Source organism: Saccopteryx bilineata, chromosome 1 (genome assembly GCF_036850765.1).
Source record: "Saccopteryx bilineata isolate mSacBil1 chromosome 1, mSacBil1_pri_phased_curated, whole genome shotgun sequence".
Taxonomy (NCBI): domain Eukaryota; kingdom Metazoa; phylum Chordata; class Mammalia; order Chiroptera; family Emballonuridae; genus Saccopteryx; species Saccopteryx bilineata.
The window spans coordinates 315,532,910-315,604,998 of record NC_089490.1 but is presented as its reverse complement, the minus strand read 5'-3'; the positions used below and the strand labels follow the sequence as shown (position 1 = coordinate 315,604,998).

General features: G+C 36.6%; 1 pseudogene; it reads right to left on the bottom strand.

Annotated features, from left to right (window-relative positions):
• Positions 1 to 39,025: 39,025 nt before the first annotated feature.
• LOC136319542 (large ribosomal subunit protein eL31-like) lies at positions 39,026 to 39,413 on the bottom strand (annotated as a pseudogene).
• Between the last annotated feature and the right edge of the window lie 32,676 nt (positions 39,414 to 72,089).

The following is a 72,089-nucleotide window of genomic DNA, read 5'->3' as shown; positions in this document are numbered from 1 at the left end:
CTTGCCGGGTGGATCCCTATTGGAGTGTGTATGGGGAGTCTGTATCTCTGTCTCCCGACCTTTCACTTAATAATAAAATAATAAAATAAATTAAAAATAATGGAAATTTCCATTGAATGGAAAAAATGCTAATCTTCATTTGAATGAAAAAGATGAATGAGAAATGAAGAAATAAAATATGTGATATTTATTCTAAAGCCAATTATAAAGTAAAACGACAAATTTAGTACCACATTTTACCACAGTGTTTGGAAACTTTAACAATTTAATTATTATTATTTCCCTGTGTCTATAAGCATGTCCATGGTTCATAGATTTTATACATCCACTCCTGCTGTTTCTAGAAATAACTCTCTACTCCAAAAAGTATTCTAATCCCCTATCAAATTGTTTTAATTTAAGAAAAATAATCAAAACAATGAAAATAGCAGTGCATTACAAAAGTAATTATTTTCTTGAAGAGAAGGGTTCATAGTATAGGAAGCTCTGTTAGTCATATTGGGTTTTAGAACTATGGACTAGGACCTGGCCAGGTAGCTCAGTTGTTTGAGCATTGTCCCAATATGACAGGGTTGTGGGCTCAATCCCTGCTCAGGGCACACACAAGAATTGACTGATGAATGCCTAAGTTGCACAAACAGGTTGATGTTTCTCTCTCTACAATCAATTTAAAAAATAAAAATAAATAAAAATTATGAGATATACATTAAGCTGCTTTTTTGTGACTTTCTAACCTAAATTAATGGTCTCATTACTGTGCCTCAAGTGCCCCTGCTTCATGCCAGACCATTGGCCAGCCCAACCGAGAAATGACTCAAACACTCTCTATGGCTTACCCCTACATGCTAACTGAAGATACTTCCATTATTTTATTGTTAAGTATTGTAATGGTTAATGATATGTCAAGTAATAGCAGTAATCATGATTCATTGATCAATCATAATGTGATAGGCATTATACCAATCACTTTATTGTATATTATTTTATTTAACCATTGAAAAAATTCTAGGAGATGGTTGCATTATTTCCATTTCTCAGTGAGGAAACTTGGGTTCATAGAGGTAAAACAACTGGCTAAGATCATAGTACAGTGAGCTCCAGAGCTCCAGGGATTTAAATTCAAATCCATTTTTTTAGGTAGGTAGTGATCAGTGAGATACTAAACTAAGCTAATCAATTCATGTAGGGGCTATATGAATTATTTTATTGCATAACAATAAAATGACAGTCCTTACTCCCAACTGGTGATTTGGAGACATATGAATGGCTTTTAGGTTGTGACACTGATTATAAAGGGTCCACTTAGTATTTGGTGCTGATAAGTGGTGGTGGAGGTAGAGCTGAGTGTTTGGCAAGGGTGCTATACTTTCTGTAGTTCTTGGGGCAATTTCATACAGCAGTGAATTTCCATGTAACCTGTTGTATTTTCATCAGATATACATAAAGGTGAAAAACATTTTTATTATCTGAGCCTAATGCCTAACTTTACATATAAGTGCAGAATGATTTGTTTTTGTTTTCTTGTATGGTTTTAATATACACTAAAGTTGTAAGGATACAATCAGCATACAACCTTAAAAAAGAACATAGATTTTTGGAGGGTTTGAACTTTTGCCAAGAATCATTCATGGATAGTAAGCCACTTGTGGCATTTAATTTGTCAATATGGTTCATTTATATTATTCTGTATTTGGAGCCATCACACTCTTGTGATTATACATACAAGTGCAAGAACCTGACTTTTCATTATTTTATCTAGAATAGTCATGCCTGAAAAATCATACAGTATAATGCATATTATTTTATTCTAAATGTTTTTCTATGTGTTTCTTTTGTAAGTTACATTAAGAACATACTATTGATTTTCTTTTAAAAATTAAGTGGGTAGTAAGATATTATCTACCAATTTTATTTTAGTACAGTAAAAAGTAAAGAGATTATATAAAATATTTAATATATAAAAGGTTTCCTGTTTGATAAGCTGAGAACCATCCATTTTCTGCTCAACCACTCCATGTGAGGAGCTGGTAATCAGGTAGTACTGGCCTGTGATTATAAGAGCAATTTCTGTCTGGTTGTGGGCTCTTTAGAATCAAAATTGTTCTTTTGCTCTATCCTTCTTAGAAATGTTTCAGGACCCTTAAAAATTCTGGTTGATTTTAATTTTTCAGTGATTTTCCAGTGATTATGATGCTTTGGATCCAATAAATTAAATTTAAATACTGATTCTCGCATTCTTTATTTGGGAGGCTACACAATACTTTTCATTTTTATGAAGCTCGTTTTCTTCATTTAACAGCTAGAAGTCAGTGATCTCTCTGACAAGATTATGGTAAACAACTGAGTATATCTATGTCTGTATTTATATCTATCTATATTTATATCTATCTATATCATCTATAGCTATATCTATCATTTCCTGGCACTCAATTTTTGGTTATTTTTCTTTTAGCATTAGGGTTTTTCTGTTGAGGCTAAAATCTTTATAAGCGTACTTTCATTCCGAAAGCTCTAGTTGGTTCATTATAAATTAAATACATTATGATATTGGAGGAGGATTCAGAGGTTCGTGAGTTGCAGCTTGCCCTGGATGTTGCGGAGAGCCAGCAGCGGCAGGAGGCCGGGGCTGAGGCTGAAGCTGAGGCCGGGTCCGGAGCTGCAAGGTCTGCAGAGCAGAAGGCGGCAGCGAACGGAGGCTCGAGCCGTAGCCGTGGCCGTGCCTACTGGCTCTACATTTGGTGTAGTCTGTGGCAGGATTTGATACAGATCGGCAAGGAGCCTTTGAGTGGTGGAGTAGAGGACTGGCTAGTGTTAGGGTTCTCCATGGCTGTCCTTTTGGGGATTGTAGGCTGGCTGACTTTTACAGCCATGCGTGAGGAAACTGAGAGCTCTGTGGAAGAGGCTGCCTGGGACCTGCAAACCAAGCAGTGGAAGGAGTTGGAGCAAACACAGGAGAAACGATGCTGACCCTGGAGCTGGAGAAAGTGCTGGAGGAGGAGGCCAACCAGATGTTCGAGATTCTCCTGGAAATGAAGCAAACGCTGGAGGAGGATTCAGAGGTTCGTGAGTTGCAGCTTGCCCTGGATGTTGCGGAGAGCCAGCAGTGGCAGGAGGCCGGGGCTGAGGCTGAAGCTTAGGCCGAGTCCGGAGCTGCAAGGTCTGCAGAGCAGAAGGTGGCAGCGGACAGAGGCTTGAGCCCGGTAGCCGGAGCTGGTGTTTTCAGTTCCTCTTTGGAGGATGAGGAGAATCGAGCTGGAGTTGAAATCCGCAGTCTCCAGAAGGTGAGAGCGCAGCTGGAAGGAGCACCTACTATGGCCCTGGTAGGTCTGCGATTTTGGGACATAGGGCTGGACATGCTATCCGGAGCAGAGATAGAAATGCTGACTGCCATTACCATGTGCTCCTCTTTGGGACAGTGTAAGACCTGCCAGGATGGCAGGAATGAGGGGGGTGGCTGATGACCCACGTGCGTGGACTGATTTCCTGGACTACGACTGGAGTGGGCATTGGCGCCTTTGTTGGATGGACTTATGGATTATGGATTTTGGACAATGTGAAATACCCTGATGGGGGTGGGGGGTGGCTTTGCTGAAAGCACTCCCCTGCCCTGGGAAGCTTTTCCCATGGCTAGAAAGAAGGCTGAGGACATTTTGCACTTTGGGCAAAGTGCTCAGAGACTGGTGAAGTGTACCTTTGTAATTGTTGAAACTGTATTATTTTTGCTGTTGTAATTTGTGTAATGTTCTAATTTCCTTGCACAGGGATGCCGGTGGTATAGATTGTGGGTAGTAAAGTGAGCATAGGGGTGGATTGTTGGGCAGATAAAATGTATTATGCTCACTTTGTTAAAGAGGCCGTTGCCCAGGTGATATTAATGTGTGTTGAGAATTGTAGCCTGAGGCTTGGTTTTGGGATTAAACCTGTCCCACCCTTTTTGGTGTGAGGTGGTACAATCCTATCATGCCTCAGAGAAGTGACTTTGTATTAGAGACTTCCCTGTTTTGTATATTGGATTAAGGGTTTGGATTTCTACACTGTAAAATGGGGACGAAATGAGAGTTTGACCTCTTGGTTCCTGGGATGATTAGCATGAGAGAGTAGAGCCAGCAGCGGAAGGAGGCCATGTGGAGGAGGCCAGGAGAAGCAGCCAAGATGGCGGAGTGCTGAGTGAGATGCCAGTTTGTACAGAGTTTGTATCTGGGATAAGGAAGGAGATGGGGAACTGAGGAGAATAAGGCTGGTGAGCTAGAAACCTTTGATTCTAGGAAACTCGGATAAATCAGTAGCTTTGTGAGCACTGACTGTGACTGGGTTTTGGATCCCAGTGTGTATTTTTACTTGCCCGCCGGGTGCAAGCTAGATTAAAGACTATGGCCCACCAGTTTTTGGCTCCATGGTTTCTTTACCGACTGTCCGAATCCAATGCGAACCTGCACAGGCCAGGCGGCTGCTGTGATAGTGGCTCCGGCCCTGGCCCTGGCTACTGGCTTTACAATATCTATGTCTGTATTTATATCTATCTATATTTATATCTATCTATATCATCTATAGCTATATCTATCATTTCCTGGCACTCAATTTTTGGTTATTTTTCTTTTAGCATTAGGGTTTTTCTGTTGAGGCTAAAATCTTTATAAGCGTACTTTCATTCCGAAAGCTCTAGTTGGTTCATTATAAATTAAATACATTAGATAATCTTTCCTGAATTCAAAGAATAGTTCTACATTTTTTTAAACTTTATTCTTGCATGGAGTTTTTTTTTTTTCCTGATTTAATTCTGCAGGCTGTGATCTGCTTTCCTTCTCTCTATCTTTATTTTTGGGAGTGGCCACTATATACAATAAACACTGCTATTTTTACAGTTCTCTTAAGCTCATTGACCCAACTGTTAGGGGTAGGGTATTTATCTCCCTGACAAAAGAGTAGGTTATGCTCTTCCTTAGGCCTCATTCCCAGCCAGGAAGGCCATTTACTTAAGGTTCAAAATAGCCCCAGGCTGGTGGCTCAGTGGAGAGAGCATCTGCCCTGCATATGGACATCCTAGGTTCAATTCCCTGTCAGTGCACACAGGAGAAGTGATCATCTGATCATCTGCTTTTCTTTCCCCTCTACCCCCACTACCCTCATTCCCTCTCACAGCTCTATTGGTTTGAACGTGGCCTCGGGCACTGAGGATAGCTCAGTTGGTCTGAGCTCATCAGCCTCAAGTGCTAAAGATAACTCAGTACTTGAGTATTGACCTCAGATGGGGTTGCCAGGTGGATCTCGGTTGGGGCACATGCAGGAGTCTGCCTCACTACCTCCCCTCCTTGCATCTCAAAAAAAACCCAAAAACAAAAATATAAGATGGAAAATAGGCTCATTGTCTCAAAGGTGAAAGCGATTGCAGCTTCAGGAAAACAGCAGTACTCTGGAGTTATTTACTGGATGTGGAAGGAAGCTATAGTAAGGGGAGATAGTGAAGAGCAATTTTACTTTTAAACGTGATATAGTGCTATTTCATGTGAAGTAAATATGAATAAAATATCAACCTTTCAGCAATAATAATAATAACAATGATAATAGTAACAACAAAGATAGTGATCCTTTATTGAGTCTAAGTGTCAGACTGTTTTCTAATCACTTTAAATGGACTAGCTCAATTAATGCTTAAAATATTCAATAAATGAGGCAATGCCATTATCTCTAGTCTACAAGTAATGAAACATGCTTATGGTCACTTGGTTTATAAACTACAAAAGCGAGATTTGCACATATGTCTGACTCTGAAACTTATATTCTTCACAGTTGTTTTCTCTTTGGTATAAAAATTTCAAATCTGTAGCTTTGCACATGTTGCTACAAATGAATAGATTTTACCAATTGCTGAGTTTGGGAAATAGTTAATTGACCTTTTATTGATGTCTTATAGTGACTTTACAGACACTTCTTTTTTTTTTTAGTTGACATTTTTATTTATTTATATTTTTTAATAGTTTTATTTAGACAATTAATTTTAACAGGGTGACATTGGTCAACTAGAGCACATAGATTTGAAGAAAATATCTCCAGATCATTTTGACATTCGATTATGTTGTATACCCCTCAGCCAAAGTCAAATTGTCCTCCTTCACCCTTTATTTTTTTATGCCCCTTCCCTCCCACCACCCCTTCCCTCTCTTCCCTTCCCCTCCCCCTGGTAACCACTGCACTCTTATCTATGTACATGGGTCTCAATTTTGTGTTCCACCTATGTATGAAATCACATAGTTCTTAGTTTTTTTGATTTACTTATTTCACTCATTATGTTATCAAGGTCCATCCATGTTGTTGTAAATGATTCAAAATCATCACTTCTTATGGCTGAGTAGTATTTCATAGTATATATGTACCACATCTTCTTTATCCAATCTTCTGCTGAAGGGCTTTTTGGTTGTTTCCATGTCATGGCCACTGTGAACAATGCTGCGATGAACATGGGGCTGCATGTGTCTTTACGTACCAATGATTTTGAGTTTTGGGGGTATATACCCAGTAGAGGGATTGCTCGGTCATATGGTAGTTCTATTAATTTTTTGAGGAACCACTGTACTTTCTTCCATAATGGTTATACTACTTTACATTCCCACCAACAGTGAATGAGGGTTCCTTTTCTCCAAAGCCTCTCCAAAACATGTTGTTACCTGTCTTGTTAATAATAGCTAATCTAACAAGTATGAGGTGCTATCTCATTGTAGTTTTGATTTGCTTTTCCCTAATAGCTAGTGAAGATGAGCATTACTTTCATATATCTATTGGCAATTTGTATTTCTTCTTGGGAGAAGTGTTTGTTCATGTTCTCTTCCCATTGTTTTTATTGAATTGTTTGCTTATTTGTTGTTGAGTTTTGTGAGTTCTTTATATATTTTGGATAATAGGCCGTTATCTGAGCTGTTGTTCAAAAATATCATCTCCCATTTAGTTGGCTGTCTGTTTGTTTTGTTGTCAGTTTCTTTTGCTGTTCAAAAGCTTCTTGGTCTGATGTAGTCCCATGCATTTATCTTTGCCTTTACTTCCCTTGCTTTGGAGTCAAACTTATAAAATGTTCTCTACAGCCAAGGTCCATGAATTTAGTACCTATGTTTTCTTCTATTTATTTTATTGTTTCAGATTTTATGTTTAGGTCTTTGATTCATTTTGAATTAATTTTTGTACAAGGATACAAACAATAGTCGAGTTTAATTCTTTTGCATGTGGCTTTCCAGTTTTCCCAGCACCAGTTATTGAAGAGGCTTTCTTTCCTCCATTGTGTGTTTTTGGCTCCTTTATCAAAGATGACTTGTCCATATACATGTGGTTTTATTTTTGTGCTCTCTATTGTGTTCCATTGGTCTGAGTATCTGTTTTTCTGCCAATACCATGCTGTTTTGATTATCATGGCTCTGCAGTATAATTTGAAGTCAGATATTGTAATGCCCCCAGTTTCATTTTTTTTCCTTGGGATTATTTTGGATATTCAGAGTTTTTTATGATTTCATATAAACCTGATGAATTTTTGTTTCATTTCTTTAAAAAATGACATTGAAATTTTTATTGAAATAGCATTAAATTTGTATATTGCCCTAGGTAATATGGTCATTTTAACTATATTTATTCTCCCTATCCAAGAACAAGGACTATTTTTCCTTAAACAATGCTTTGTACTTTTCAATATCTAGGTCCTTTACATTCTTTGTTATGTTTATTCCTAGGTATTTTATTTATTTTTTTTGCAAACATAAAAGGAATTATTTTTTTGAATTCATTTTCTGAAATTTCATTGTTGGTAAATAAGAAAGCAATTGACTTTTGTATGTTAATTTAGTATCCTGAGACCTTACTGTATTGGTTTATTGTTTCTAATAGTCTTTTCGTGGAGTCTTTGGGGTTTTCAATATATGAAATCATATCATCTGCAAAAAGTGAAACCTTTTATTTCTTTCTCTTGTCTGATTGCTCTGGCTAGAACTTCCAGCACTATGTTGAATAGGAATGGAGAGAGTGGGCAACTTTGTCTTGTTCCTGATTTTAGAGAAAAAGTTTTCAGTTTTTTGCCATTTAACATGATGGTAGCTGATGGTTTGTCATAAATAGCCTTATTATGTTGAGCTATTTTCCTTCTATACCAATTTTGTTGAGTGTTTTAAACATAAAATGATGTTGTATTTTATTATTTTATTATATGCCTTTCCTGGATTTATTGATAGGATCATATGGGTTTTTTTCTTTGTTTTGCTGAAATGGTGTATTATGTTAACTGTTTTACGTATGTTGAATCATCCTTGTGATTCTGGGATGAATCCCACTTGATCATAATAAATTACTTTTTTAATGTGTTGTATTCGGTGTGCTAGTATTTTGTTTTGGATTTTTGCATCTGTATTCATTAGAGATATTTTTCTATAGTTTTCTTTTTGTTTTTGTCCTTGCCAGGTTTTGTTATGAGGGTTTTATTGGCCTCATAAAAATGTGTTTGGAAGTATTGTTTTTCCTTCAACTTTTTGGAAGACTGAGTAGGATAGGAACCAAGTCTTTGAATGTTGGACAGAATTCACTAATATAGCCATCTGGCCCTGATCTTTTATTTTGGGGAAGGTTTTTGATTGCTGTTTCTATCTCTTCCATACTATGGGTCTGTTTAGGCTTTATACAGTGTGTCCATAAAGTCGTGGTGCACTTTTGACCGGTCACAGGAAAGCAACAAAAGACAATAGAAATGTGAAATCTGCACCAAATAAAAGAAAAACCCTCCCAGTTTCTGTAGGATGATGTGACAGCATGTGCGCATGCACAGATGATGACGTAACACCATGTATACAGCAGAGCAGCCCACGGCCATGCCAGTCGAGATGGGGATGGTACAGAGGAAAGTTCAATGTGTTCTGTGGCTCACTAAATTTGAATCCATGACCAAAGCGCAACGTGAATATCGGCGTGTTTATAATGAAGCACCACAACATTAATCACTTAAAACAGAGAATCACAGACGTTATTCACTCTATTACACCAGATGTCCTACCCATGTGTGGCAAGAACTTCACTATCATTTGGATGTGTGTAGGGCAACAAATGGAGCCCACATCAAACTGCACTGAATAGGTATGAAACTGGGAGAGTTTTCCTTTTATTTGGTGCATATTTCACATTTCTTTCATCTTTTGTTGCTTTCCTGTGACTGGTCAAAAGTGCACCATGACTTTACAGACACACTGTATTTCTTCATGATTCAGTCTAGGAAGACTATATTGTTCTAGGAATTTATCCATTTCTTCTATATTTTTAAATTTGGTGGCATATAGTTTTTCGTAGTACTCTATAATAATGCTTTGTATACCTATGATATCTGTGGTAATTTCTCCTCTTCAGTTTTGGATTTTGTTTATATGAGTCCTTTCTCTTTTCCTTAGTGAGTCTTGCCAAGGGTTTGTCAATTTTGTTGATCTTTTCAAAGAACCAGCTCCTTGTTTTATTGATTTTTTTCTATAGTTGTTCTGTTCTCTATTTCATTTATTTCTGCTCTAATTTTTATTATTTTCTTTCTTCTGCTGTTTTTGTTTTGCCTTTGTTCTTCTTTTTCTAGTTCCTTAAGATGTAATGTTAAGTTGTTTACTTGGACTCTCTCTTGTTTGTTTATATAAACCTGTAGTAATATGAACTTACTTCTTATTACTGCTTTTGCTGCATCCCAGAGATTCTGATATGTTGTGTTGACATTTTCGTTTGTCTGTATATATCTTTTGATCTCTGCTTTTATTTCTTCTGTGACCCAGTCGTTTTTTAGAAGTATGTTGTTTAATTTTCACATTTTTGTGGGTTTTTTTACTTCTTTTTTGCAGTTGAATTCTAGTTTCAAAACCCTATGGTCAGAGAATATGCTTGGTATAATTTTTCTTGATGTCCCAACATATGGTCAATTCTTGAGAATGTACCATGTACACTGGAGAAGAATATATACTCTGATGTTTTGGGATTAAATGTCCTATAGATGTTTATCATATCTAATTGTTCTAGTGGTTCATTTAAGGCCAATATTTCTTTATTAGTTTTTTGTTTGGATGAAAGATCTAGAGCCGTCAGTGGTGTATTGAGGTCTCCAAGTAAGATTGTATTTTTGTCGGGTTTTATTTTTAGGTCAGTTAGTAGATGTCTTGTATACTTTTGTGTTCCTTGGTTTGGTGCATATATATTAAGAAGTGTTATGTCTTCTTGATTCAATGTCCCTTTTGTTATGAAATTATCATCTTTGTCTCTAATTTCCTTTGTTGTTTTGTAGTCAGTATTGTTAGATATGAGTATGGCTACACCTGTTTTTCTTTGGATATTATTTTCTTGGAGAATCATTTTCCAGCCTTTCACTTTGAGTCTGTTTTTATCCTTGTAACTTAGATATGTTTCTTGAAGGCAGCATACTGTTGGATTTTTTTTGATCCACTCTGCTACTCAGTGTCTTTTTATTGGTGAGTTCAATTCATTTATGTTTAACGTAATTATTGACACTTGAGGGTTTCCTATTACCATTTTATATAATGCTTTCTAGTAGCGTATTTCTTGTTTGGTTCTTCTCTTGTTTTTCTGTCATTTGTTTTTTTTTGGTTGCAATCCATACTCTTTCTTCTGTTTCTTCTTTTTTCAAGCCATGTGTTTCAGTAGTGGCATTTTCAGGGGTGGTTACATTTAGGTAATTGAAAGAATATATATCATATTCATTGTAGCTCATTATCTCATGATTGCTTCTACACTCCATCCTCCTTTGTTACTGCTAATTTTGTCTTCTTTCCTTTTTTGTTTTTGTTGTCAGAAAGTATTTTTTTTATTGTGCTCTTGTTGGAGCTTTTACTTATGATTTTGTTTTGTTTTGCTCTTTGTATCTGGTCAGATAACCCCCTTTAGTATTTCCTGTAGTGGGTGTATTCTGGTGATGAATTCCCTCAGCTTCTGTATGTCTGTAAATGTTTTTATTTCCTCTTCGTATTTGAAGGATAGCTTTGATGGATATAGTATTCTTAGCTGGTAGTTCCTCTCTTTCAGTACTTTAAATGTTAGGGTCCAATCTCTTCTGGCTTGCAGAGTATCTACTGAGATATCTGATGATAACCTAATGGGCCTTCCTTTATATGTTGTAGTCTTCTTTTCCCTGGATGCCTTGAGAATTTTTTCTTTTTCATTGATTTGTGATAATTTCATTATGATGGGCCTTGGAGTAGTTCTGTTTGGGTTAAGGTAACTCAGTGTTCTGTTTGCTTCTTGGATTCAAGGCTCTAATTCTTTCCACAGGCTTGGGAAATTCTCATCAATTATTTGTGTTCTCCATTTCTTTTTCTCTCTCATTCTTCTTTTTTTTTTCTCATTATTCTTATATTGCTCTTTTCGATGGAGTCAGATAATTCTTGTAGGGTTTTCTCATTTTTTAAAATTCTATCTGGCTTGTTCTATTAGCTAAGCTTGTAATCTCATTTTTCATTTCATGTATTGAGTTTTCATCCCTATTTGGTTCCTTTTTTTAAAACTGATTTTAATTTATTGTGTTTCATAGATTCTAGTGTTGCCCCAAATGCAACCCCCCTCTCCCTGTATTCCCCTTAACATCTCCTTTCCCCCCTCCTCAAAGTGCCCTCCCCCCTTTCCTTCAGGTTTATCCCATCCTATTATCCCCTTTCCTTCTATTCTCTTTTCCTCTGCCCTCAATTTCCTTGATGAAGTATTCTTTCTTCACTAAATTGTTTTTTGAGCTCACTAAATTGCCTTTTGCAGCTTTCTTGTATTTCACTAAGTATTTTTAGGATTTCAATTTTGAATTTCTTATCATTTAACTTAAAGGTTTCCCCATATTTGAAATATTTTCTAGAGATTTTTCATCATCTATCTGAGCTACATCTCTGTTTTTTGTACCCATGATACTTGATTTCTTTTTCCTTAATGGCATTTGAGAGAGAGTGGTATTGTTAATAACACTAACAAGAGAATTAAGAAAGTAAAATAAAAGTTGAAGAAAATGAAAATTTTATAATGATAAGTGAAACAAAATCTACACAGAACAAAAACCAGGAACTGAGGAGACATGACAAAATAGAGAAACAATGAAGTAAAAAACAAGCCAAATGCTACAAAAAAAATGAGTAAAAAACATAATAATTTGATGATAAATGATGATCAAATGAGAGCAAAAAAAGAAGAAAAGAAGATAAAAAAGATAAAAGAGGAGAAATGAGAAGGGAGAATAAAGAGAAAGGACAAACAACAAAATAATAAAGAAAAAGAAAAAAAAAACAGAAGTAAAGTTTTCTGAAATGAAACCCTTACAAAAAACAAGAATGACAAATGTAACAACTATGGATAATGTAGTTCAAAAGGAAAATAATGAAAAAAGGAAAGAAGTAAAAATGACAAAAATGATAAGCGTTAAAAATGTAATTTTTTTCTTGTTTTGAGAGGTAGCTTCTTCCTTTTATTTGGCAGGTGGCGCTGTACTACGAGTTTGCCTCTGTGGGCTCTTGGGCAGAGGTCTGCTGGTGTGTAGCTTTGGTAATGATGTAGGCTAGGCCTCAGTCTCATTGGCAGGCAGGGTTTGTTAGAACTTTGTAATTATATGGCTCTAGTAATGGCAGTCTCAGTTTTCCAGGTGCCTCTCTACACGTCCTTCTCAGTGGAGCTAACAGCATACCGACTTAGCTATAGGGTCTGCCTCAGCTACTGTCCTCGCAGCAAGGAATCTATGCACAGCCAAGTTCATAGCTGGGGAAGGCAGTGGAAACCAGAGCCACCAGCGTGAGCAGGCAGGGCAGGGCACAGACCAAGGGCCAAGTTCCTGTTACACACAGGCAAAATTCTGTGGGCCCATGGACATATCTGGCATGCCTCAGTGTGCTGCAGTTTTAATCTTTACAGGCTTTTCCCGCTTGCACTGCTGGGTAGCCCTCCACAGGCCACATGAGTGTCCAGCTCCCATGACTCCAGCAATGCATACAGATGGTTGCAGACACCGTTCAGGCACCCAGAGCAGGGATTCTCAGGCCAAGGGTCTTGGCCCATGCCCGTACCTGGTGCTGGAGATCGTGTAGCCGGAAATGCCCAAAGACGTTGGTGCCCCCGCAGGTGCTCAGCACCAACAATCTTGGGCTAAGCACCCCGGTCCCTGCGCACTCCCCATGCTGGGGATTGTGAAGCCGGGAGTACCCAAAGATGGTGGTGCTCAGGCCGGTGCCTAACCTGGTTAATCTCAGGCTAAGCAGTTCGGTCAGCACGTGCGCCCACTTGCTCCCCGTGTTGATGATGATGGGTGGAGTTGCTAGCGCACCAGTGATCATGGAACTGAGAATGCACAAAGATGCTGGTGCCAGCCCACAAGGGCACCCTGTACTGATAATTTTAGGTGGATCCCACTGCTCGTGTGCACACCCAGCATACGCAATCTCAGGAAGAGCCAGTGTGTTCTTTCCTTTGTTTGAGTGCCCACCCTAACTCAGCTCTTTCCCCACTAGCTCAGTCTCTCCTCTTCTCCCGGCTCCAAACAAAAGTGCCTCCACCTCAGATCAGTGAGGAAAGCGAAATGCCCCGTCCTGCGTCTTATATATTCAGACACTTTTTCACCCAATCATAACTTTGTCTGCTGTGTGTAAATTTCAGGTGCTCCTAAGGTTTTTTACCCCTCTGTTTAGTTGTTGAATTTGTTGAAATTTCAAGGGGAAAGATTGGGAGAATCTCTCATGCCGCCATTTCTCTGACATCACTCTCCTTTACAGACATTTCTCAAAGAATAGCTTTAAGTGAACGAACTTTCAAGAGTCTCAGAAAAATAAACTGATAAAGTCGTACTACTTCTAGAACTGTCATAACAGACAGTAAAAAAGAAAATAGCAATTTTGATTATAAAAGCATAAAGTAATTGAATTCAGCTTCAAAGGGATGCTGCAAAGGACTTAAGAGTTCCGCCAAGATTTTACTAGTCCGCAGTGATCTGCTTTTGAAGACTTTGAAGTTAAATACTCCTAAGAAACTGAAAAGTATGCAGCTTAGAACCCAAAATAAAACTGCTTGAGGCCTCTAATCATCTACTTATATGAATGTTTGAATTGCAAAAGAAAATCATATTTGGACCTGTGCATGTGCATTCTTCAGAAAAAATACTGAGAGAACTGAGAAATTATTGAAACTTAAACTAGGTCTCTCCCTAAACCAGCTAGTCTTGATTAGATAAAACATTATTTTCTCCTTTAAAAATGGAGACAGGTTTGAAAAGCATAGGCCTAAAACTTAACACCACAGTTTATTTCCTATGTGCCCTTGAGCAAATTACTTCACCACTTACTATCTAGAAGTTCACATCTTTAAACCAGAGCATCAGTCCCTATGTTCCTGTACGGATATAGATTAAGAGATATTAATAAGGCAAAGTGCTCGAAATAGTGATGAGCACTCAATATATTCAATAAATCATTATTATGAACTATGCTTTTTCAGATTCAATAATTCAGCAATAAAGTCAGAAATTTTACAATGTATCTGAGTCTGATGAAAACTCACAAGTATCATTCTTCCTGATTTTATTGTTAGAATTCTTTATTACTTAAGACATCGTTTTCATCATAACATAATTCATCATAAAAAGGCTTTTGTTACTTTCAGTTCTTGCAATTTTTTCTGTTTTGGGGAAATTAACTTGTATGTATTTTGAGATACAAAGTATATCTTTGCATTACAAGTTCTTGTTAAAGACAGTTTGAAAACCTGGAAAATGCAAAAAAAACATTATATTTCCATTACTACAAAATAACATAACACTTTTGTGTACATTTTATAGTTAATTCAATAATATTTGATTACATTTAATAGGCATTAACCATCACTCTAGGAGCAATCATTCAATATCTTGCTGTTCTTTTTCACAGTTGAATTTAGGGCTTATCTTTTTATCAACATAGTTACAGAAAAAATCATAATATAGTTTTTGCCCATTCCTTACAAGTTGTTCACACATTTCCTTAGATTCCCTTCGTTCTTCCGTCTAACTAAAATTAACTTCCTGTGACTCTGGAAATGTTGTGTATACTGTCCTTAAGCTGTGATTCTGTGCTTCCCCAGGTCTCTGTGGAGCTGAGGTCCCCTGAATGTTTTTTGTTTTGGAGGGTTTTTTTTTGCATTTTTCTAAAGTGAGAAGTGGGGAAGCAGAGAGACACTCCCTCACGCACCCGACCGGGATCCACTCAACATGCCCACTAAGGGGCGATGCTCTGCTCATATGGGGCATTGCTCCACTGCAGCCAGAGCTATTCTAGCACCTGAGGTGGAGGCCATGGAGCCATCCTCAGTGCCTGGGCTAACTTTTGCTTCAATGGAGCCTTGGCTGCAGGAGGGGAAAAGAGAGATAGAGAGAGTAGAGGGGGAAGGGTGAAGAAGCAGATGGCCACTTCTCCTGTGTGTCCTGGCCAGTAATTGAACCCAGGACTTCCAAACGTTGGGCCGACACTCTACCGTTGAGCTAGCTGGCCAGGGCCTAAATGTATGTTTTTAATCTGGCCAGTCACCTTCCTTTTATTAACCAGCTCTGGTATCAGCAAAAAGAACATCTATGCTTAGCTAAGCCCTGATTCAACTTCATTAAAACTACTGCAGAACCTATAAGATTTCTGAGATTCTTAGTGAAGAATTAGGAAATTCCACAACATCTTTTGCTATTTATTCTATGGTCTCTTCATGATTTACTTTATTTTATTATGATATATGGAGATAATTTCCTTCCATTAACATTGTTCCAACCAAATTGAATCCCCTCCCTTCTCCAGAGGTTTTATCTGAGTCTTGAGCTCTGCCTTAGGAAAGCTTTTTTTCTTATTAAGTTAGTAATTCCTCTGTTTGTAGCCAAATGAAATCTTCTTTCTGGGATTATATTGCAGACCCTTATCTCTTTTGGTATCAAAATCAAGGCAGGCACTTTATAGGAAATGAAAAGGAGCAGCTGCAAGATCATAAATGCCACGTTTAATTAAAAAAACTTTTCGTTTTTCTGTTACTCCATCTACATGATGTTGATGTGGATTTTGTGCAAATTGGGAAATTTCCTAATTACTTTGCTCAGTAATGTCAGGGCAGGATTAGTTTCCACCTGGAAGTATAGGTGCCAACCCGAATTACTGTGGTTCTTCCAATGAGGATTATTTTTCTGCTGAATGATGTAGTTCTGCAAGCTAAGTGTTTGGCTCACAAATCTGATTTCCATGTAGATTTCACAGTTATAGTCTTGTTTACTGAACACACAGCATACTTAGAGAATATGTCATAGCAGATAGAATTGGGTTATAGCTTAATATATAAAACTCAACTATACAAGCCCTAAATATTCAGTTTGTAGAATTCTAGTGTTGAAAGAGACCAGCAAGCTAATCTATTTATTCTATTGTAGAATGCCATGAGGAAAGTTGACATACTCATAATTACAGATCTAATAAATGATGAAACCTGGTCTTGAACCCAGATTGCCTACAATATTGGATTTCAGGTCCGGTGTATATTCCTCCATTTTGATTTACTTTGATTATATACCTTTAGCGTAATGATTCTGGAAGTTATAGTCCTATTGCTCTTATAGGTAGACCAAAAATATATATCTGATCTCATTCTGTATCAATTTCATAGGGTAATAATTTGTATGTGATTTGTATAATGAGGCACAATTGCATAGTGTAAAATAAAAGGGCGCTAATTGAAAAAAAATTAATGTTCTTGAAATAAATTATTCAAAATTTTTAAACAATATTGAAAGGGAAGCATTTGTCCTTAGTTTGTGATAACATTGTGCAATATGCTTTGGAACAACCTCATAAATGAGGTAGGTAGTTGAAAAACATGATTACTTTGATATTACAGCCATTCAACACTACACATTGTTTTTATAAGGAATACTTATTAAGTGAACAACATTCAGATACACTTATTTTATTTGGCCTTAATACTATACAAGTAAGGCAAAGCAGATTTAATGATTTTTTTCTATCTTAAGAATTATATTTTTGCCTGACCAAGTAGTGGCGCAGTGGGTAGAGCATCAGACTAGGATGCAGAGGACCCAGGTTCGAGATCCCGAGGTTGCCAGTTTGAGCATGGGCTCATCTGGTTTGAGTAAAAGCTCACCAGCTTGGACCCAAGGTCGCTGGCTTGAGCAAGAGGTTACTTGATCTGCTATAGCCCCACGGTCAAGGCACATATAAGAAACCAATCAATGAACAACTAAGTATTATAATGAAAAACTAATGATTGATGCTTCTCATCTTTCTCCATTCCTGTCTGTCTGTCCCTATCTATCCCTCTCTTTGACTCTCTGTATATGAAAAAAAAAAGAATTATATATTTTATTTACAGAGTAAATTTAAAGGAGACATATTTTCTTTCAAAATTGGATTTTTATGTATTCAAACAATACATACTAATGCAGGGTTTTGGGCTGAAATCTCCATCTAACTTAATGCATCTTACCATTATATCACTTTTACCTTGGAGGTAAATTTTATTAGTTTAATTTTCAGGGACATTGTCAGATTCAGTAGCTAGAACACTTTATGTTGATTTTTCTCTTCTCTCATTATGATGTTCACTAATATAGTCCTCTTAAGAAAGTGCTAATCACTTTAGCATAGCAAACAACATGAGTGATAAGAAGTGAAGAGAGTCATATGGCATTGCCTAATTGAGGTGCTTGCATTCCTGTTAATATCACTCATGTTAAGACTCCTGAGGGATATTGCATTTGGAATAAATAGGTAAATATTGTTATAAATTAATGTTTATTCCATAAGTCCCTTTTTTGTTTTGTTTTGTGTGTGTGTGAGAGAGAGACAGACAGGAAGGGAGAGAGATGAGAAGCATCAACTCATAGTTGTGGCACTTTAATTGTTCATTGATTGCTTTATTATATGTGTCCTGACTCAGAGCCTATAACAGAGCAAGTGACCCCTTGCTTAAGCCAGCGACCTTTGGGCTCTAACCAGAGACCTTGGGCTTCAAGCCAGCTACCTTTGGGCTCAAGCCAGTGACCACAGGATTTTGAACCTGAGTACTCAGTATCCAAAGTCAACACTCTATACTCTGCACCACCACCTGGTAAGGCAATCCCTGGTGTTTTTTTAACCTTGTGATTTAGAGTCCATAATTTAGAAAGAGCCAGTATAATGTAGGGATTAAACAACTGACATTGTAGCCAAGATGAAGAGTTTGAATATTAAATTCTACTTTATATTTGCCTTTTGACTTGCACACATTATTTCACTTATTGGACCCAAGAGGTGTTATGAGATTTAAATGTAACATTCCATGCAAAATGCTTAGCACATGCATAGAATATAGTAAGTGGGCAAACACAGTAAGCTATAATGAGAATGATTATGATACTTGAGGAATACCTCCACCTCTTAAGCATTGAACCCCAGAGAGTTTGTTGGGGAAAACCATCTACTTCTCTTGGGAAAAGTCTTTTTTTGTGACAAAGAGAGAGAGAGACAGAGAGAGGGATAGATAGGGACAGACAGACAGGAAGGGAGAGAGATGAGAAGCATCAATTCGTTGCAGTACCTTAGTTGTTCACTGATTGCTTTCTCATATGTGCCTTGACCAGGGGCTACAGCAGACTGAGTGACCTTTGGGTTCAAGCTGGTGAGCCTTGCTCAAACTGGATGAGCCCACATTCAAGCCAGCGACCTCAAGGTTTTGAACCTGGGTCCTCTGCATCCCAGGCTGATACTTGATCCACTGTGCCACTACCTGGTCTGGCAGGAAGAAGTCTTGATGTGTTTTCTAAATTGAGACCAAAAATAAAAGGGGAATGGAAGGAAAGGGAAAGATTATATTGGAAAGGGAGAGAGATTTATCAATATCTATAAATAAGACTTCCTTCTTGAGTCTTGATATTTATAAATATTATTTATGCTACTCATGAGAGTTACATTTTTCTAGAGAATATGGTGGTAGATGAGGATCTTAAAAATTACATTGAGATTTGTGGTGGTGCAGAGGATAAAACATTGACCCAGAATGCTGAGGTCACCAGTATGAAACCCCAGGCTTGTCCGGTCAAGACATATGAGAAGCAACTACTATGAATTGATGCTTCCTGCTCCTCCCTTCCCCTTGCTTTCTCTTTTTTTCTCTCTCTCCCTCCTCTCTAAAATCAGTTAAAATAAAAAAGAATGCTTTAAAAAGTTATATATATGAACTTTCTAGTTCTAGAGAAAACTGAGTTGAGGGAACCTCCATTTGTCAAAAGGAACAGAATGCTTAGTAACAACTTACTCAGTGTATCTCTCAGTCAGATGAAAAAAACAAAACAGTTTATCAAGCTTTAAAAGGCTTCCAAAATTCTTAAAAAACTAAATCCTAATATTTTGATTTTATGAAGGATAAAATAGTAACATGTATTTTTTAAAAATATACTCATATTGCTCATAATCTCAACAAAGTCACAGAATTATATATACTTTATAAAATTTGGCTTATTTAAACATATAAAATGGATTTGGTGAACTCAAGATTTGTTTGTGTATTATTTATTATACCATACATAAAGTTTCACCTAGGAGGAACTCCAGATTTGTTAAATGCCCAAATATTTATTGAGTAACAAGTGCGTAACAGGCACTGTTGGATACCTGAACGCAAATATATGTGAATCCTCATGAAGTTTACCTTCTAGTGGGAACAATATGTATTATGTTCTCACAGAACTTTGTACAAGCTAATTTTAGAGCACTTATCACATAATAGTGTCAGGAAGTGTTTGTGTGCACACGATGGATTCTGCTTTTCATAAGGCTAGGTGTCATACTTTTCTCATTGTTTCCTAGAACTGGCACCAAAGAGCTTCTTTTTTTATTTCTTAATTAAATTTATTGGGGTGACACTGGTTAACAAAATTATACAGGTTTCTGTTATACAGTTCTACAACACCTCTTCTGAACACTGTAATGGGTGTTCACCACCTCTCTATTCCAGTTCAAAGAACTCTCTAATAAATTTTTGTAATGAGCTATTTACTTGTAAGAATGAAGACAGTTTAAAAGTCTGAATGAAGGCCCTGGCCGGTTGGCTCAGCGGTAGAGTGTCGGCCTGGCGTGCGGGGGACCCGGGTTCGATTCCCGGCCAGGGCACATAGGAGAAGCGCCCATTTGCTTCTCCACCCCCACCCCTCCTTCCTCTCTGTCTCTCTCTTCCCCTCCCGCAGCCGAGGCTCCATTGGAGCAAAGATGGCCCGGGCGCTGGGGATGGCTCCTTGGCCTCTGCCCCAGGCGCTAGAGTGGCTCTGGTCCTGCCGCCCCGGAGGGGCAGAGCATCGCCCCCTGGTGGGCAGAGCGTTGCCCCTGGTGGGCGTGCCGGGGGTGGATCCCGTTCGGGCGCATGCGGGAGTCTGTCTGACTGTCTCTCCCCGTTTCCAGCTTCAGAAAAATACAAAAAAAAAAAAAAAAAAATCTGAATGAAGACTTCTGATTCTATCTAAAATGGAGTAACTGGATGAATATTGCATAAGTTTTACAAACTCTGGCTAAACCGATAATGTGAAAAAGATGTTTTCAATCCATAACTTGAGGAACTTTGGTGTGATTATTTCTAAAGTACTTTCTGAAATCTTACAACTGATAGCCCTTTAATGTTCTTTTTATTTGGGGGTTCATTTTAAAAATATTTATTTCTAAAAATTGCTTCTGTAAGTACATGGCTATGAAATTAAACCCACCTATATATATTGTGTCTTTTGCTGGTGTATACACTATTAATATTTTCTCTTCAACTACAGGCATTAACAAGTGAAACAAGTATGAACAAACAATAGCAGATGATGGTTCTTTATTACATGAGTTTGAATAAATAAGTTTGCAAAATGGAAAGCTCTGGAAAATGTAAAAGGTATTGTATGGAAATATTTCCAGGTAAGGAATTTTTTTCTGTAAATAAATATAAAAATTGACTCAACAATGCAATGTTTAGTACAGTGACTTGAATGTGCAACCTGTGTCTTTATTGATTATTCTTGAAGCAAAACCAATATTAATCATTAGTTAAAATTATGTTACAGACTAGCAAGCTCTAATTATAGATTTGCATATAACAATTCATTTCTAAATATGCAATTTTCACAATAGTTTTTTCTATTAGAATATTACACTTTTAACTGACTAAAAATAAATTAATTAAATTAGCAGATATAAATAAAGCAAACGATTCTTTTCAAAACTTTTGTTAAATTATTTTGTTTGAATATATCTTGTTAGTTTGTAGAGTATGGCTAACATTGAATCTATAATATTTAGTAAATCATCTTTATGATTTTCTTCTTGGTGTGATCTGATTGAACCTAATATGGAATTTATACATTTCCCATTCGATGAACAATCCAGTATTGTTTAATGTGATTAGGAATGTGCCATTTCCATAATTAAAGTTAACATCAATACTTTAGAAACTTCTTATAGAGAAAAAAAAATCATTCATTTATTTAACTACTTATGGTAGCTCTGTTCTTTCAAATGTTTGTGCTATTCCTGTGATAAGGTGCCAAGGAATTGCAAAAAATGTTAACAGTATTTTAAAAGGAAGAGTCAGGCCCCCTTACCCCTCCTTTCTGAAAAGAAAAAAAAACCTAGAGAAAGAGATTAAAGGGGTAAAAGTTAGTTAGTAACTAATAATAGTTTAACTATAGTTTTCTGGAAGGACTGAGGCCACTACTTGCTAGACAGTAAAGAAGGTAAAACTTATCTGAAAACTTCTTTTCTCTATCCTTAAGATCCTTTAGGAGACAGTGTTTACATATCTTAATTAAAAATTCCTATACTGATTCTTACTCTTCCTCCCCTCCTGGAGTCCTAAGAGTGACGTATACCTCTAGACAAAGGGATCACGAGCCCACTCCCCTTGCTTGAAAAACCTGCATTCTGTAACAGTTTATATGCTTTCTAATAATCATCCCTTTTGAAATTCTTTATATGTATAAAACTTGTAAACTAAACAAGCAGAGACTAGCTTATTAGGTTTCCTAATTAACTGACCCCAACACTTTTAGCAAAGGTAATTTCATTTAGTTTCTCTCCTTATCCTAAGCTAAACATTTTGTTGTGGCAACAGGGATGGGTGGTAGATACTAGAAGATTTGAGAATGTCTTTGCTAGGTATGTAAAACAATTATCACTACTGTGTTATCTTGTAGTCTTGATGTATAAGAATGCTTTTTCCTTTTAATAGATCCTGTAGCTAAATGTTGTAAGCTTGTTAGGAATTGACTATTGTACCATGTTTCCCATCCTTGCCCACCCCAACCAGTACTTGATTTTGTATAAAAGAAGGTTCAGAACTGTAAGAGAGCCTACATGATTTGGGACTGTGCCCCATGTAGCTAGCCATTTAATTAATAAATTTCCTCCTAAAATTTCTTCTGTATCCTGCCTTGGTGTGTCTATGTAACCCATGGATTGCAGTATTTTGTAACATTCCCACTGAAATTAATGATCTGGTAAAGAAAATTTGCACTTATGGAACCAGTAATCAGAAAGGGAAAATGAAAGGCAAACTTTGGATCAAACTGTCTTTAGTCATAGTCACATGCAACATCAGTAGCAAAGATCTGTGGTGAGAGTCAAAGATTGATTAAATTCTGGGTAATCATCATGGGGAATCCTGAAAGCTCATGGTCCTGTCTGCTAAGAAGAAAAAAAAGTGTCCTGCAAAATGTATATGTGAAGGAAAGGGAAAATTAAGGGATTTTTCAGTTTTACTTCTGTTATTAAGGGTCTTGTGTTTTAACAGTTAAGCCATAACACTCAATGTTTAGTTTACAGAGTATAAAATCATTTTGAAGTCTTTTCTCCATTACATAACATATGCATACTTATTACAAATCACTACTGCATTTGGTAAATTTTAGTCTTATTTAGATAAAAGATTAATCCAAAGGATCTAAGAAGATAACTGAGAAATATTTTTTAGGTATCTTTGATAGCATTTAAAAAGATATATTATAGTGATGGGACTACATTTTTTGCCAGGAAAATGCAAATTCCTTCAAAACAATAGTCTGGTTGCACAATAATATTCCTTTTCATTAATGCCTTTCAATAACTTCTATATATATGTACACTAGAACTCTGAGATTTAATGATGGAAAGTGGCTGGTTTTAAACATTTATAGATGGGAGGTTCTCATATAGACCAATTGATAGGGAAAATGACACTTCTCTCTTAGTGTTGTTCCCTCAGGAATTAAAGAGTCAGTGCATGCACATCCCTGAGCATTTTAGGTGTGCAAAGCATTTTAGTGGTTAAATACATGGGTTAAATAATAACTCATAACTGAATCTTTAAAAACACTTAGAACTGTATGATACTGAAATATGTTTTAAACTTATGTAATACAACAAACATAGTTTTTAGAAATATGTAACACTAATGACTATTTTAGAAACCAAAGATTAAAAATTAATGAACTCATGGTTCAATTAAGGTACTTTTATTGAGGTGAAATTTGTATAACATAAAATTAATCACTTTAAAGTGAGCATTCTGCCCTGGCAGGTTGGCTCAGTGGTAGAGCGTCGGCCTAGCATGCGGAGGACCCAGGTTCGATTCCCGGCCAGGGCACACAGGAGAAGCGTCCATTTGCTTCTCCACCCCTCCGCCACGCTTTCCTCTCTGTCTCTCTCTTCCCCTCCCGCAGCCAAGGCTCCATTGGAGCAAAGATGGCCCAGGCGCTGGGGATGGCTCTGTGGCCTCTGCCCCAGGCGCTAGAGTGGCTCTGGTCGCAACATGGCGACACGCAGGATGGGCAGAGCATCGCCCCCTTGTGGGCAGAGCGTCGCCCCTGGTGGGCGTGCCCGGTGGATCCCGGTCGGGCGCATGCGGGAGTCTGTCTGACTGTCTCTCCCTGTTTCCAGCTTCAGAAAAATGAGAAAAAAAAAATAAAGTGAGCATTCTACTGGCATTTAGGAACGTTCACAGTGTGATGCAACCACTTTCCTCTCAGGTTCCAGATCCTTGCCATTAGCACCAAAAGCAACACTGGCCCAGGCAGCCGCTCCCCGGTCTCCCCTCCACCCAGACCTGGAAATGACCAACCCACTTCTGTCTCAGTAGATTTACCTGCTCTGAATATTCATATAAATAGAACCATAAAATATATCATCTTTTCTTTTTGTTAGGTTGTCATTTTTATAGTAAGTGTGAGAAATTAAAAGACTGAAAATAATAAAGTTAAAGACTAAAAGTAATAAAATTGAAATCAATGTTTTATAAGAAAGAAAAATCAAACTGATAAAATGAATAAAAGCAAAGGAGGGAAGGAGAGAGAAAGAGATGGAGAAACAGTATTAATATGATTACTGATTCAATAAAAAGTTTAAAGTTAGTAAGATTCTCTAAAACATTTTATAGTAAACAAATGGGACATATAGGAAAAGATCCTAACCTCATTAGTATAGAGAGAAGTGAAATTAAGAACATTATGAGAACCTATATCATAAGCAAAAATAAGGACCGCCTGATTTGTTAGTGTGTTCATTGGTTTAACCGATTTTGAAAAAAAAAAAATTTTCAGCATTATGATGTAAAATTGAGCATACTTATTTCTTACATAGAAATAGAAAAGAACGAAAATAGCCCCTCTTTCTACACACAATCACACATATTGTATAACACTGCAAATAAATGCGAAGCACATGTTTATGTGATGAAAGACAAGTCATTGACCCCTGTACACAGTATGTAGCATAAAAACTATAGTAAAACAGTATTTAGGGATATATACCTATGTGTCTTAAAGAGGGCTCAGAAATGATCAACAGTGAATTTCGTGATTTCTATCACCTCTTGTGTTTAAAACAAAGGGAGTAGAAGCGCAACAGTGGCTTAAAGGTTATGTGTCAGACCCCTTTTCTTAGGTCGTGGTTGTGAGTTCATGAATGTTAGTTTTATTATTATAATTCATAAGTTATCTGGTTGGTATAAATGTGATTATGATGTATCAAATTTTGCATATTTTAAAAATAAAAGATAAGAATAAAAATATTGGGGGAATTTATAGTATCATAATGTATGACCAATAAATGTTAGATATTATTGTCACTTTTTTCTTAGAGGGCTGACAGTTTTAACTCTATAAGGAAAAACAACTTTTACACACAGTCCCAACATTTATTTATCTCTAAATCATGTTAATGCCACTATTGTAAAATTTCTATTGTATCAATGTATTACATATATTATAAAGACATAAAATATATAAAAGATATGAACAATATTTTAAAATAAATGTTTTATGTATTAATGTTACATAATCCATAGTAATGACTATAAATTTATATGTTTAGTGGCACCCTAGATATGTTAGGAACTTTTTTTAACTTCTTTCTAAAGTGGTTAGATATGTATTGTTTTTATTTCACTATGTGGCTGACAAAAATCTCATTTTAGTACTAAAAGAAGCATCAACTCTTCCACTTTGTTATCATTTGCATTATTAAGAATTCTTTTTAATGTGCACTTTTTTTGAAAAGTTATTGTAAAGCTAATTTTCCACTTTTGGAGGATTAATTTTATTAAACTTGGTAAAAGGAACCCTAATTTGGGGTTCATTAATTTTCTATGTAAGGAAGTCTGGCTGACCACCCAGCATTCATCTCAGCAGTGGTGACTTTTATTTTGAAGGATCATTTTGTATTATTTTAATATTTCATTAATCTGTTATCTAGAATCCATTTGGTTAAAGTACTTATCCATTCAACAACTATTTATTAAACTTTCTGTGTTTTAGGCAACGCATTGGGATATAAAGAAACACCAGACATAATACCAGACCTCAAGAAACTTTCAGCCTAATGAGGAAAGCACGCAAGTAAGTGAATATACCATATTTCCCCATGTATAAGATGCTCCATGTATAAGACACACCTTAATTTGGGGGCCCAAAATTTGAAAAAAAAATGTATTACATAAAGTTATTGAACTCAAGTTTTATTCATCATAAAATTCATGTGACTCCTTATCACTGTCAAAACTCCAATCCATTAGCTTGTCCTCATCTGTGTCTGATGACCATCACTGTCTTCATCTATTGTCTCATCCTCAGTTCCATCTATGGCATTTGAAATACCACAGCTCTTACATGACTTGACAACGATCTCAATCTTGATATTATCTCAGGATCTTTTCACCCAGGAACAATAAGCATAAAGACAACAAACACGAAAAAGCAGGAAATGCAAGTAAAAAAAATCTACAACCACTGTATAACATGCACCTAGTTTTTAGATCCCAAATTTTTCAAAAAAGGTGTGTCTTATACATTGGAAATATGGTAAGTAAATATAATGCAGTTTGCTAAGCACTGTTTTGGAGATACTCTCTTAATGCTATGAAGCCCATTTTTCTTCACAAGACTTTGTGAGGCCTGTAAGGTGCTAAATTGCCTCTAATATGTAGATAACAGTGAGAAGTTGCAGAAATTTCATAAGGCCATCACGCTATCAAATGACTATCCTAACCCCAGAGCTTCAGTCCTGTGGTTTGTGGTCCAGTGTTCTATGTACTGTGTGGTACTCACTATGTTGACTTCTTAAACTTGAGCTCATTTAAGAGAAATGTTATTTCTTTTTTTCAAAATCCTGTTTATTCTTTTCTTCATGAGCATCTATATATGAAGTTTTATATTTAAAAAATAATCTTGAAATAAAGAAGGATAATATGGATGATCATTTCCAGTCTAACTTTTATGATGACACAATGGTCATTGTACATATTTTTCACTGTTGCTTCATTTACTAGTTGGGCAATAATTAATTAGCAAACAAAGGTTATAGTAATAAAATTATAATAAAATTTGAAGAGCATAAAAAGCATTTCAAAAACATATATTGTAATTTAATTTGAAATGTGATGATTTTCTATTAAAACCTAAAGCTCTCGCCTGACCTGTGGTGGCGCAATGGGTAAAGCATTCATCTGAAATGGTGAGGTCGCTGGTTAACAACCCCAGGCTTGCCTAGTCAAGGCACATGTGGAAGTTGATGCTTTCTTCTTCTCCCCCTTTCTCTCTCTCTATCTCCTCTCTCTAAAATAAATAAAAAACAAAAGAAACAAAAAAACCTAAAGCTCTCTCAATTTGAGTATATATATACACACACACACACACACACACACACACACATATGTACATAAAATATTTTATATACATATATATATATTTTTTTTCATTTTTCTGAAGCCGGAAACAGGGAGAGACAGTCAGACTCCCGCATGCGCCCGACCGGGATCCACCCGGCACGCCCACCAGGGGCTACGCTCTGCCCACCAGGGGGCGATGCTCTGCCCATCCTGGGCGTCGCCATATTGCGACCAGAGCCACTCTAGCGCCTGAGGCAGAGGCCACAGAGCCATCCTCAGCGCCTGGGCCATCTTTGCTCCAATGGAGCCTTGGCTGCGGGAGGGGACGAGAGAGACAGAGAGGAAAGCGTGGTGGAGGGGTGGAGAAGCAAATGGACGCTTCTCCTGTGTGCCCTGGCCGTATACATATATATTTTTGTTTTACATGGGTTACAGCCTTTTGGTCTGTATAAATGAGATTTTCAGAAAAGACTATTTTACTGGAAGTGTTTTAGCATTAAAATTTCCAAACCATCAATCTCTTTTTCATTTTCTTATCTTGTTTGGTTACATTCATAAAACCACTAAAATACTAAACTTATTATGTTCAAAACTTAAATAGATCACCACTAAAATATTTCTCCCAAAATTTCTTGAGATTTTACTAAAAGAAAGGTTGTGTGATAAGGGCAAATCTAAATACCATCTTTTATTAGGTTGATTAGGATTTAAATAAAATATTAGGCCTATTTCTTCCCCTACATGAACTAGACAGAAAGTGAGAAACTCAAAGTTACTGAGGTCAGAGAAGTAGATATAAAAATGTGGCTGTCTCTGCACTGTTCATTCGTTATTAGCCTGTTGCAGGTAAATTTTTTCTATTTGGTTGTTCCTTATCCTTTCCCAGTTAAAGCATAAAATATGTGAGTTACATCAAATGTCCTATGTACAAACTCTTGAGACCAAACAGGAAGACATATCAGGGGCTTACAATGTTAGAGTTTCTGAGCAAAGAAACTCTTATAGCAGCTTTATATTTCAGATTAAGGAAGTTGACCCTAAGAAGTGACTTGTTACAAAATTACATTTATATGTGAAGGAAGAAGTAGGGTTAAAACCCAGGATGCTCTTAAATCAGGTCATTTTCTCTTCTATTTTATTTCTTTCACTGCTCGTGCTCTTATTCACCATTAAACCAACGTGCTTTAAAGAGCCTGTGTTTGTAAAAAGAACAGAATCAGCAAATATTTTTTTATTCTTCTATTTCAAGTCTTTCACATCTTTATTTTGGTGTCATAATAGGAGTTTCTTCATGTGTTACTCTTGTGGAGCACTGTATGGAATATATCCGTTCATCCAGGCCTATCATCATCTACCAGCAGGAAACCAACATGAATTAACACACTACACAGTAAACTCCTCTTTTCCTTTCACCACCGCCTCCACCACTAATTCTCTGTAACGAAAACCCTACATGTCAGCATACAGCCCTTTCAAATAACCAGTATCCTAAAGTGGTCTAAATATCCAAACTCTCTCAAGTTCCTTTAGGGAATGAGAAATAGAATGAGAGGCAGACATGAAACAGGATTATGATCTGATTACAAAATCATGAACAGCTATGTTTATTTTGAATGATTAACGGTCCAATGTGTGACAGAACATTGTAATGAGTAGCAAAAATAGGCATGTCTTCTGCTAGGCCATGTATTTAGCTCACACATCTTTAATCCCCTTCCAAAGATCCAAAACCTCACCTCAGCTTTATTTTCTTTTGAAGTCTTATCACTAATTTTTTTTTGTCATTCTCATTACACCTCTGTTGAGTATCTACTACCATTTGTCAGCCTTATACTCCGTCTAATTGGGGAGATGTTAAACTGCAGACAATTAGGCATCAAAGCTCATCTCAAACTTTCAGCAGTCATGGCATAATAAATGAAGTAATAACAAAACCATTATACATAGAATTTTTACAAGGTATTTTGTTTTTTATTTGATCTACTTATCTCTAGACTTTCTATTCCATGGCTGACTGACATTTCAAGAAAATTATATAGCAATATTTGGTTCAGTAGTCTTTTTAAAATAATAATTTAATTCTTATTCTTTCCATTACAGAGCTAATTATATGCATTTCATGATGTAAAATCCTTTTAAAGTATCAGTATGCAGAAAATGTTCTCTAACTTTGTAATTAATGTGCCTGTCATATTCTGAATATTCTGAAATATGTTCAAGGAGTATGAAATATTAGGAACATAAATAAATAAAAATATTCATTGTAGCATTTCATTAGAGCTCAGGCGATGAATAGAAAAGGAAATCTTTATAAATTGTTGTATTGAATTTTAAGATAATTTATTTTATAGAAGCTTGTTATTTTTCAAGTTGAATATTCCACCAATCAAATAATTTACCTATTTCTTAATGACCAAGTAGAAACAGAAAGAATTGCAGAAACTAGTAAGGGAAAAGTGTGCATGCAATTAATGTCTGTGTATGCTTCAGTGTGTATTTGGAATGACCTCTCTTCAATCTGAGGCATTTTCTTTTTTAATTAATAGCACAGATTATGGCATGACGATGGTGGATGGGGGTGAACATGACCGGAGCAACACTCACCAGAGATTCCCTGCCCAGTGGCTATTTTTACCTAGGACTAGGGAAATGGGCAGAAGTTTCAGACTCAGGTCTGTGACAGAGTAGGGAAGTTGCTGGCTCAGAGATTGCAGCTGATAGGTAGAAGGAGACATGTACAGGGGTATTTACCTCACTGTTGCTCAACTATTTAATACTAGAAGCAGCTTAAATCTTCAATAAGAGAATAGAGCAATATAGAAAATATGAGATTAGAGTTTCATGTATCAAGTAGATAAACATAAAAGTATAAATTAAAGAAAAATGTAGCCTGACCTGTGGTGGCACAGTGGGATAAAGCGTCGACCTGGAACACTGAGGTCACCTGTTCGATACCCTGGGCTTGCCTGGTCAAGGCACATATGGGAGTTGATGCTTCCTGCTCCTCCCCTCCTTCTCTCTCTCTTTCTCTCTTTCTCTCTTTCTCTCTCTCTCTCCTCTCTGAAAATTGAATGAATAAAAAAATCTTTAAAAAAAATGCAAATTGCTAAAGAATGTATAAAGTGCAGTTCACTCGCCCTGGCCGGTTGGCTCAGCGGTAGAGCGTCGGCCTAGCGTGCGGAGGACCCGGGTTCGATTCCCGGCCAGGGCACACAGGAGAAGCGCCCATTTGCTTCTCCACCCCTCCGCCACGCTTTCCTCTCTGTCTCTCCCTTCCCCTCCCACAGCCAAGGCTCCATTGGAGCAAAGATGGCCCGGGCGCTGGGGATGGCTCTGTGGCCTCTGCCTCAGGCGCTAGAGTGGCTCTGGTCGCAACATGGCGACGCCCAGGATGGGCAGAGCATCACCCCCTGGTGGGCAGAGCGTCGCCCCCTGGTGGGCGTGCCGGGTGGATCCCGGTTGGGCGCATGCGGGAGTCTGTCTGACTGTCTCTCCTTGTTTCCGGCTTCAGAAAAATGAAAAAAAAAAAAAATAAATAAAATAAAATAAAGTGCAGTTCACTCATATAATGTAACAAAAAACAAATGACATTAAATAGTGGTTTATGGAACAAGTAAATAACAAAGGCTGGTGTTTATTTTTAGGGGAGGTGGTAATAAATATAATTTTAGAAAAATTCAGCCTGACCTGTGGTGGTGCTGGGGATAAAGTGTTAACCTGGAGTACTGAGGTTGCTGGTTCAAAACCCTGGGTTTGCCTCGTCAAGGCACATGTGGGAGTTGATGCTTCCTGCTTCTCCCCACCCCTCTTTTTCTTTCTCCTTTCCCCTCTCTAAAATGAATAACTAAAAATTTTTTTTGAAAATTCAGAGGGATTTCACATGTGTCTATAGTATGTGCTTGTTTCTATAAAACATATAACTAAGGTAATCATAGCAAAATATGATTTTTATAGATGGTCAATGCATGAATGCTTACTATATTATTCTCTATTATTTTTGAATATGAGTTATTCAAAAGTTTTTTAAAAGATACAAAAATTCAGGCATAGCTTATTCTCACTACTTTCCAGAAATGATATAGCTTAGGCAGTCAGCTTTTATCTCTGAACCTCATAGTTGCTTCATTGTAAATCTCCTACAGTGCCCTTGTGAGGACGGGAGTAATGAATGTAAAGGGCCTGTCACTTGAAGGCCCTCAATAATGGTGACAGTATAATTTTTCATATAAAGTTTCTACTTTTTTTTACAAATGCTTTAAAATTTATTTATTTCAGTTTCTATAGATAAGAAAACTGAGGCTTAGATGAATAGAATTTATTCAAGGTCACCCACTGTTTTCAGTACAAAATATGCCAATGGAATTTTTTTTTAGCTTACAATACTGTACTTTCCATGAAATGAGAAGTCTAATGAACAATTACATTAACAAAAATATAGAATGTAGGTTAATATAGGAGGAGTCATAGGTCCCTGTTTGAAAAGGATGGACTCATTTTGTTCTTGTTGTCTCAGTGTAATTACAATAACATTCCTTTTACTCTTAAAAGTGTCACAATTTGAATGATGTTATAAATTTATTCTCAGAATCAGTGGAGCCATAATAGACTAGTTCTTACTTCATGCTGAGCAACTCACTTGCTAAATGTTATTCCAGTCTGGTAGCAATAATTTAAGAAGGAGCCATAAAAAAGGAAAAAAAAGAGGAGACTCATAACCATGTAAGGACTATTTGAAAGATTCTGGCATTCTTGCAAAAGAACAGAGTTTGGGGAATGGTGAAAGGTTTTATTTGTTGTTGTTTTGTTTTGTGTTTAAAATTCTTAAGGAACTATCATGCAAACGAAGATTCTGACATTCAAATGGTTTCACAGAACCAAGTGAAAACTATTGCTGATTGTTAGGGAGACATAATTTTTTCTAAATGTAAAGAACTTACTAACAATTAGAACAGACTTGCATTTTTTTTTATTAACTAAATTTATTAGAATGACACTGGTTGGCAAAATCATACAGATTCCAGGTGTACAACTAAAATATTATCTGTACACTGTATCATGCCCCAAGTGCCCCAAGCAAAGTGTTTTTCTGTTCCCATTCCCCATCCCTCCTCGCACACTCCACCTATTCTCCACCTCCTTACTCTCTGGTTATCATCACACTATTTTCTGTTTCTATTTCTTCTTTCTGGTAAGTCTCTTAGGTTTGCTAGGTATAGGATTATAACACCTGCAAGAGAAAGTTTTATCACTTCCTTTCTAATGCAAATGCTCAAATTGTTTTCTCTTGACTAATTGCTTTGGCTAAAGTGTCTTAAAAAATAATGTTATCAAATATCTTTGTCTTATTTCTTGACTTTAGGAGACATTTCTGTGTTTCACCATTATATAAAGAAATGTTTATTATTAATCAAGAATGGGTTTTAATATGGTTATTTTATTACTTTTAACTTTAGAAGTATATTAGTGGGTTTCTAAATATGTATTGGGCCAATCTTGTAATCCTGACATGAACTTCACATGATCAAGATGTGTTGATTTGTAATGTGATATTATATAGTAAATGGTTCTGTTTGCTCATATTCTATTTAGAATTTTGCCTATTTTTATAATTGCATAAGCATTTATAAATTAGATTGATCTTTAATTATTTTATTTATATTTAGCAGTATTTATCAGATTTGAGTATTAGAGGTATAGTTAGTTATCAACAAAAAGCTTATGGAAAATCTTGTTTTCTTTGGTTGAAAGAATTTAAAGAGCACTGTGATTATCTGATCATAGAAGATTTCATAGAATTATACTGTAAAATTTCCTGGGCCATGTATTGCAATAGAGTTTTAGAATTTTTTTTTATATTTTAATAGAAATTTATTTATACTTGTTAACATAAATTAAATCTAGCAAACTATTTTTTATAATATCTATTTTTATATGTTTTCACGTACATTTGAATAGATGAATGCAATATAGAATTTTAAATCTCCTGTTTCAGTGGATATTATTCTTGTAATTTTTTTTTTTTTTTTTTTGCATTTTTCTGAAGCTGGAAACAGGGAGAGACAGTCAGACAGACTCCCGCATGCGCCCGACCGGGATCCACCCGGCACGCCCACCATGGGGGACGCTCTGCCCACAAGGGGGCGATGCTCTGCCCATCCTGGGTGTCGCCATGTTGCGACCAGAGCCACTCTAGCGCCTGAGGCAGAGGCCACAGAGCCATCCCCAGCACCCGGGCCATCTTTGCTCCAATGGAGCCTTGGCTGTGGGAGGGGAAGAGAGAGACAGAGAGGAAGGCGCGGCAGAGAGGTGGAGAAGCAAATGGGCGCTTCTCCTATGTGCCTTGGCTGGGAATCGAACCGGATCCTCCGCACGCTAGGCCGATGCTCTACCACTGAGCCAACCAGCCAGGGCTATTCTTGTTATTTTTAACAGTTGAATCATTTCTATTCTTTTCTATCCTTCCTTCCTTTTTTTCTTTCTGATTTATTTATTCATTTGATTGAATCTATTGGGATGACATTGGTCTGCAAAACCATACAGGTTTAAAGTGCACAATTCAAGAAACCTCCATCTACCAACCATATCATGCTTTACTTTTCATTTATTTTTAATTAGGTTAGTTATCTATTTGTTTTGTTTAGAGACTTTTTTTAAAAAGCAACTTTATGGTTTAATTATTTGACTGCATGTTTTGCTTCTAACTCATTTTTTGCTTTCTATCCACTTTTCTGCTTTCTTTCTTGGTTTTGCTTTTTTCTTTTCTCATATTCAAAAAAATTTAACTGGTTATTTAGTTATTTATTTTTCTTAACCTCTTAATTTCAGTATTTAAAATTATGACTCCTGTTATCACCACTTCAGTTTTATTTTACAGATTAAAAGTTGTGTATCTTTATTATTATTTTCTAGAAAGGTTGCAATATCCATGACTCAAGCTAATGTACACACATGTACACATATACATTTTTAGGAATTTTTTTCTTTGGTTTTTGTGTGTTTCTTTTTTTGGATTAGATTTCTATGATTTTTAATTTATGTTACTTATTAAGCTTTGTTTTATGACCCTAATGAGGTCATATATAAAATATTTAGTGTAGACTTGAAAGTGTATACTTTTTCATAGGATGAGTATCTATCCCACTTTAGGTTTTCTATATTTTTAATTCTTTTATCCATGTGAAAAGTCTTTAACTGAGTGGCATGTTAACTTCAATTGTTAGTGCTATTCTGTATATATATTTTTTGCAGTTCTTAATTTCTGCTTTATAAAGTTGTGTTTTGGTTCATAGATATTGATCATTTATATCTTTATTATGAATTTTGTCTCACAGCATCTTAATTTTCTGGTTATGTGTCTTTGACCTGGATTCTACTTTGTTACATAAAAAAAAAATTGCAACACTGTATTCTTCTTTCCAAAGAGTTCTAGAAATCAGCAATGACTTTCTGGAAACTAGAAAGTCTATCATCAAGAATTCTTTTCCATTTGCAATCTGTTTCTTCCACTGGAAGCATCCAAGTGTAATTGTTTTTTTAATAATACATAAAGCTATCTTTATATGGAAGGGTTATTGCTATAAGTTATCCTTGTTTTATAAAAAATTCCATAAAAAGAGTCTTTTTCACATGGGTATTTTTAGGAACTGTTTCTATTTTTGTGTTTCTATTATGTGTTTGAACTCTTTAAATAACAATATATGATATTTAATGAGGTGTATAAAGCATTCACTTAGTTTTTATCTATACACTAAAAATGCTATTCCTCTTCTCATCCACCTGACAGTATGTCCAGATCAATGTTACTCAGTGTGTTGTCACACTGGTGCTACCCCATAGCTGGCTCTCCACCCTTACACCTAGTTCCTTCCTCAGGTTGGCATAAAGAGAAGAGGTGTTAGACACTGTGCTTTGATTGCTTTCTATCAACATGTGAATTTAAAGAATTGTGGAAAAGGTACAAACAGAATTCTTATATTTAGGTCTTGTTTAAATTATTTTCCTGAATTTATCACATGAAAGTAGCTGATTCTCCTTCTGTTTTTTACTGAGCATGAGCAGATGTACCTTTAGAGAGAGAAAAAAAAAATATATATATATATATATTGTACTTTATCTTCCAAATTTTCTTTGTCAAAATGAGACTGCATCATAGGAAAGCTAAACTCAGATTACCTCTTGCCGTAATCAAATGTACATTAGAAGTAATAGAACTTATTTTGCTGATAAAGGTTTTAATAGAGGAGTAAAAATATAAATTTTAGCTTAGGCTAATACAAAATAGATCAAATGATTAGAAAGCATGGTTTTTTTTCCCAGCTCATTCCCTGTGAATTTTCTCTGTGATGAAATCAGGTGGGCAAGAAGTAGGTACGCAGAACTCAAATGAGCCGTGGCAACCCTGTCAGGCTGCATTTTACAGCTTTTTTCTGATCTGCCATTTGGATTGACCTGGACAAATATAGTTTTCTTAGACTTTATCTTCAGAGAATTAAAGAAAGATGACCTCGTTTGGAGAAGAATACTGGTTGAAAGTGAATTTTCCCCTTTTATCAGCCTGTTTGCAAACTATATAAATTCTATACAGAAAGCACTTTGCAAGGGCATTTCATCTGAACATGGCATTCTAGGACTTGAACACTTGGAAACTTTTTGACAACAAAAAAAAGCAATATATTTTTCTTAAGAAAGATTCAGAGAAAGGCTTATATTATTTTTATAAAGAAGTCGTCTTAGCAGAAAGTTTTATTTTTAATTGGTTTTTAAATCTTTTTAAGTGTTTTAGGCATAAATGCTGAGACAGATACACTAATCCAGTGTATTTATTTATTCAGAAAACTTTTTAATCCAAAGTTTTAGAAATACTATTAGAATAGTATTTTCCCTGAATTCAGCTTGTAAACTAAAACACAGCATCCTCATGTGTAACAAGGAGTAATAGCACCAACTCACCAAATGATTGTTGAGCGTTAACTGAGCTGGTTTATACTGGATGGGTGGCTACCGGACATATGTAAGGACTGAGGTAATATTGGCAATTAGTATAATTCTTTTATCATTTTACATCATAATTTTAATGGATGAGAATAGGATAAAGGAGTATATTCATTTTAGATAATGAGATGCTACTCTGAGAGTGATAATCTGTAGTTTAGTACAATAGAAGTTGCCCCCAAACCACTAGCAATAGGAGAGTCACAGATAGAGGGTTGACCCTATACTAGAGTCAAATTACATTTCACTTTAGACTTTTGCCTGTGCTCACTTTTCTCTTTTTCTATCAGGATTTTTGCTTAGAAAACATGAAAGAATATTATTAAAGTGAAATTAATGCTCTATTGATTATACTTCAAATAAAGATGTCTTTCCTGTTGGAATAAGCATTTTTATAATTAGCTAGCAAAATTTTTTTTAAAAAGGTTTAAGGTAAGTGAATTAAAAAAAATTGGAAATGCCACTTGGAGAAGCCTGCAAGCAGATATTTATTTAAGAATGATTTAAGAGACCATAATTGAAGAGCCAATGGATTCTTTTAAAGACAGCTGGTAACCGCAACACTATTAAATACTGGAGTGAATTGTGTACCCATGCAATTTTAAATAAAATACAACTTTATGGAAAAATATGTCATTTTTTTTCAATCCCTTAAACTAGATGACAAAATATGATTAAAATTATCTTGTATGTTCCAAAGGCTGTCTGGAGATAACAGTTTGACACCAGAAGTATAAGAAGGTTTTAGACCTTTCTAATTCTTTATTTTTAATAGAAAAAATGGAAGAATGGAATAAAATTTGGGAGATCTATCCTGGACAAATAGCTCAGTTGTTTGTCAGTTTGATCCTTGGTCAGGGCATACAGAGGAACAGATTGATGTCTCTCTCTCTCTCTCTCTCTCTCTCTCTCCTACCTTCCTTTTTCTCTATCTAAAATCAATAAATAAACATTTAAAAATGTAAGGAAATCTGGATTTTCCTGGATAATAAAGAAAATGTGGTCTATTTGAGATCACTACTCTTACTTTTATGTAATGAAAAGAGTATTGTGACTTCACTGGAGAGCAATCCAGTTGTAAGAAATTGTTATTATTCCTGCTCATGTTACAGCTGTGGGTTTGAAGCAGCATATTTAGCTTTCTCACTTTTCTCAGTTTAAAACTACAAGTGATGCAATTTTCAGGAGTTCTTTACTGGAACATTTTCCTTATATAGTAATAGCTAATACTTTCACCAAGGGTTCCTTTGCCTATATGCTCTCTGGGGGTGATTTACATGATACAGATCATTAGAGGGAAATATGTTCCTTTCTTGACCTAGTTACAAAATTCTCTGGTAGGATTTGATTAAAATTTCATTCCGTGCCTGACAGTGATGGTTAACTCTTAAATATTCTACCTGATGTACTTGTACCTGTAATACCCATGGTTTTAGAGGCATTCATACAGAGACTATGTGAGCAAATTATTTAACTGAAAAGGATATTTGTTAGTTGGATTAACTGAATAACTATGGCTTTAATTTATGATAAAATTCCTTTTATGGTTCAGCTATTTGCCACAGGTTTCAGGAAACTCCTCAATGTTTGCCAGTTTATATAAGATTATTAGTTGCAGATAACAGAACCCAATTCTGGTTTTCATAACAAATAAGAGCCTTTGAGTGGCGAAGTTTGAGTGATTAAAGGATTTGCCTGAATCCTAGAGACCCAGATTTAGTAGTTCTGAAGAAAGGAAAGGCAGGCCCTGGCCGGTTGGCTCAGTGGTAAAGTGTCAGCCTGGTGTGTGGGAGTCCCAGGTTCAATTCCCGGCCAGGGCACACAGGAGAAACACCCATCTGCTTCTCCACCCTTCCCCCTCTCCTTCCTCTCTGTCTCTCTCTTCCCCTCCTGCAGCCAAGGCTCCATTGGAGCAAAGTTGGCCCGGGCTCTAAGGATGGCTCCATAGCCTCTGCCTCAGGCACTAGAATGGCTCTGGTTGCAGCAGAGCGATGCCCCAGATGGGCAGAGCATCGCCCCCTGGTGGGCATGCTGGGTGGATCCCAGTCGGGCTCATGCAGGAGTCTGTCTGACTGCCTCCCCGTTTCCAACTTCAGAAAAATAAAAAAAAAAGAAAGAAAGGAAAGGCATAGCCAAGACCCTGCCAGAGGTATGGCTTGTGTTGGATGCCACCATTAGACTCGTCCTAAAAGGTTATTAAAGCCAGTAATTCCTGAACACTCACTGGGAGGTCATTGCCCTGATTTAACTATCACCCATGAAAATTCATCTCTACCTGAACCTCTGCACCTGTATCTCAGTCTCTGAAGATTTAACTCTGGTTCATTTATTTATAAATAGGCAACTATTTAAAAAAAATTTTTTTTAAGTGAGAGGAAGGGAGATAAACAGACCCTCTCATGTGCCTGGGCCAGGATCCACTTGGCAACCCTGTCTGGGGCTGATGCTTGAATCATCAGAGATATCCTCAGCGTCTGGAGCCAACACTTGAACCAATGGAGCCACTGGCTGTTATAGGAGAAGAGAGAGAAAAAGGAGAGAGAGAAGGGAAGAGAAGCAGATGGTCACTTCTGAAGTGTGCCCTGACCGAGGATAGAACCCAGGATGTCAGCATGCTGGGCCGACGTTCTATCCACTGAGCCAAATAGCCAGGGCCTATGCAACTATTTAATAGAATCTCATGTGTCTTCAAACTTCTAATACACTCACCCTGGTTTTAACTCTCAGCTGAGAACCTTGTCATAAATCTCACCAATGTATTAAAAACAAAACACCCCCTCCCCAAAAAAAAGAAACAATAGCAATAAAAGCAATCAGAAGAGAAATTGGATGTGCTCACATCGCTAAATCTACCAGTCCGTATATCTGAAACAATATACTCTTTATTTTTTTAGTTTTATAACTTATTCAACCATCAGCAGTTTTTATCCATATTAACTATTTGTAAGCTTTTAAAGTTGTGATAAGTATTTAGGTGATCAATGTATAGTGCTTATTTGGTGAATCTTTATCCTCATTATGTTTTCTGGATAATGGCATTTAGGTACAGTATGGGGCATTCCTTATTTCTATAGCCCAAACAGCTTTGTTGAGCCTGGTGTCAATACGTACATCTGGAGTTCCCATTTCTTCATGGCAAACTTCTGGAAGTCTTTGAGTGCCTGAGGGACATGCTTCTTGAAACCCACTTCATGGCTGCACCTGTGGTTGTCAATGGTGTACTCTTTATTCACTATCTCAGTGATCACTCCCTCACTGATGACAGAATGTCCTTTCTTGCCACCCTTCTTTGTGGGAGCCATAATGTTGAGCCCAGGTTGTAAAGTTGAAACTATATGTTCTTTTTTTTCTCTTATTTTGATGGATAGATTATTTGTTTTTCTGTTTATGGTGTAAGACCAGGGGCAACTGCCATTGCCATGAAGGTTCATATTGGATTCGGGCAGACGGTAAAGGAACAGTGGAGCCAAAGGATGGTGGGCCATTCTATTTATTAAAGTCTCATAACGGCGGATAAGCAAACAAGAAGGGCTGCCAAGCCCCTCAGCATTGTGGACTCAGCCAGACTCATAGGCCCCTGCTAGCCTCAGCACGCCCTAGCCAAACAGGCCAGATGGAAATCAGGGCTCCCCAACCCTGACTTGGTCTCTGGTTCCACAACTCAGACTCATTCTCTGGACTCACCCTCTGGACTCTTTTCTCTCTCTCTCTGCTCTCTCCACTCTCCAGCAAAACAGGCTGGGGGAGGGGGGGAAAGAACCCTTTTTCAGCAAACAATAGCAAACAGCCCCTCCTAAGCATGAAGGCAATCCTTAATTTGCAATCTGCAGCTCTGAAGGCAAGCACCAGCAGCCTTCATAGACTATACACACATGGTGCTGTCCCAATACAAGCGAGTAAACCTAAAAAACACTACAAAGTTGAAACACATTGGTTTGCCCAACATATGGCAAGACCTTGCCAATGAGCATTAGATCCCAGACACTCACTTACTCAAGACTTTTGTCCTCAAATTATAGTTTCTATATTCATTATCATTATTTTTTCTAAGTTGTATACTGCCCATCATTGTATATATTCTAATATGTATGAGAAATATTAAAACAAAACAAGAAATAATCTCATAGTTATACCTCCAATTGAACATTTCTGTCCTTTGTTTTTATTTTTTTATAAAAACTCCTTGTGATTTCATCAATGCATGCTGTATCTGCTTTCTCTTCTCTCTTTACTTTTTTCAAAATTAAAAAAAATTAGTTTTCATACAATATTATTTAATATCAGGTCCAATGAGGTTTTAATGTAAATCACTCCATTAAATTATTTTTTGTATTTTCCTTCTTTAAAAGTTATTAATTTTAGAGAGAGAAGAATGTGTTAGGTCACCAAAGGAGGGATGCACACGACCTGACCTGATGAGTTTTATAAGAAATGTGTCTAGCAATCTGCAGAACAGATGGGCTGAGACCCTCCTGGCTTCCGCAGCGAGAGGATGAAAAGCCTCAGCCTATATCAGGCTGAGTTTAGCTGTATTTCTCACCATAGGGAGAAAACTTCTGTTACTGCGGCAGTTAAACAATGGGAGAGGGAGGGTAGTGCTAAGTAACGAATGTTCAGGTAAGTCATGGGGGAATGACTAACTGTCAGCATGTTTCAGGGTCGGGCGGAGGTAAGACATCAATCAAGATTGCTAAAGTGGAGAGTTACAGGAACTTCCCTGGCATTGGATCACCTAAAGTTCCACCTGGCTAGTTGAGGCTTTTGGTAGGGAGCCCTGACCCAAGCAGAATAGAACAGAGAGTAAGAGATAAGAACATTAATCTGTTCCTGTATGTGCCATGATCAGGAATCGAACTGGCAAACTTTGCATAGCAGGACAATGCTCTAACCAACTAAACTATCTGGCCAAGGTTTATTTTTTTGTATTTCCTAATAAGCTATATATTATCTAATCCAATCATCATTAATGTGACCTTGTCTTACTCAAGTCACCCACAATGATGTGTTGTTTTTTCTTTTTATCATTTACTGACTTGTTTTTCTGACTCACTTTTTCATTTAGCTTTGATTTTTCTCTTCTTTTTTTCTTTATTTTTTATGTTGGCAACCTCTAAATAGAGTAATGCTCCAACACTCAGTCCTTGGACATTATGTCTTCTTTATTTGGACCCATGGGAGACTGTATTCAGTTTCAAATATTTGCATTACATAAGTAAGATGATGACTTTCATCTACTAATTTCTAGATGTATACTCCTATTGTTCCCACACTTTTTGTTTTAATAATATCTACTGCATTCTACCACTGGCTCATAAAAATAAAAAATAAAAATCTTTTTTATTTTTTCTTGACTTTTATTTTTCATTAACTCTCCATACTCACACTATCAATGAAAAAATATTTTAATTATTTTAAAAATATGTTTAATATCTTACCATTTTTAACTACTTCTGTGACCACCATCTCTAAACAAGCCACCTTTATTCTCAATCTAGAAATTCTAATAGCTTTCTAAAATTATTCTTTTGCTTCTGTTTTTGCCCTAATACAGAAATATTTTTCACAGAAATATGAGAGATCTTTGAAACTATAAATTAGATCATGCTACTTGTTGGTCAAATAAGTTTATAAAATATGATTTTTATGTTTGTTTGCTTATAGTTTGTATTGGGAGCTGGGCAGCTCCAGGTTTATGTAGTCTGTGAAATTGCAAATTACTTTCCTGCTTGGAAAGGGCTATTGTTCTACTAATGTTTGCTTGGGGAGAGTTTTTCACAACAGAAAGTTTTGAAAAGAGAGAGAAAATGGAGAAGAGGCAAAAAGAAGCCATGTTTGCAGAGTGAGAGCAGAGAGAATGCAGAGTGCTGAAGAAGCAGCAGTTTCTGCAGAGAGAAGGTGTGCAGATGGGAAACCAGAGCTGAGGGGCTTTTGTGAGCTCCACTGAGACTGGTGGGGCCTTTGATTTAAAGAGGAACCAGAGAAGATTCTCCTGGTTGTGGAACCGGAGAATGCATCAGTGGCTTTGGGAGCCCTGTGTGTTTGCTCGTTGGCTGGTGCGAGACTTTAATAAAGGAATGACCCACCATTTTTTGGCTCCACTGTTTCTTTACAGTCTGTCTGAATTCAATAAGAACCTGCATGTGAATGGCCACAATGGCAGCAGCCACTGGCCATACACTACTCCTTAATTAAAAATCTTCCAATGGCCTCTTCTATCATTTGGAATGAAATAAAGATCCCTACCAGACCCATACCAGTCTAAGCGGTCAGGTCCCCTGTTACTGCTCTTATGTTTTATTCTGTTATTTTATATTTTACCACTTACTGTGTTTTAGCCACATTGGACTCCTTCCTATCTCACAAAATGTCAATCTAATTTCTTCAGTAGAGTCACTGTATGGCTGTTATTTCTTATGGAGTTACCTCTGTTTCTCCTATCCTTAACCCCATCCTATTGATAATACCTGCATGGTTTTTTTTTCTTCTTTCAAGTTTTGCTCCAGAGGTCATCTTATTAGATGAGCGTTCCCTGATGAATCTGCCCAAAATATAACACCCCCATGTCCCTACCTAGGCACTCTTTGTCCACTTTTATGTCCACCCTGCTCTATTTTTATGAGACCACACCATGACGTATGAAAAAGAAATCCCATGAAAACAGGGGCATTGTGTCTTTTTCTCTGCTGCTACATTTTCTTCACTAGCCAGCACCTAGAACTTTAGATAGATAAGTGTTTATTAAATGTATGGTGCTGGGCATCAGGAAAGTCAATACATGCCAACTATATCTAATGTAGAATTAAGTTTTGGTTTTTTTTAATTCAGTGAGAGGATGGGAGGCAGAGACAACCTCCCAGATTTGCCCAGACTGTGAACCACCTGGCAAGCCCACTAGTGGGTGATTCTCTGCCCATCTGAGGCATTGCTCTATTGCTCAGCAACCGAGCTCTTCTTAGAGCCTGAAGTGGAGGCCATGGAGCCATCTTTAGCACCCAAGGCCAACTCGCTCAAATTGAGTCATGATTGCTGGAGGGGAAGAGAGAGAGAGAGGAAAAAAAGCCAGAAAAGGAAGGGTGGAGAAGCAAATGGGCATTTCTCCTGTAAGCCCTGACTAGGAATCGAACCTAGGAAATCCACATGCCAGTCCGATACTATACCACTGAGCCAGCCAGTCAGGGAAATTTTTTTTATGAGTTGTTTTCAACTAAATAAATTTAAAGGAAGCTACAGACTCAAAACCATCCTCATGTAATCAAGAAGAGAGAGATATTTAACTTGAATGTCAAACTTGAGCTATATAACATTTTTTAAACTGCACAATCTCAGGACTAAAGGTCCTTTGCATACCACAGTGAAAACTCAGTTATTGGACTTAATATTGTTGCTGTGAGCATTTATCGAACCAAGAATACAGCTGCATTTATGCAACAGAATCTAATGTCTCATTATAATGTGACAGGCTTCAATGATTAGCCCCCAAAATAAATATGCTCTTCAGCCATATTTTGTTTTCAGCAACCCTGAAGCAAATTTAAAAAAAAAATTGGTTATAGATTCTAAAATGAGACGACTTAAAGCATTATGAAAAAGAGAACCTTAACAATGTCATTAATCACAAATACTAAAACCACATGATACAGATGGCACTGTGTTAGAGTCTAGCTAGCTGCTAGAACAGGGGTCGGGAAACTTTTTGGCTGAGAGAGCCATGAATGCCGCATATTTAAAAATGTAATTTTATGAGAGCCATACAATGATCTGTGTACATTACGCATTATCCAATAAAAATTTGGTGTTATCCCAGAGGACAGCTATGATTGGCTCTAGCCACCCGCAACCATGAACATGAGCAGTAGGAAATGAATAGATTGTAATACATGAGAATGTTTTATATTTTTAACATTATTATTTTTTTTTATTAAAGATTTGTCTGCGAGCCAGATGCTGCCATCAAAAGAGCCACATCTGGCTTACGTGCCATAGGTTCTTGACCCCTGTGCTAGAGAATCATTTTGTTAAATATTTTTTTATACCTAATAAGTTAGTTAATTCACTAAATACAGTGTTGGGCAGATAAAATATATTATGCTCACTTTGTTAAAGATGGCGCTGCCCACATGGAAGCCCATTTCCCAGGTGATAATATTAGTTGCCCTTATGCTTGGAATGGGCTTAATTATATTGTGTGTTGGGGGCGGGCTGTCGGCAGGTAGGATTTTTGTAGCCTGGGACTTGGTTTTAGGACTAAACCTTTCCCACCTTTTTTAAAGGGGGCCGACTGGGAGCTTGCTTGCTGGGTTCCTGAGATTAGTATTACAGAGGAGAACACAGAGAGCAGAGAAAGGCCACATGGAGGAGAGAAGAAGCAGCCAAGATGGTGGAGTGCTGAAGGAAAAGCCATTTTGTGTAGAGTTTGTGCAGAAAGAAAGAGATGGGGAACAGAGGTGAATAAGTCTAGTGAGGTTAGAAACCTTTGATTCTAGGAAACTCAGATAAGTCAGTAGTTTTGTGAGCACTGAATGAGTGGGTTTTGGAGCCCAGTGTGTGTTTTTACTTGCCCACCAGTGCAAGCTAGGATGAAAGGTAATGGCCCACCAGTCTTGGGCTCCATTGTTTCATTACCATCTGTCCTAATCTAATGTGAACCTGCATTGGTGAGGCGGCTGTGATGGTGGCTGTGGCTACTGGCTTGACATACAGAAAGGGGCTTTAAATTAATATAATGTTGGGGAGATAAAATATATTATGCTCACTTTGTTAAAGATGGTGCTGCCCACATGGAAGCCCATCACCCAGGTGATATTAATGTGTATTGGGGCAGGCTGTGGGCAGGCACGATCCTTGTAGCCTGGGGCTTGGTTTTAGGACTAAGCCTGTCCCACCCTTTTTGATGTGAGGTGGTACAATCCCATCATGCCTCAGATAAGTGACTTTGTATTAGAGACTTTCCTAATTTGTATATTGGATTAAAGGTTTGGATTTCTACACTATAAAATGGGGGCAGAATGGGAGCTTGCTCTCTCAGTTCCTGAGATTAACATTAGAGCAGAGAGCAGGTTGGAGAGCAGAGTAAGGCCATGTGGAAGAGAGGAGAGGCAGCCAAGATGGTGGAGTGCTGAGAGAGAAGCCAGTTAGTGCAGAGTTTGTATAGAGAGAAGGAGATGGGGAACAAAGGAAAGAGAAAGGCTAGTGAGCTAGAAACCTTTGATTCTAGGAAACTCTGATAAGTCAGTAGCTTTGTGAGTGCTAAATGAGTGGGATTTGGAGCCCAGTGTGTGTTTTTACTTGCCCACTGGGTGCAAGCTAGGATTAAAGATAATGGGCCACCAGTTCGTGGCTCTGTTGTTTCATTACCATCTGTCTGAATCCAATGTGAACCTGCCATGGGCCAGGCAGTTATGATGGCGGCCATGTATACTGGCTTCACATATAATAATTCAATAAGAATTTCTGGGAAACTTCAAGGATTTAGGCACATGCTAAGGGTTGAGGTGAGTAAAATAAAACATATTTCTAGCTTTATGAAATTTATACATAGAAAAGAACAATTCCTATTCTTAAATGTGTTCACATATTACTGAGGAATAGATTTATATATGCTTCAATTTATTATAGATTGTGATGAGAACGTGGACGAAAAGGGGCCATAGCTGAATCTGACAAGCTCAGGGAAAGCCTGCATGGTGGCCTTACAGACTTAGAGACCTAAAGTAACCACACAGGATGATCTAAAATGAACACTTTCTAACTAAAAGCAGTTCACGGTGGGTAGTTATGTCCTAGGGAGGTATTTTTCTCTAACAAAGGCCAATGCTTACCCTAACCTAGTCTGTCTGTTGTCTTCTGCATCTACAATAATGTACCTGATAACATGCAGGTAATCGTCTTTTCTTGCCCTCTTCAGGGCAGGCATTTCACCAGAGCAAGAACCAACAAATCTTCCCATTGTTTGTTATTATCATGTTAATTAAGCATTAACCATCTTATTCCTGCCTATGTAAAAGAAGTTTCCATGTATACATTTATACTTTCAAACCAATCTCAGAGATTTCCTTCTATTGCCTCTGCAATTTATCACCAATTTCATGTAACTCCCTCTGCCTTCTCCTTTGATTCTGATGTGTAAAATAAATGGTGAAACTGCCATTTTCCAGAGCATTCTCTCAGTTTATTTAGACTTTGCTTCCCAGCAATTGTCAACAGTTTGACTCAAACAAACTCAGAAGAAATTCTTATATGTTTGGCAGTTGCTTACATTGACAAGAATAATACTAATGAAAAGACTAAGGGATTGAAAGTATAGTGAGACCAATCTACCTATGTGACTAGGGAAAGTTTCATGGAGGAAACCTCTTTTTGAAAAGAACATGTTGGAATTCCAAGGTTGAGACAGAGAATATAGAATCCAATAGGAAAAAAAAAGATAGGAATATTTCTGAGTATATATTTTGGGAGCATTAAATATTAAAGAACTTGGGGCAAAGACCATATTATAATGGAGGAAGCCTTTGTCAGTAATACCCAGTTTACTTAATTTTTATTAAATATATCTTTGCATATATTTATTGTAATATATTGTTGTTGGGCAAATAAGTTTATAAAATGTGATTTTCATGTTTGCTCTATTTTATTGTTAAAATGGCCGCTGACAGGTGAAACTGCTAATTACCTTACTGCTTGGGAAAGGGCTTTGTTATACTAATGTGTGCTGGAGGAAGGGTTTTTGTGCTAAGAAAAGTTTGTGAGGAAGAAGGAGGAAGTGTGTTGAGGAGAAGGAAGAAGCAGCCAAGATGGCAGGGTGTTGAAGGAGGAGCCAGTTTGTACAGAGATGAGAAGGGAGAAGGTGTGCAGACAGGGAACCAGAGATGACTAAGCTGGTGGGGTCCTTTGATTGTAGAAAAACCTGGAGAAGATTCTCCTGGTTGTGGAATCGGGGAATATGTGAGTGAGTTTTGGAGCCCTGTGTGTTTATATTCACCTGCCAGGTGCAAGGCTAGAATAAAGGAATGGCCTACCAGTTTTTGTTTTCATTGTTTCTTTACTGTCTGCCTGAATTCAATGAGACCCCACATGTGCCTAGTGGTGATGGCCCTGACTACTGGCCTTACAATTGTACCTACATATGCCCATAAGTGTATACTCTTCTGAGTTAGCTTTTCAAGGAATAATAAAGATTTTATTAATTTTGTAAGTATTTAGTATTAGCTAGTAATTAATCAATCAGTAAGTAATTACTACTATATCATTAGTAATCAGTGAAATAATGAAATACACCTGAAGATACTATTTTATTGCTATTATTGAAGGAAATGTTTATTCCAGTCATGATGGCAGAATAGCTAAACATGATACACGCATATTTTCACAACCACATCAAAATTACAACTAAACTACAGAATAATTATCATTCAGAATGGCCGGAAATCTAACTAAACAGCAGTCATATAACTAAGGCTGTAAACAAGAAGCCACATCAGACTGACAGGAAGGGCAGAGATGTGGAACTGGCTGATCCCACACTCATTTTTGGAGGATAAATACTGGGAAGGATATCTCAGCTGCAGAGGTCAGCCCTGAAGAGCAAGTGGTCCCAGAACCACACCAAGACCCCCAGCTCAGTGTTTCAGTGCTGGTAGCTATAGGAGAAGTCCCCAAATTTTCTTGTGTGTGTGTGTTTGTGTGTGAAAGACAGAGAAAAGGACAGATAGGAACAGTCAGACAGGAAGGGAGAGAGATCAGAAGCATCAATTCTTTGTTGCAGCACCTTAGTTATTCATTGATCTCTTTCTCATATTGGCCTTGACCAGGGGCTACAGCAGAGTGACCCCTTACTCAAACCAGCGACCTTAGGTTCAAGCTGGTGAGTTGTGCTCAAACCAGTTGAGCCCACACTAAAGCTGGTGAACTAAGGGTTTCAAACCTGGGTCCTCTATGTCCCAGTCCAATGCTCTATTCACTGCACCACTGCCTGGTCAGGCCCCAAATTGTCTGATTGTGAAAACTGGTGGGTATTGTGGCTGAGTGAGATGGAGGGCTCCTGGAGTCACAGATATTCCTCTTAAAATGCCCACACAGTCTTACTTGAACTCAATCTGAGCTCCAGTGCTGGGGCTGCAGCTCCAAATGCTCCAGACAAGGAGGAACTGAATTGTCTGATTTTAACCTGAGGGCTGGAGGAGCATTATTCTCTCAGACAGAAGTGCTTGCAAATGCCACTCTTCCTTTGCTGAGCTCTTCCCCCACAGAACTGACCATCATATTCCATATCTGAGTCTCCTTCAACTTGGCAAAACTATTCACCTCTCTCTGGTGAGTCCTGGAGACTCTGCCTCACCCAACTTGTAGACCCACTCAAGCCATTTCCAGTGGCTATTCTACACAAATGGTCTATCATGGCTCATCCTACAGACTTTCCTAAAATCTCTCAAAGGGCTAAAACCCCCAAACAAGCAGCATCTGGCCTCTGTGTACCACATACTTCTTACTAAGTGGCTCCAGGCCCTGCACTAAGAACAGCTGGCTTTGGTTTGCAGCTTGGCATCTGCTGGGCACCTCACAGGCCAGCACAGCTAGCAGCCACCTGCAGATCAGTTTGTACCACATGCCAGGTTGTGTTGGGCACGGAATAGTCAGTACCTGACCTTCGCCTATGTTTCCTGGGAGGTCCCAGACCCAGTGCACTTATTGGAAAGCTTCAGACTGTGCAGAAGTACAACCAGCCACCTCCACAAATGATAGAGTAAAAGGAAAGACTCAGCAGACACCAGAGCCCTGCAGAAGTGAGTCCTACCTCTTGATGTTTCCTTCTACATAGCTGATCCTCTGTTGTAGTTATTGCCAGTCCTTTCAGCCAACCAGCCTGGAGGTAAATCTCTTCCATTGATGTAATCATGGTTCAGCTACAATAGGAGGGTGCACACACTAGACTGAGGGTGGGGGACCTGGAGTACCCAGCTCCTGTGACAGGGGAGGCTACACCACTGGGTTCTACAGGACACTTACTAAATAAAGTCACTTTACCAAGACTTGGAGATGTAGTAGCTCTCCCAAATACATAGAAACAAACGCAGTCAGGAGACAACTGTATCTCAAATTAAAAAACAGAGCAAAACTCCAGAAAAAAAACTAAGCAAAATAGAGACAAATGCACCAGATGCAGAGTTTAAAACACTAGATATAAAGTTGCTCAATAAACATACAGGGAGAAGAGTAGAGGAGCTTAGTGAGAATTTCAACAAAGAGATAGAAAACAAAAATAGAGATAGAAAAAAAAGTCAAAAATAAAAAATACTAGAACTTAAATAAAGAATTAATTATAAGGGATCAGTAGTGGAGTAAAGCAGAAGGTCAAATAAGCAATTTGGAAGAAAGCAGAAAGCACCTAATCAGAACAACAAAAATAAATTAATAAGTAAATAAATGAGTATAGTTAAAAAACCCGTGGGACAATTTCAGTTTCCAACACAAAAACATTTGCATCTTAAGACTAATGGAAGAAGAATGAGAGAGCAAAAGATTAAAAACCTATTTGAAAAATGATGACTGAAAACTTCTCTGACCTCATAAGGGAAACAGATGTAAAAGTCCAGGGCCACAGAGAATCTCAAACAAGATAAACCCAAAGAGGCCCACAGCAAGACACATAATAATTAAAATAACAATTAAGGACAAAGAAAAATCTTAAAAACAACAAGAGTAAAACAATTACAATCTTAAAAACAGTATCAGTTGGTTTTTCAACAGAAACTATGTAGACCAGAAGGGATTGGCGTGAAATATTCAGTGATAAAAATCAAGAACCTACAATTTAAGATTCTTCTACTCAGCAAAGCTATCAGTTAAAATCAAAGGACAGATTAAGATCTTTCCTGATGAGAAAAAAACAAAAGGAGTTTATCACCACTAAACCAATACTACAAGAAATGTCAAAGAGTCTTCTTAAAAAGAAAACAAAGGATAAAAAATGTGAATAATAAAATGGCAATAAATATAAATACATATAATATCTATGATCCATATATTTATTGCAGCATCATTTACAATAACCAAGATATTGAAGCAACCTAAATGTCCATCAGTATATAAAGGGATAAAGAAGTGTTGCATATATACAATGGGATCTGATTCAGCTGTAAAAAATATAAAATAAAACCTTGCCATCCACAAAAACATGGATGGAGGGTATTGTGCTGAGTGAAATAAGTCAAAAAGAGAAAGAGAAATGTCAAACAATTTCACTTATGAGTGGAACCTAAAAACACAAAATAAACAAATAGAAACAGACTCAAAATACAGAAAGCATTTCTATGATTGTCAGATGGGAGGGGTCTTGGGGGAATGGGTAAAAAAAAGGTGCAAGAATTAAGAAGTACAAATTGGTAGTTACAGAATAGTCATGGGCATGTAAATTACAGCATAAGCAATATAGTCAATAATATTTTAATAATTATGTATGGTTCAGATGGGTTATAGATTTATTGGGATGATCATTTTATAAGTTATATAAATGTCTAATCACTGGAAATGTACACCTAAATTTGATATAAAATTATACATCATCTGTAATTAAAAATAAAAAATATTAAAAAGATAAATACACACATAAACTACATGTTAAAAGTTCAAAAAAAGAAGGAAGTACATCCAGCTTAATTTTTAGTACTATATGCTTACTAAAGTTTTTTTTTAAATTGTTATTAAAGTTGCTCCCAGGGTTATTAGCAGTTTTAAAATGTCAACAAAAATTTAGCTTTTCAAGGAAAACTATATGTCTTATATTACTTTTCATGGTTATTTAATAACAATTTGTTGAGTTGCTTTTAGTGTAGTACATCATGTTCTATAAAATAAGTGTTATGCCTGAAAATTTATTTTTCAAAATGCTGCTTAAAGAAATTAAGTGATAATTACAATCAGTGAGAAGTTTAAAAATTGCACATAAGATAAAAATGCCATGCCTATTTTACTCATTTACTGGACAAAAATGTCACATCTTAATTTGGCTAATGCTGATAGTTATGGAGTCTGTCATCAATAATGTACAGAAGTTTAAAATCCTGCAGCAATTTTGGAAAGAAATTCAAGAGTATCTGCTCAAATTTATGATGCATAAATATAACCTGTGACACATTTTAAGAATATATCTTAAGAGATTTTTAGTGTAAAATATTATGGGACATTATTTAGTTATAGAGAGTAATGTATTTAAGTCTGGATTAAGAATCTGTGATTTTAAAATTTTGTTTTCTCAATAAATAAAATAATTTAAAATAAGTTATTTGTAATCTAATTCTACTTCACATGACACTGCATTGCTTTATATTCTCCTATTGCGTTTTTCACCAGCTTCTGTTTGCAGTGAGAACAGCCCCAGGCATTAGAAGGGTGGGATGGAACTGGACCTCACTTCCACAGCGTTGGTACCTGAGTTCTGGCTAAGAAAAAACTCAAAGTCAAGATGCAAACTACAAGAAAAGCTTTATTTAGAAAGTCACAGAGATAGAAGTGAGCTGTAGAAGAAATGGGTTCAGAAAACAAGTTACAGAGGCAAAAGAAGGGCCCTTAGAGAGCTGAAGAGAAGGAGAGAAGGAGGAAAACACACCGGGGGGAAAGGGACCAAGAAAGGCACAGGTGTGCTCCATAAAGAGTGCATATTGGGTCATTTGTCTTGAGAGGATTCAAGTGGAGGTCTCAGGGGAGAAAATCAATAGAATTTGCATCAGATTTCCAGGTGTGCTGTTTCAGGCTCATGGTTGAGATTGATAGGTCAGCACCAACCCTTTTTTTTAATCCCTTAGAGGTGGTTAACTACTTTATTTTTTTAAACTGACTTATTTGGGTCTGTCCCATTGTCCTCTGTCCTTGTATGAAAAGGGGGAGGTAGCCTACCACAGGATGAGCTACATACCAGTGGAGAGATAGATGGTCAAGGGGAGGATCTGACCCACATGACCAGAGACACTAGAGGAGGAAAGGGTGCCTTAGGGGTGAAGTCCTAATTAACAATACTTATCTCCAATACTCGCTCTCCCAGTTTTGCCCATTGCTAAGTATCCATTGCTAGGCGCCTGACACTTTCTGTCCTGGGAATTTCCAGCCTGGCCCATTATCCTGCTCTGCTCATCCTATTTGCCTACCACACTTCATTTAAAAGTATTCTCTAAAGAAACAGAGATTTACAGTGATTTAAACCTTCAAAATAAATTTATATATATTTTCCACATATGTTTATGAAGTAAAGGGGCAGTAATCGTAATAACATGTGTTGGGTCTTTGAAAGATTTAAAACTAAAATCTCTGGCACCAATAAAAGGCTCCTATTTAAAATTTTTGGCTCATTTTTTTTTCCTCTCATTTCCTGCTAAATCTAGTTCTTTTCCTGGCCAGTTGAATTCTTGATTCAGTCAGTGCCATCTCTTGTTAATGGACCAGTTTTCTTTGTTAGATTTATTAGGGAGCCCTCATGACTCTGCCAAGCTGAGTACTGATAAGTAATATACTTTAACTAAGTAAAGCTAATAATGACTGCATTCCTAATTACTGGCAAACTCTTTGTTAAAACAAATGACAAAACAATAAGATATTCTTGTTTAGTTAGTTTTTACTTAATGAACTTAAAGGTAAATATATTAAAATTCAAGAGTGGAAGACCAAGCTATCTGTCGCCATTTACTGTCCCATTACTTTTGTGACTAATATTTACATTTGGATGCTGCCAAGATTACAGAGTACCAATACCAAAGAGAGTTCCTAGGTATAAGCATATTTGCTAAGAAGCAAAATTCATAACTACTTTATTCTCTATTATGTTTGAATTTCTTGCATCTTGCACCTAGTTATTTCCTTTTGAAAAATTTTTTTCTTATTAAAATACTATTCATACTAATAATAGTACTATCATTGAATTATATTTATCTTTTTTTTTAATTTAAAAAAATTTTTATTTATTCATTTTAGAGAGGAGAGAATGAGAGAGAGAGACAGAGGGGAGAAGCTGGAAGCATCAACTCCCATATGTGCCTTGACCAGACAAGACCAGGGTTTTGAACTGGCGACCTCAGCATTTCCAGGTCAACACTTTATCCACTGCGCCACCACAGGTCAGAATTATATTTATCTTATTGTAATACATGATACTATTTTTAAATCCTATGACTAACTTTAGAAATATTTATAGTACATGATTAAAGAATACATTTTTTAAAATATTTTATTTTTTATTTTAAAATCGATATTTATTTTTAATTAATTATGTTTACATAGATTCTAGCATCACCCCAAATGCATCCCCCTTCCCCATATTCCCCTAAACATCTCCCTTGCCCCCCTCCCTATTGCATATGTCACTAAATTACACTGGGGAACATAAGTTTTGTTGCATTCCCAAAAACACTTGTTCTTACCTAATTCGAGAGTGCTGATCTCAAATCTGACATTAGTTTTTCTCTGGAAGCTATAGTTGTTTTGCAATTCAAGATTTTATGTTTTCATCTTATTGTAAAATTTTCAACATTGAGTTTAACATAATGAAGTAGAATGTCTTCTTGGGCATTATCTTTGTAAAAATATAATTTATACAATACACTAAATACACTAATACACTAAAAGATATGATTGCATCAGAATTTATCTACGATTTTGAAATAGAACATATTAAACACTTATTTTAATCATAAAATTTGCGCAAAACATTTAAATTCTATTCAGGCAAAAATTTGCATTTTTAGCTCTTGCGTTTGTGTATTTATTGAGGACAATCTCGTTTGATGCTCCAACAGTAGTCTGCTCATCACTAACAGCTCCAAGATTTTCAGGAAACTTATCAAAGTGACTGTTCAGGAAGTGAATCTTAAAGCTCATGTTACATCCAATGTTGCGGAAAGCCAACAGCATCCTTTAAACCAGAAGTTCATAGTTTTCTGGGGGTTTTTTGTTGCCAAGGAAGTTCTTTGTAACTGCCACAAAAGACTGCCATGCTGCTTTCTCCTCCTTATTCATCTTCCTGGCAAATTCTTCATTACATATGAGGGTTCCAATTTGAGGTCCATCAAATATACCTGCTTTTATCTTCTTGAAAGACAAAGCAGGAAAAGCAGCAATAATATGTTGAAAGCATTCACTTTCTCTATTCAATGCCTGAACAAACTGCTTCATTAAGCCAAGTTTGATGTGAAGTGGGGTAAAAATGATCCTGAATTGATTAACTACAGGTTCATTCACAATATTTTGCATCCCTACTTCCAGAGCTTCATGTTTCAGCCACTCCTTCTGTGTCCAGTGTTTCTCCTGAGCTCGGCTGTTCCACAAACACAGAAAGCAAGGATACTTTGTGAAACCTCTCTGTTGTCCTAGCAGGAAATTTACCATTTTAAGATCCACACAAATGATCCAGTTATGCTCCTCATACTTCAGAAAGTTGAGGACAATTTTTATGTCACTATAATCTTCTCACAGATGAGTTGATAACCAATTGGAACCACTGCATAAACATTACCGTTGTGTAGGAGAATACATTTCAGACTCCATTTAGAGCTGTCAAGAAAAAGCTGCCATTCTGTTGGACTGTAAGTGGTAACATCTAGCTGGCTGAGAAGACTACTGATATCATCACAGTAAACAAAGTGTTTGTCTTTGGAAAAAAAAGTCCACAAAAATTTGTTCACGCTTCTGAAATGGGATACTTTAGCTGACATGTGAAGTACATTCTTGAAGCCTGGAGGCTAATAACTCAGCTGTTTTCTTTGATAGGCCCAAATCTCTTACTAAGTCACTCAATTTGGTTGGCTAAACTGCTGAGGGGTTAATGACTGCTTGGCATCAGAAGAAGACCCTTGAGATTCTACTACCATTTCCTCATGCATCTTATCAAAATACATTTGATCACCATGTTTACTTTCTTCATCCTTAGAAGAAATAAAACCATTGAAAACTGGAACTGAGAGTACCTCAGAGTATGAGATAGGTTGTATTGCTGAAGGAATATTAGGATATGTGATCATGTGCCGTTTTTTCTTGCCAATGTCCTTTGTATGGATCAGAGAGAAATAACAGTCACTGCTGTGGTCCTTAGGTTCACACCAAACCATGGGAATACCAAAAGGCGTTCCTTTGCATTTTCCTTTTGTCCAGTCATGAAGCATTTTCTCACAATTATGACACACAATATGAGGAGCCCAATTCTGGTCTTGATTGCCAAGGGGAACTTGAAAATAGGCAATATATGAATGTGTCACAAATGATGAAATATTGCGCCTTTGACGTTGAAGTGTGTAACAGCCACATATATAACAGAAGGTGTCAGGACTATTCTTATATTTATGCCTACTCGAAGAAACCATGATTCAATTTTAAAACAAAATAAGAGGGTATTTTTATAAGATAATAATTTTTTACATTTAAAAACAACTATAATTATGTAAAAGTGATATTTGTAAAACATTAATTGCCTTGTGGTTATGTTCAATCCAAGAGTCGTTGCCCTTTAACTCCAATTTAAAAACAAATGCATGCCATTAACTGTAACAAAAATAAATTAAAATTGCATAAAAACTAGAGCATGCACCAAATAATGGATTTCATATTTGGAATCAGTGATGCAGAAATATATAGAAACAGTTCTAAAACTTCATGCAACAGAAAATGAAAAAAAATTTGTTTTGCAGTGCGTAGTAATGGTAGAGGAAGATCCTATAATGTGTTGCATAAATGGATAAACTAAGGCTCAGAGAAGCTGAGTAAATGTCCAAGATCCCTCTGGTAAGATGCTCTCAGTGCCCCACCATTAACCCTAGGGCCTGTCAGTGTGGTCTTTTCCAATTGCAAATGTCTGCATCTTTGTTTTAAAGACTTTTTACTCCAATCACAGAAATCCGGGGGAATTTACACCTCTGATGATAACCTTCAACCAACAGTGCTTAACTTTAGCTTCATCCTTTCTATGTAAGAGAAACTTTTTTGTATTGGAGAATGTTTTAGACCATTACCCAGAGCTTTTCTTAGGGATTAATCTCTGGCCACCACTATGAAAGCAGGTTTAATAATTTACCTTTTTATCTCATGTGCCCCTTTTCTCCTCTACTTATACTTCTCTACTTCACTACCAAGGTCTTTTGTACTCCCAAAAGATAGGGTTGCAGGCGGGGGCCATGATCCCTCCTCCCTTAAGTAGATGAAGGGATATTAAGTAAACTGGACATTCCAGATCACCTCCCCCCAGACATCCAGATTGACTCACCCGAGTGTGGAGGGTCCCCTAGCTCACTTACAGTTAATCCCCACCCCCATAACACCTGCCAGCCCTCCCCCCCTCGAATCCCCTATTTAACTCGGCCTGTTAGAGGAATGGGTGCTGACCTCCGCCTTAGGTGTCAGACTGGCAGAGGACCCCCTAATAAACTTTTCTTGCCTGAACTCGGGTGTCCTCCTTAGGCTGACCTTACCCTAAATAAACTACTTGCAATCAAATTCTTATTCTAGAGTCTTCTTGCTTCTGAAGGAATCCAAACTATTAGAAAATCATAGGGCCAAGATTTAAACCCATGCCTATATTCAAAACCTGTGGCTTTTCCATGAAATGACTTTGTCCTAACAAATGACTCCTAATGCTCTTTCATACTCTAATAAAATTGGGTGATCTTAGGCCTGACAGGATCGTATTTATGATTTTAAACTTTTCTGACCAATAAAGTAAGAGCCACATACGATATAATGTCTTGTTCTCACTTTTCTGAGAATGATTTGATGAATTTTATTATTAATATCACCAGTGCATTTAACTAACAATATCTGTAAGCCGATTCTAAAACAAAGAGAATTTTTGAAAACTTGTCAGAACTATTTCTGTTTTTATTCCAATCTACCATGTTTAATATCCAGAAGAAATTGTTTACTCATAAATTGCCTTTATTCCCTACCATTGCTGGAATATTATTTGGATATCATTTACATGTTTTCACAATTATTATCATTTTTGTCTCAGGAGCATTTATTATTTGATATGCTTAAAAAACCTGGAATTTTCTTTCTTTCTCTTTTACCTGTATGTTTGGCTAGTGTGACTAAGTTTTCCAAATTGAATTTCAAGTGGATCATTTAAGCAATTTTTTTAAAGAAATTCAGTGAAACTTAAATCTTGATTGAAGAAAGACAAAACTGTGGACATTAACTAGATGTATAGGCATAATTTATTTTACTCAAGGTTTTGTCAAGTAAAGCACACATTGAGAACTAAAATATATCTGTCACAAGAGTACTTAATGATATGTTTCTGTTGGAAAGTTTTGAAAGTAGAAACAAAAAATCAGAATAGATCTTATTTAGCAATATTCTACGAATTTGGGAAAAGATGCTATTGTCAATTTTCACTAATCTTATGGTACTATTTCCTGAAAGAGTTCGGTAAACCCTTTATGGAAAAATATCCAATTTTCTCTTCTTTAAATCCCTGAAAACTGGTGAATCATCAATGAGGGAAAACTCACCTTATGAAACTGATCCATTTATTTGGGACATTTGTATTTCTTGGAATTTCTTTCTTAGGATCACATTGTTCCCTTATTTATCATGAATTAAGCGTGTAGTTATTCTTGGCTTCAAGCAGAAAAATGTAACATCCTTAGAACTGCTAACTTCAATTATGTTACAATAGCTCTTATTTTTTGCAGAGTCTTCTATCCTCCCAGTCAAGTACTGTTCTCACAAGAGTGAAGTCAAGCACGCCATGAGCAATTTGGCACTCTTCTCAAGATTGTTTCAAGAAAAAATAAGAAGAAATATGACACAGAAAAAATCACTGTTTTACCTATCTCAAGGAATAGGAACACAGAGGGAATAATATTGATTGAATCATGCCATCTGGGAAAATATTTGTAGATAATAATGCATGCTTTTCCATAACATGGCCTGACATACTATAACATAGAAAACCATTCTGACTTACATTACACATCTCATTGTAATAATTTTTACTGCTTCAGTTACCTTCTTCAGGGGAATATGCTAGCACAACCATTTGGAGCCTTTCAGAATAGCAAATCAAATCTATGCTTTTAATAGATATCATATGCTATTATATTATAAAATATAATGTATACCTATGAAATGTAACATTTGAAGCAAAGCACAAGGTGATTGCATGTATACATAGTTTTAAGCCCTTACATAGAAAAGTAGATGTTGACATTCACCAGTTTAAGCTTGACTCCAAAATACATTGATTTTACTCCCTCTCACCTCAGAATTTTATGTGAGGTCAGGCCTTTTTTCACCTAACAAATAAATAAAAAGAGGAACGAATGAGAAGGGATGTGACAGGATCAGTGTTTACTGGTTTGTGGTTGCATTTTTTCTTATTGATTGATTGATTGATTTTAGCCAGGGAGGGATGAGGAGGGAGAGAGAAAGACAGAGACAGAGACATTTCTGTTCCTGTATCTTCCCTGACCAGGGATCAAACAGGCAACCTCTGTGCTTCGAGTCAACACTCTAACCAACAGAGCTATCTGGCCAGGGCTGCACTGTTTTTCTTAATGCCTCTTTATTGAAAAGATCAACTCTTTCCATGTATAAAACTCTTTTTGAATTTTCTGTTCTTCATATCTTCCCATTTGAATAATCTAGATGGTTGGTGAAATGAATGTGTTAATTCCATGTTGACAAAGGACTTCTCATTAGAATGATCTATACAAACTCTATTTCTTTACTATTCTCTTCTTTTTTTATTTTTATTTTTTTTATTTATTCATTTTAGAAAGGAGAGAGAGAGACAGAGAGAGAGAGAGAGAGAGAGAGAGAGAGAAAGAGAGAGGAGAAAGACAGAGAGAGAAGGGGAGGAGGAGCAGGAAGCATCAACTCCCATATGTGCCTTGACCAGGCAAGCCCAGGGTTTCGAACCAGCGACCTCAGCATTTCCAGGTCGATGCTTGATCCACTGCGCCACCACAGGTCAGGCCATTATTCTCTTCTTAACCCTCAGCAATTAGAGTTTTGTCCTCACAGTTACACTTACATATATTTTTTGAATGCCACCAATAGCTTCCAAATTAATGTCTATTGGTTGTATTTGGCTTCCATTTTGCCCATTGCTGGATCACTCTTTATAATGAAGTCTGTGCTCACATGTTTCCTTCTCAAAGAGGCCTTCACCTAAAAGAGATACCAACCAACTTTGTTCGATTTGACTATATAACATTTTACATATTTGAGATTATATTATTTCATTTTGTCCTTTCATTCTTCTATTACTCGTTTATATACATATATATATATATATATGCATTTGGATATATGTGATTTTTATCTGTTCTTTCTTATGAGAAAGTCAATTTTAGAGAAGGACTTGTTTATTTATGACTGTATATTCATGCTTATAACATGAAATGAACACAGTAGATCCTTAATATATATGTGTTGAATGAGTGAACATTAATATGAACATAGATGTCATGAATACATTCATGCTGTGGAATTTTATGTCAGGTAATGCTTTTCTGATTCACTTTATGTAAAAATGCAGCTTTTGTAAGATATTTTAATAGACATGATTGAAAGTTATTGTTATAAGGAATTTTATTTTTATATATAATATTTGAACTAATATAGTATAATTTATCAGTTAATAGGTTCTATTATGTTTTACAGACTTTCTTTAAATATATTTTCTTATGATTAGATTTTGACATCACTTTTATAGCTGTATAATATCAGTGATCTTTAATTTAAATATATTAAAAAAGAACAAAAGATAAAAAAATAAAAACAAAAAACACTTGAAAAGCAATAGTTATGTAGAGACTTCTGGATTTTTATTATATTCTACACCTAGATTAAGTATCATTTTTATGACACAATTCTACTCTTTCCCCAGCATTCATCTTAATTTCCATAGAAACAGTAGCTGTTTTGTATTATGTATCATCTGTTTATACACATTTAAATTAAATTACATATTTCTACTGACAAGTACAACAGAATTTGCAAGCAAACATCAAGTTCTTGGTTAATTTAGGATATAGTAGAGAAGTAGGTGAGAAGTGTTGCTATTATATATGCCTATACAGGGTGTGGCAAAAAGTAGGCTTGTAATTGTTTGTATAAAAGATAATACAATAATTAATAAATAATAATAAAAATGAGGTGTTTTGCACACTTGCAACTGTAAAATTACTTTTGCCCCATTCTGTGTGTATGTATATATATATATATAAATGTATATTTATATATATGTGTGTGTGTATGTGTGTGTGTGTGTGTGTGTGTATCTTCCCAAAATGTTTAATGACAGGACATATTAGAAATTACCTAACCACCCCAAAATAAAAAATATTTAACTAATTGTTGATTTTTTTTGTAATTTGATAATATAATAAGAAGCCAATGAAAAGAATTAGAGTATAAACACATTTACCTATTTATGACAACTTCTGTAAATAGCTGTTATCTATTGCATAAGCTACAAAAATCCCTCTATGTACACATACAAATACATAAAAATACTTGAAATATAAGCAAATATTTTGAATTTTTTATTGTATTCTACGTATTTCTTTGCTTATGAAGAACTTTCCATTTGTGTATACAAATGTTTATGTCAACATTTTTTGTAAATGAGGGAAAAGAACTAACTTCTTTGGTAACTAGAAGTGATCTGTGATCACTAGAGTTATTATAATCATACTTACCATTTATTAAACACATGAAATGTTCCAATTGAGTATTTCAATTTTTAATTCTGTATATGAGAAAATTTCTTCAAATTACAGAGATGGTATGTGTGAGAGATGCTAGTTAATAAATTAATAGTTTATTTTTCTTCAAAAACAAACATTTAAAATTTATTTTATTTAGAGAAATTTTAATGTAAATAATATGATACCATGATAGACAAACTGAAAAAAAAGACACAGAAAATTAAATAAACTCTGTTCCTTTATGTAAAGATTTTAAAACTTTTGTTGACCTGACTGTTTAGAATTATCCACTATGAAAATAAGAAAAAAAAATTGTCATAATGAGCATAGCATGATATAAATTCTACTCATATAGATGATACTTTAGTCAGGCTATTTGAGATAGAGATGATTATATTATGCTCTACCATAACAAGTTGAATAAAACTGTGTGTATTAAAGAAACAGGTATCAAGATGGAGTTTGAAGTATGAGATTCATTGGAAATATTACTTGTGAAAGATCAAAAGGTGCGTGTGGAGGGAACATCAGGTGTAAGCAGAGAAACCATTAGACCATAATACTGATCTGACACCTGTGGAAGGAAGGCAAAAAGGAAGAGGATTTAGGAGCCAAACCTTAGCTGTTATACATCATGGAGAATGTCTCAGTTAGTCTACAGGGATATTTGGCACAAGAATGCCTGTAGATTAGTTGACATGGAGCAGACATAGCCAAAGTCTTGGTACCATCACTGGGCTCAGACAGAAGTTTTCTGAGAGATGCCAAAGGGCAAGTATGGCCTTGGATTGAATACTAGGTGATTATTGAAGGTGTTGCAGTTGGAGGCTCTCAGCTAATTGGCTCTCAGTTCCCTTGGCCACAGGTACACTTTTGGAAGGAGATCTGAGTAGCATACTTCCTGGTTGCAACACCCAATGACACATTACTTTGTGAGAACCTTAAATTGTAACTTAGTATTGCCCTGTAACTATTTTATCCTCTTGTGTCATTGTCTCTACACAGTGTGCTGTGATTGGGATATGGTTTTATTTTATTTACAGTTCATATCCAAGAAATTGTGAAAAACAAATGAATTAACAAGTATATTAAAAATTCATAAAAGTGATTCATCTCAGCGAGCCTCTTTTGTCTTAGACACCACAAAAGCATAGGAAATGGTGTCTTAGAGGAGTTAAGTCCCATTTCACATATCTAGAGATATCACTTGCCATTAGCATGCTCAAAGTATCATATCTAAATCCATGAAGTACTTGAGCAACTTGGGAGAAATTTACTATATGAATTTAATTATTTTCTTAATTAATGTTTTAAAAAATGTGTAAGATTGCTGTATTGCTATTCCATAGCCAATGGCATATTTCTTCATATGAATCAGAATGTTCTTTAATCACCAAATTATGTGACTGATTGGCTTAGGAGAGGATAAATATTTTAGTGCTACCAAATATAATTAAAAAAATAATTTTAGTAACTATACAAATAAAGCTAAAATCTTTAATTCACTTATCTTTAGCCCCAAATCATTCCCAACCATATTAAATAATATAATTGTAATAGCTGAATTTTTACTTAATTTTGCTGATAAATTTTAGAATGACTTTATATTTGTCCATAACATATATTTTTTCTAGGTACTATAGAGGTATGCTGTGAATGTTGATGTCCCCCAAAATTCATGATGGAATCCTACCCTGCAAGGTGATGGTATTCGGAGGTGAGTGGAGCCCTTGGGTGGTGATCAAGTCACAAATGGAGAGCTTTTAGGAATGCAATTAGTTCCCCTGTGAAAGAGGCCCTGGAGAGCTCCCTTGTTTCTTGTGACACTGAATCCATTGCAAAATATATTTATCCTTATCTTTACCTCACTATCTAAGACATTGCCTTGTACAGAGTTTAATCAATAAGTAATTGTTAAATAAGTATTTATTTCAAATATATAACATGTTCACAAGCACTTTTACAAGGCACAGATATCCAATGCACATTATATTTGAATTTTATTGAAAGGTTTCTGCCAAAATTTAAGAACTATATTATTAATTTAATGATTAAAAAATGTAAGGAAGTTTTGATATATAATTTGTCTCTCTTATAGGAGTCATTAGAAATAGTACATTTGTCTTTTCCATCCTTGTGTTTTGGTACTGGATACCTCTGGGTGGAGAAATAATTTGTACTTAACAATGGCCTTCTAGGTCTTCTTTGTGTGAACCTGAGGAATCCGACAAATGATGTTTCTTTTACCTTTTCTATAAACATCTGTTGCTATTGGTGTCACTAATTAACATAGTGCACATAGATATTAGCATATTTCCAAAAATTATTTCTCATGCAAAAGTTCTGCATAAAGACAATTTAATGGAATGAAATGACTTTGTAGTGAGTTGACCTTGTATTCATTATTTTTTTTATATGTGTTTATGAATAGATAATCACCCTTCTGTTCTGTCTTTTACTTTGCAAACCCTATGTTGATAATTAAATAATCATGCACAATTTGGTAATGCTTAATCAGAATTTATCAACTAATATTTAATATCCATTTTGTTAAATTGTGATATAATTAGTTAATTAAAATGCAATTAATTTAACAATAATTGTTTATTAGATGTCAGGAATTTGAGACAGTACTCACAATGAAACTAAGGGCTAAACACTATTATTTTGTTTTATTGATAAAGAAACTGAAACTTGGAAAGTTAAGTAATAATTCTCAAGTAAGATCTGGAGCAGAATACAAATCTTATGCAACTCTACTATTTGTTAGCAATTAAGTTGTAGCCCCTGAGGCAGAAAAGTAATACACACACTCACACACATACACACACACACACACACACACACACACACACACACACACACAGAACATTTTCCCACCAACCAAAAAAGAAAGTTATAGTACCAACTAGATAATTTCTTTGGATGCTTCTCACCTATTCCTCACCCTGCATTTCTCCTGTGGTCTTTATTTGACTTAGTACTAAGACTTAAGCTTTTATTTGTTTCTGATCCTTTGGTGTTTGTACTTGGCCTCCTGAAGTTTGGCTGATGCCTATAGATTTGGACTTGGCTACTGGTTTGCCTGCAGTTGCATTCCTTCAAAGTCCACTCAAGCGATGGTCAATTGACAGACTCACCTGTCAGATACATTTCCTCTCCATCTTTCAGAGAAACACATGTAAACACAAATTAGATCTGTTACTACCACTGTTTTATAAAGAGAAAAGTCTTCATAAGAAGGATCCAAAAGTAGGTGGGTCTCTTTTACATTGATAATATCTAATATCTAACTTGGAGTTAAAATATATATATATATATATAATATGTCTCTGAGCTCAATTTCCTTAGCTCTTTCCTTAAAATGTTTTCTCAAGATAAAACAAGTTTCATATTATCCACATTATAACTTCACTGTGATTTTGTTTTTGGATGTTGTGACCCTGGTTATAGACTCTGACAAGTCACTGTGGGTATTTGTAGAAAAGTAAATATTTCAAAACTTGAATGACTGATTCAAATAATTGAAATGTATCAAAAAATAGTTAAGCTCCTCTATTTGATATTTGATATAACTAAGTTCTGCAGAGATGTTCTGCCAAGGCCTTCTTCTTTTTTTTTTTTTTTCCTAAAAGTGTTCTGGGAAAGTTCCTCTGGCTAGTGAGCCCTGGGTTGGGAGAGTTGATGTCAAGTTCTGCTCTGCCACTGTCTTGTTTTATGTAAAGTAAGTCACATCACTTTCATGCCTTGGTTTCTTAATTTGTAAAATTGGTTGATGATATTAATTTTCTTGATCCTGGAATATAAGCTTGAGCAGAAAGGATTTATTCTAGAGTACGGCAGCTTACTTGTATCTCTGTGCCTTTTGAAACTCAAATCTCACCTTTACCCTTATTAAGGTATGTAGCACCATATTGAGACCCTCTCGTTTATATGGAAGCAATAAAATCAAAGCCATGCTATGTCCCAGAAAACACCCTATGAATCCAAAGTTCCAGACTTGTGACCTATCTGCTGGTAAAGTGTGGGAGAAAGGAATGTGGCTCAAAATTTACTAGAGTTGGATGACAGCCTTTGTAGATTAGATTTGTATTCAAAGTTTGCTTTTGCCCCTGTCACTAACACTGTTATTAATTAACTATATTCATCTTTTCTATGTCCCACCAAAAGACTGGAAAAGTTTGTTAAGGACATGCTGACTGTGGATGTGTCATGAGAGTCAGATGGGAATGCAGACAATCAAGGATGCTAACACTTTCCCTTCTTTCTTTCCTCTCACTTTTCTTATTCTTCTCTTCCCAGCATCCTCTGTCCAGATGTTTAGTAATTTTGTATGGCCATATTCTTACTAAAGTTATTCTACCATACCCCAGTGAAGTCTGCACCAAAATTCCTTTCTGTCCTTTTTCCTCAATTACTTTCTCTTTCAGCTAGTTGTTATAGGGGAAGTCACAGATTGAACTCATTGAACTCATTTCTATTATATACATAGATTGCTCAAAGTTTGTTATAAGTTATTCTTTCTTTTATTGAGTGAGTGTGAGAGAGGGAGACAGACAGACAGGGACAGATAATGTTGCAGGAAAATGACCCTGATGGAGGAGACATTCAGAAAACTTAATTAATGAAAGAAGAGGAATTTATTAGTAGCTGGCATAGCATATGGGGTTAGTAGCACCAAAGCATAAGCTGCTCAAACTATATATATTTTCCTACAGGTTATATACCTTTACAGTATCCAAGCAATGGGTGTATGATTCCTTTGTTTAAGGTTTTCCAGGACTTAAGGAGAGGAGAGGGGGAATTTTGGTGGGGTCAGCAATGGGGAAAGGATTTCCAGATCACTGGTCATAGCTACATACAGATCCTACTTTTCTTGTTTTGTGTTGCAAAGCAGCTCTAAGCAACCATTTAGAGAACTATAGAATGTAGTTAATTTATAACTGGCTGACTCAGTTATTCCTGTTGGCTCCTTTCCCTTGTATTCTTCTGGTTTCTTCCTCTTAAGAGAGAAGGGAAGCTTGCTTCCTCTTCAACAGGAACAGAGAGTGATGAGAAGCATCAACTTGTAGTTGTGGCATTTTTGTTTTTCATTGATTACTTTCTCATCCATACCCAGACTGGGGGGCTCCAGCTGAGCCAGTGATCCCTTGCTCAAACCAGCAACCTTGGGCTTCAAGCCAGTGACCATAGGTTCATGTCTATAATCCCAGGTTCAAGCCAGCTACATTGGGTTTTGAACCTGGGTTCTCAGCATCCCAGGTCAATGCTCTATCCACTGTGCCAGCACAGTTGTGTTAATCTTGAGAGTGTCTGTATTGAAAGGAAATTGACACATCACAGATAGTCAAGTGATGAGGGGTTTTCTGGTACAGTGTAGTAATGATATTTAAAAATAATTAACCATCAGTTTTACTAGTTTCTATTCTACTAAAGAGTAGTTGCTAATCCCTTTGTGTATCTTCATATTTAATTTTCTCTTTTTTTAAATTTTTGTTTCCACAGAGGAAGTTTTGTTTTAAACAACCCAGGAATTTTAATGATATAGGTACTCTGTTGCTTTGGGAACGACCATATTTGCAAAGTTTCAGTATTCTGGGAGATTTGAAAACTATTTTAAATCAAAATTTGAAATGTCCACTAAGCGTTTTTTATGAATTTCCATTAAAATAAACTTTTTTTTAAATTGAGAAGAGAAGGAATTGTGAGACAGACTCCCACATGTGTCCTGACCGGAGCAGGCAACCCCTGTGTGGGGTTGATGCTCCTATCAACAGACCTATTTTTAGCTTCTGAGACTGACTCTGGGACTAACTGAGCTATCCACAGTGCCTGGGGCAATGCCAGAACCAATTGAGCCACTGGCTGCAGATGGGAAGAGGAAGAGAAGGGGGAAAGGTAGGAGCAGAGAAGCGAATGGTCATGTCTCATGTGTGCCTTGACTGGGATTGAACCCAGAACATCCATATGCTGGGCTGATGCTCTATTCACTGAGCAAACCAGGCAAGGCCAAACAAAACAAAACAAAAAACACATAATGCTCAGATACTATGATAGTCTTCCACTCAAGTAAGGAAAAAATATCTTGAAAAACTTTCAGCACATGCTGGCTGGATTGCTCAGTTGGTTAGAACATTGTCTGAATATGCCAAGGTTGCAGGTTCGATTCCCAGTGAGAGCATGTACAAGTATCAACCAATGCATGCATAAATAACTGGAACTACAAATCTATGTCTCTCTCTCTCTCTCTCTTTCACTTCTCTATCTCTCTCAAATTAATAAATAAAAAATTAAAAATACCTTTCAGCATATTTCTCCTAATTTATTGGCAAAGCTAATGATGATAACTTGACTATCTATAACTGCATAAGGTTATATTTTTTAAAAAATGTTGCAAGTTTTACCCTTCTTAATATTTCTTTTCATTTCACATTGGCAGAAGAACTTTCAGCTAATACCAAAGGAATTATTTTAATTGGGAATGCAAATTTGAGTAAAGATGAATCAGTGTGCTATGACAACAGGTCGCCAGTACACTTAATATAAAAAGCACTAGTGAGAACTCTGTCTACTTTGTTGACAATATGATCATTTTCTTAACCTTTAAAACAACCATTAGCCAGTGAAATTGAGGAGAATGCTGAATAATCTCAAAAACAACTATATCCTATTAGTTTTAGTACTATCCTATTAGTTTCAAAAAGGCTCATCACAGTCTTCTCATATTTTAGTGAATTCATACAACCCTTTATTGCATTTCTTTTGATTTGTTTTAAAATTTCCTGTACTCTTATTATCATTGTATTCTCTCTTTTCCTATGCTGAGCTATCTATTAGCCAAGAGGCATGATCAGGTTTAAGAAGTACACTTATTCTTATCTTAAGCTTCTGGTCTATAGCACTCTTGAGTCAGGTGCATTGAGATACCTTTTAAAATCTCCCTGATAGGCTCTTGGGCTGTGGCAGAAGTTTGCATTGGTTGGGGGCAGAAGTGGAGGACACTGGGCATAGGTCTCAGGACAGTGTTTTTTCTGGGCTCCAGTTAGGAAATGGGTTTTTTAAAAATATATTTATCTTGACTGTTTGTGAGATGGAGACAGAACTCTCAGACCCAGGCTCCATATTAAAGGGACTGTGCAGAAAATGTCATTCACAGCCAATTACCTGGGGCTTCAGGAGTGGGGAGCATCAGGAAGACTGGAGTTGCAAGAGGAGAGTGCAGTCTCAGGAGGCACAGGGAAGGACTGTGGGGGATAGCCACCCTGACCCCTGTACTGGGTCTCTCCACAAACCTAAAGTGCCCACTTTTTCTGGGAGAACCAAGCCAGCCAAGGGAAGCAATTGCCTCACCCAACAGAGGCTCCACTGCTCTAGTCTGTGCAGAAGGACCCAGCTGTGACAGTGGCCATGGTGCTTGGCCCATGCGACAGTCGGGGGCATAGCCCAGCTAGGCAGCCTGTGCAGCAGCAATGAGGGGCAGAGCCTGGAGAGGCCTCTCATGCACCCATGAGGGCAGAAACCTGTGGGACGAGGAGTCCTCTATGCTGGCAGGGGATGGACCCTAGAGGGGTGAGGCATCCCATGCACCCACAGGAGGTGGAGCCCAGTGAGGGGTGCCTCGTGCCTATGTGGAGACAGTGAGGGGTGGACCCCAGAAAGGCTCCCCATGTGCTTGTGGGGGGCAGAGCCCAGAGAGCCCACCCAGGCACCCGTGATGGGTGGAGCCCGGGGGCTGCACTGTGAAGGAGAGGGGTAGAGCTCAAAGAGGTGTCCCACATGCCTGTGGGAACAGAGCTGGAAGAGGCAGCTTGTATACCCATGGGGAGCAGAGCCCAGCGAGGCAAGGAGTCCTGTGCACCCACGGAGCAGCCTGAGCTCTGGCCTGTGAGCTCATATTGGTACCTGAGTGCCTTAGGAGGCAGAGGCAGATTGGGGCTTGCAGAAAGAGGCCACAAACACTGGCCAAGAGTAGATAAAATGCAGCCTAGGAGTGCAATTGATAGTTAAAATGGCATCAGGGCCCAGCAGAGGCAGCCACAAATTCTGGATCACCTGTAACTCCAAGAAGGTTGCTAAGGGCTAGTCAAAAGCAATGACCACCACTGGTCTGCACCAGGTTCCGGCCAGGAAGGTTCAGGGCTGGTACATTCAGTGACCAGATATGACAAACATCAGCTCAAAATTTAACAACCATAGTTAGAGTATTATCTAGTCTATACAGAGACAAAATGGGAAGACAGAGAAGTGTAATTCAAATGAATCAACAAGAGAAATCCCCAGAAAAAGAACTGAATGAAATAGAGATAAACAAGATACAGGTTGCAGTTTAGAATAATGATTGTTAGGATGTTCAAGGATCTTAGAGTAACAATAGATGGACAAAATGAGCACCTAAACAAAGAGATATCTGGCATCAAAAAGGACATTGAAGTCATAAAAAAGAATCAGTCAGAAATGACAAACATAATATCAGAAATGAAGACTACACTAGAAGGAATTAAAAGCAGGCTGGATGAAGAAGAGGATTGAATCAGCAATTTAGAGTACAAGATAAGCAAAAGCACAGAAGCAGAACAGGAAAAAGAAAAGAGGATCAAAAGTCTGAGAAAACTCTAAGAGATCTTTGTGACAACATGAAGAGAAAAAACATCCGCATAATAGGGGTCCCTGAAGGAGAAGAGAAAGAACAAGGGATAGAGAACCTGATTGAAGAAATTATACCTGAAAACGTCCCTAAATTGATGCAGGGAAAAGTCACATAAGTTCAAGAAACACAAAGAATCCCATTAAAATGGAACCCAAACCAAGACACATCATAATTAAAATATCAAAGCTAAGAGATAAAGAAAAAAAATACTAAAATCTGCAAGAGAAAAGCAGTCAATTACCTACAAAGGACCCCCATAAGGATGACATCCAACTTCTCAACAGAAACACTTGAGGCCAGAAGGAAATGGCAAGAAATATTTAAAGTAATGTACAACAAGAACCTATAACTAAGACTTCTTTATCTAGCAAGGCTAATGTTTAAAATTGAAGGAGAAATAAAAAGCTTCTCAGACCAAAAAAATAAACAAAAAAACTCAAACCCCCCCCCACACACAAAAAAAAAAAACTCAAGGAATTCATTACAACCAAACCAATGCAGCAAGAAATGTTAAGGGACCTGTTGTAAATGAACAAAGGGGGGATGGAATCTAGTAAAAGAGGAATGTAGATTTAAAGAAAAGAATGACAATAAATAACTACATATCAATAATAATCTTAAATGTAAATGGATTAAATCTTCCAATCAAAAGACATAGGGTAGCTGTATGGATAAGAAACAGTACTTGTACATTTGCTGTCTACAAGAGACCCACCTAGGAACAAAAGATACACATAGACCAAAAGTAAAGGGATGGAAAACAATATTTCATGCAAATGGAAATGAAAAAAAAAAAAGATGGGGTAGCAATAATTATATCTGACAAAATAGATTTATAACAAAGGCTATAGTAAGGGATAAAGAAGGTCACTACATAATGTTAAAAGGAGCAATCCAGCAGGAAGATAAAAACCATTATAAATATCTATGCACCGAATATGGAAGCACTGAAATATATAAAGCAGATTTTGATGGACACAAAGGATGAGATCAACAGCAATATTATAACAATAGGGGATTTCAGTACCCTACTAACAGCACTGGATAGATACTTAAAAAGAAAATTGACAAAGAAACAGCAGATGTAAAGGACACACTAGATCAAATAGATTTAGTAGATATCTTCAGAACCTTTCATGCCAAAACAGCAGAATATACATTCTTTTCAAATGCTCATGGTACATTCTCTAGGACAGATCACATGTTAGGGCACAAAATAAGTCTCACAAATTTAAGATAGAAATTATATCAAGCATCTTCTCGGATCACAATGGCATGGAACTAGAAATCAACAACAAAAGAAAATCTGAAAAACACTAAAATACTTGGAAACTAAATAGCGTGTTATTAAATAATGCATAGGTTAACAATGAGTTTAAGGAAGAAATAAAAAATTTCCTTGAAACAAATGAAAATGAACATAAAACAACTCAAAATTTATGGGACATAGCAAAAGCAATCCTGAGAGGGAAGTTTATAGCACTACAGGCATACTTTAAGAAGCTAGAAAAAGCTCAAATAAACAATTTAACCCTGCATCTTAAGAACTAGGAAATAAACAGCAAGTAAAGCCCAGAGGAAGAACAAGGAAGGAAATAATTAAAATCAGATTGGAAATAAATGACACAGAGGCTAAAAAAAAAAATACAGAGGATCAGTGAAACCAACAGCTGGTTCTTTGAAAAGGTAAACAAGTTGATGAACCATTAACCAGACTCACCAAGAAAAAAAGAGAGGACTCAAATAAATAAAATTAGAAATGAGAGTGGAGAAGTAACAACGGACACAGCAGAAATACAAAGGATTGTAAGAAAATACTATGAAGAACTGGAAGCCAAAAAATTAGACAACCTAGGTGAAATGGACAAATTCCTTGAAACATAAAATCTTTCAAATATCAATCAGAAAGAATCAGAACACTTAAACAGACCAACTAAAATAAATGAGAGTGAAATGGTTATCAAAAAACTCCCAAAAAACAAAAGCCCTAAGCCAGATGGCTTCACAGGTGAATTCTACCAAATATTCAGAGAAGAAATAACTCCTATTCTTCTTAAGCTATTTCAAAAAATTCAAAAGGGGGGAAAACTTCCAAACTCCTTTTAAGAGGCGAGCATAATTCTGATTGATTCTAAAACCAGGCAAAGAGAATACAAAGAAAGAAAAATATAGGCTTATATCCCTGATGAAATAGGATGCTAAAATTCTCAACAAAATATTAGCAAACTGGATCCAGCAATACATGAAAAAATCATACATCATGATCAAGTGGGATTTATTCTGGGGAGGCAAGGCTGGTACAATATTCACAAATCAATCAATGTGATTCATCACATAAACAAAAGGAAGGACAAAAATCTCATGATAATATCAATAGATGCAGAAAAAGCATTTGATAAAATCCAGCACCCATTTTTTTTTTAATAAATTTTTATTAATGGTAATGGGATGACATTAATAAATCAGGGTACATATATTCAAAGAAAACATGTCTAGGTTATTTTGTCATCAAATTATGTTGCAAACCCCTCGCCCAAAGTCAAATTGTCCTCCGTCACCCTCTATCTAGTTCTCTGTGCCCCTCCCCCTCCCCCTAACTCTCTCCCTCCCTCCCTCCCTCCCATGTCCTCCCTCCCCACCCTTGG